Source organism: Somniosus microcephalus, unplaced genomic scaffold, assembly GCF_052327205.1.
Source record: "Somniosus microcephalus isolate GS21.2 unplaced genomic scaffold, FLI_Smic_1.0 unresolved_chr1, whole genome shotgun sequence".
NCBI classification, from domain to species: Eukaryota; Metazoa; Chordata; class Chondrichthyes; order Squaliformes; family Somniosidae; genus Somniosus; species Somniosus microcephalus.
In genome coordinates, this window is record NW_028225179.1 from 176,494,922 (window position 1) to 176,567,010 (window position 72,089).

General features: G+C 49.1%; 1 protein-coding gene across 1 annotated transcript; it reads right to left on the reverse strand.

The window, feature by feature from the left end:
* Window positions 1-7,367: 7,367 nt before the first annotated feature.
* On the reverse strand, window positions 7,368-33,274 carry LOC147096622 (major histocompatibility complex class I-related protein 1-like). The gene is made up of 5 exons (XM_085973853.1): window positions 33,223-33,274; window positions 26,520-26,780; window positions 23,502-23,777; window positions 22,203-22,475; window positions 7,368-7,537 (listed from the first exon to the last, which is right to left on the reverse strand). The coding sequence occupies exons 1-5, from the start codon at window positions 33,272-33,274 to the stop codon at window positions 7,368-7,370; spliced, it is 1,032 nt and encodes a 343-aa protein (XP_085829979.1).
* Window positions 33,275-72,089: the final 38,815 nt, after the last annotated feature.

Genomic DNA, 72,089 nt, shown 5'->3' on the forward strand with positions numbered 1-72,089 from the left:
TGGGCCAATGACAGATTGAAGATGGCGGTGAAGACATCAGCCAGCTGATCAACAGTGATCGAAGGTGAAACTGACCAGTGGAAAAACTGACCAAAGGTGAACCTGACCAGAGGTGAACCTGACCAAAGGTGAAATTGATCGAAGGTGAAACTGACCAGGGGGGAACCTGACCGAAGGTGAAACTGGCCGAAGGTAAAGCTGATTGAAGGTGAAACTGACCAGTGGTGAAACTGACCAGGAGAGCTGCGTATTTCAGCATGATCTCCGGAACCTCTTCAGCATAATGCTTCCCGCACTCAAGGTAGGAGATAGGAGATATGCAGAGTAAACTCTCACCGGGAGTGATGAATGTTACATTAATTAGCTATTTTATAAACTTCACCAGAAAATGCGCCCGTGCAGCAATGGCGAGAGTTGAATACAGGATCACACGCACAGCATCGCAATGGTCAATGGCAAACTCAAAATTGATGCTTTCGTCAGTGTTAAATCTGAAATTGAGTGGCGTGAGTTTACAAGATATCGTACAACAACATCATCAACTTGTATTTATATGGTGCCATTAAAGTAATAAAACGTCCCAAGGCGTTTCACAGGAGTGCTCATCAAGCCACCTAGCCAGTTGAGACAGCTCGGTGTTCAGTTTTAGCAAAGTGCTGAGTAATCAGTAACCAATATCTGGTACATCAGTAGCTGACGTTCTCAATCAGAATGGTATCGCTCGACACCAGTCTCCCAATCCCGTGGATTAGCAGCTGGTTGAACCCCAAGCACGCCACAACTTGCCAAACAGCAAAACCACCTCATTCAGGAGTTAAACTGGGTGGAGACACAATTTCCGCACAACAGCTGCAGGTGAACTGTACAAGGTGTGAAATGCATGGGGATTAAGGAGCTGTATTGTCAAGGGAGGGGGGTCAGAAGATTGGTGTCACATGACACTATTTGGCCCCAGAACATCAGGGTCCTGAAATCCCAGGGGGAATCTCCAGATCACAACAACAGCTTGTATTTATACAGTGCCTTTAACGCAGTAAAACATCCCAAAGTGCTTCACAGGAGCGTTATCAAACTGAAATTTGACACCGAGCCACATCAGGAGAAATTAGGACAGGCGACCAAAAACTTCAACAAAGAGGTAGGTTTTAAGGAGCGTCTTATAGGAGGAGAGAGAGGTCACGAAGTGGAGGGGTTGAGGGAGGGAATTCCAGAGCTTGGGACCTTGGCAGCTGAAGGCACAGCCGGCAATGGTGGGGCGATGATAATCGGGGATGCGCAAGAGCAATCTCTACCCCTTTGTCTGTTAAGCAGCCATTTTCTGTTTAAAAAGACACAAACCACCTCATGCAGCAACAGTCTGAACTCGCTCAACTGGAAGAAAGAAATGATATGCGGAAACACGGGCAGATTCCCAACTTGCCGCCCCGGGCGTTATTGAAAGCACTCAATTTACATTCCCGCTGATTTCAAGGGTGCGGCACCAGCACTGAGGCTGTGATAATCAATGCTCAGCTCTGTGGGGCTGGACAGGTGGTTCGGACGGGCGATGGACGGTTACCAAACCAGATGCTTTATGGAGTGCTGGTGGAAGTCAGTAAGGGGCGGGAACGAAGGCGCTACAGGGACACACTGATGACTCACTGGAAGAGTACAGCATGGCCGTTGACTCTTGGGGAACCCTGGCCATCGACAGATGACAATGGTGTGCTGGGTGGAGAGGAGTGCTGAAGGGCTTTGAGTTACAAGGCCGTGCCACTGTGGAGGCAAGGCACGAGAGGCAACATCAGAGGATCAACAGGAGAACTCTCCCCGGGAGATCGGAGTTATGTGAGGCTTGTGGTAGGCAATGTCTATCACGCATCAGCCTGCGTAAGCATCAACATGCCGCCCACCATCAACCCATGGCCCCCTTCTTTGTTGGCACCATCAGTCTCCAGTACGAGGGTCACACTCCGAAAATGGCATCTGGTGAAAACGATGGTCTCGGACTTCCCCAGCTCCAAGTTGAAGGAAGTTTTGTCTCACTCATGACTTAGATTCATAGAGTCATATCGGCACAGAAGGAGGCCATTCTGCCCATCGAGTCCGTGCTGGCTCTCTGTAGAGCAATCCAGTCAGTCCCATTCCCCGCTCTATCCCTTTAACCCTGCAAATTTATTTCCCTCATGTGCCTATCCAGTCTCCCCTTGAAAACATTGAGGCCTAGAAATTCAGTGGGCTGCACCACCCGTTAGTGCCCAAAGAGGGCACTTAGTGGGTTTTACGCCACTGGCCATGGCTCCCGCTAAATTTAGCGGGACGCTAATGGCGGCGCTAGCTGTTAGCGCTGCGCCGCTACCGATGATGTCATCAGTGTGCGCAGCGCCCTGCTACCACCCCGATCGCGAAATTTGGTAGCGCCCCCTGCTTTAACGCCGGTCGCAATTTGCGACCGGCTCAGGGGGGCCTACCTGCGGCGGTAGAGGCGCTGAGGTGCGGGACAGCAATTTTTTTTGCTGGTCGCCTGCCAGCATCTCTCCGCGCCACCGTCTCCGGCCTGCTAAGCACCCCCCCACCCACCCCGCAGAGTGCCGGCTGTGTCCCAAGAGCCCAGCACTTCGCCTTGGTGCCGGGCTCTTTTGCCGGCACTCGCGCTCTTCGAGCGTGCTGCAGCAGGCCCCTCCCCTTTAAGAAGGGGAGGAAGGCCTGCAGTACTGCAGCGCGCCGTGCCGCAGCGTGTGGCACTACGGCACGTTGCGCTGCGAACTTCAGTTGCAGTGCCCCGAGAGGGATGCGGGGCGCCTCGAGTAGCGCCGTGCTTCCCTCTGGGGTGCGCAAACTGAATTTGCGGTGGGCGGCCGCGATGTCTTCCGGGGCGCTACTTTCTAGGCCTGAGTGTCTCCGCTTCCACCACTTCCGTCGGCAGCGAGTTCCAGGTCATCACCACTCGCTGTGTAAAAAAGTTTTTCCTCACGTCTCCCCTGTATCTCTTGCCCAAAACCTTAAATCTGTGCCCCCTAGTCCTTGTACCATCAATTAGTGGGAACAGCCTTTCCCTGTCTAGCCTAATCAAACCCGTCATTATCTTGTACGCCTCTATCAAATCACCCCTCAACCTCCTTTGCTCTAATGAAAACAAATCCAGCTTCTCCAACCTGTCCTTGTAGCTAAGATCCCCCAATCCCCAGAACCATTCTGGTAAATCTCCTCTGCACCCTCTCAAGGGCCTTCACATCCTTCCTAAAGTGTGGTGACTTGGCGTCAGACGGGCAGTCAGAAAGCACCATGTGGTCATGGGGCTGAGCAAGCTGGTGGGCAGATAGAGCTGGGTGTCCCCAGCATACACGTGGAAACTAACCCAGTGCGGGTGATGTCATCGAAGGGGGTCAGCACGTAGATGAAGAAGAGGAGGGAGCTAAGGGCAGGAGTCTCCAGTGGTAATGGTGAAACAGCTCCAATTGGGTCTTCAGCTTACTGAGGATTGAACTCCACTCTAGACGTTCAGCTGGAGCACTGGGAGATTATAACTAAGCAGAGGCATTCCTCCCATACAAACAACAGCCAGTCTCCAGCTCTGTCTCGCTGTAGCTAACAGCTCCTGCTTCTCCATTTCTAGATAAGTTTATAGGGCATCTTATTCCCACTGAGCGGATGATCAAGAATTCAAGAAAGATATTCTAGTAGAAGGGCAAAACTCTGATTGGAAAATGTTGTAAGCAGCAGGTTTCCCACCCTAAGCACAGTCAGAGTCAAAGAGACAGACGCTGCCCACAGAGAATGGATCTCAGTAGACATTTCCACACATGGAAAGCCAACAATGTCACTCCCACTGCTCAGTTCCTCCCGACTTCTGTTTACTCCTTCTACACTGTCCCATCAAAAACTCCCAGGGCAGGTACAGCACGGGTTACATACAGAGTAAAGCTCCCTCTACACTGTCCCATCAAACACTCCCAGGTCAGGTACAGCACGGGTTACATACAGAGTAAAGCTCCCTCTACACTGTCCCATCAAACACTCCCAGGTCAGGTACAGCACGGGTTACATACAGAGTAAAGCTCCCTCTACACTGTCCCATCAAACACTCCCAGGTCAGGTACAGCACGGGTTACATACAGAGTAAAGCTCCCTCTACACTGTCCCATCAAACACTCCCAGGTCAGGTACAGCACGGGTTAGATACAGAGTAAAGCTCCCTCTACACTATCCCATCAAACACTCCCAGGGCAGGTACAGCACAGGTTAGATACAGAGTAAAGCTCCCTCTACACTGTCCCATCAAACACTCCCAGGTCAGGTACAGCACGGGTTAGATAGAGAGTAAAGCTCCCTCTACACTGTCCCATCAAACACTCCCAGGGCAGGTACAGCACGGGTTAGATACAGAGTAAAGCTCCCTCTACACTGCCCATCAGACACTCCCAGGGCAGGTACAGCACGGGTTAGATACAGAGTAAAGCTCCCTCTACACTGTCCCATCAAACACTCCCAGACCAGGTACAGCATGGGTTAGGTACAGAGTAAAGCTCCCTGTACACTGTCCCATCAAACACTCCCAGGGCAGGTACGGCACAGGTTAGATACAGAGTAAAGCTCCCTCTACACTGTCCCATCAAACACCCCCAGACCAGGTACAGCATGGGTTAGGTACAGAGTAAAGCTCCCTCTACCCTGCCCCATCAAACACTCCCAGGGCAGGTACAGCACGGGTTCGATACAAAGTAAAGCTCCCTCTACATTGTCCCATCAAACAGTCCCAGGTCAGGTACAGCATGGGTTAGATACAGAGTAAAGCTCCCTCTACACTGTCCCATCAAACACTCCCAGGGCAGGTACAGCACGGGTTAGATACAGAGTAAAGCTCCCTCTACACTGTTCCATTAAACACTCCCAGGTCAGGTACAGCACGGGTTAGATACAGAGTAAAGCTCCCTCTACACTGTTCCATCAAACACTCCCAGTGCAGATACAGCATGGGTTAGGTACAGAGTAAAGCTCCCTCTACACTGTCCCATCAAACACTCCCAGGGCAGGTACGGCACAGGTTAGATACAGAGTAAAGCTCCCTCTACACTGTCCCATCAAACACTCCCAGAGCAGGTACAGCATGGGTTAGGTACAGAGTAAAGCTCCCTCTACCCTGCCCCATCAAACACTCCCAGGGCAGGTACAGCACGGGTTAGATACAAAGTAAAGCTCCCTCTACACTGTCCCATCAAATACTCCCAGGGCAGGTACAGCACGGGTTCGATACAGAGTAAAGCTCCCTCTACATTGTCCCATCAAACACTCCCAGGTCAGGTACAGCATGGGTTAGATACAGAGTAAAGCTCCCTCTACACTGTCCCATCAAACACTCCCAGGGCAGGTACAGCACGGGTTAGATACAGAGTAAAGCTCCCTCTACACTGTCCCATCAAACACTCCCAGGTCAGGTACAGCACGGGTTAGATACAGAGTAAAGCTCCCTCTACACTGTTCCATCAAACACTCCCAGGGCAGGAACAACATGGGTTAGATAGAGAGTAAAGCTCCCTCTACACTGTTCCATCAAACACTCCCAGGGCAGGTACAGCACGGGTTAGATACAGAGTAAAGCTCCCTCTACACTGTTCCATCAAACACTCCCAGGGCAGGTACAGCACGGGTTAGATACAGAGTAAAGCACCCTCTACACTGTCCCATCAAACACTCCCAGGGCAGGTACAGCACTGATTAGATACAGAGTAAAGCTCCCTCTACACTGTTCCATCAAACACTCCCAGGGCAGATACAGCACGGGTTAGATACAGAGTAAAGCTCCCTCTACACTGTCCCATCAAACACTCCCAGGGCTGGTATAGCATGGGTTAGATACAGAGTAAAGCTCCCTCCACACTGTCCCATCAAACACTCCCAAGGCAGGTACAGCACGGGTTAGATACAGAGTAAAGCTCCCTCTACACTGTCCCATCAAACACTCCCAGGGCAGGTACAGCATGGGTTAGATACAGAGTAAAGCTCCCTCTACATTGTCCCATCAAACACTCCCAGGGCAGGTACAGCACGGGTTAGATACAGAGTAAAGCTCCCTCTACACTGTTCCATCAAACACTCCCAGGGCAGGTACAGCACGTGTTAGATACAGAGTAAAGCTCCCTCTACACTGTCCCATCAAACACTCCCAGGGCAGGTACAGCACTGATTAGAGACAGTGTACATCTCCCTCTACACTGCCCATCAGACACTCCCAGGGCAGGTACAGCACGGGTTAGATACAGAGTAAAGCTCCCTCTACATTGTCCCTTCAAACACTCCCAGGTCAGGTACAGCATGGGTTAGATACAGAGTAAAGCTCCCTCTACACTGTTCCATCAAACACTCCCAGGGCAGGTACAGCACGGGTTAGATACAGAGTAAAGCTCCCTCTACACTGTTCCATCAAACACTCCCAGGGCAGGTACAGCACGGGTTAGATACAGAGTAAAGCTCCCTCTACACTGTTCCATCAAACACTCCCAGGGCAGGTACAGCACGGGTTAGATACAGAGTAAAGCTCCCTCTGCACTGTTCCATCAAACACTCCCAGGGCAGATACAGCACGGGTTAGATACAGAGTAAAGCTCCCTCTACACTGTCCCATCAAACACTCCCAGGGCAGGTACAGCATGTGTTAGTTACAGAGTAAAGCTCCCTCCACACTGTCCCATCAAACACTCCCAAGGCAGGTACAGCACGGGTTAGATACAGAGTAAAGCTCCCTCTACACTGTCCCATGAAACACTCCCAGGGCAGGTACAGCATGGGTTAGATACAGAGTAAAGCTCCCTCTACATTGTCCCATGAAACACTCCCATGGCAGGTACAGCACGGGTTAGATACAGAGTAAAGCTCCCTCTACACTGTTCCATCAAACACTCCCAGGGCAGGTACAGCACGGGTTAGATACAGAGTAAAGCTCCCTCTACACTGTCCCATCAAACACTCCCAGGGCAGGTACAGCACTGATTAGAGACAGTGTACGTCCCCCTCTACACTGCCCATCAGACACTCCCAGGGCAGGTACAGCACGGGTTAGATACAGAGTAAAGCTCCCTCTACACTGTCCCATCAAACACTCCCAGGGCAGGTACAGCACGGGTTAGATACAGAGTAAAGCTCTCTCTATACTGTCCCATCAAACATTTGAAAAAGGAGCACATGGTTTGTTCTAGAGGGTCCTGGCACATACCGCAATTAATAGTTCAGAACTTCAGGAGAATATGTGAGGAGAATGGAAGAAAATAAATCATTCGCGGAATTAACTACTGAAAATGGAAATTGTCAGACTGCAGTTAGGAACCTGCTGGTCTTTGTTGGTCACTGCTGGTCTCTCTTGGTTGCTGCAGATCTCTGTTGTTATTTGCTGGTCACTGCTGGTCTTTGCCAGTCTCTGCTGGTCTCTGCTGGTTATTGCTGGTCTCGCCATTTTGCCTCTTCCTCCAGAGGCCAATTCCAGTGATGATGCCGAGAAGAGTGAATGAGACGGCTGCTGCTCCAATCATAATCCCGACCTTCGTGCTTCCGTGTGACGCCCTCTCTGCTGACACGTAGTTTAAAATGATACTGATCAATAACAATTTCCTAATGATTTCATTATGTATTTCATTAAATGCAAACTAGCACTGTACATGCCTGATAGTAAATAAAGAAAGTCTTAGAGTTATGTAGCGCCTTTCACAAACTCAGTTTAGCTTGGGATTGATACAGGGTTATGGAGAGAGTGGGGCAGTGGGATTAGTGCGGGTTTGATACAAGGCTATGGAGAGAGCGGGACAGTGGGATTAGTGTGGGATTGATACAGGGTTATGGAGAGAGTGGGGCAGTGGGATTAGTGTGGGTTTGATACAAGGCTATGGAGAGAGCGGGACAGTGGGATTAGTGTGGGATTGATACAGGACTATGGGGACTATGGGGAGAGAGCAAGGCAGTGGGATTAATACCGGTCTCGCCGTTTTGCCTCTTCCTCCAGAGGCTGTATATATATACATTAATTAATGATCTGGACAAGAGAACTAGATGTAATATCTCCAAATTTGCAGAAGACACAAAGCTGGGTGGGCGTGTGTGCTGTGAGGAGGATGCCGAGAAACTCCAGGATGATTTGGATAGGTTGGGTGATTGGGCAAAAGCATGGCAGATGCAATATAACGTGGATAAATGTGAGGTTATCCACTTTGGTGGCAAAAACAGGAAGGCAGGTTATTATCTGAATGGCAATAGATTGGGAGAAGGGGAAGTGCAACGAGACCTGGTTGTCCTTGTGCACCAGTCGCTGAAGGTAAGCATGCAGGTGCAGCAGGTGGTTAAGAAGGCAAATGGTATGTTGGCCTTCGTAGCGAGAGGGTTTGAGTACAGGAACAAGGATGTCTTGCTGCAGTTGTACAGGGCCTTGGTGAGACCACATCTTGAGTATTGTGTGCAGTTTTGGTCACCTTATCTGAGGAAGGATGTTCTTGCCATGGAAGGTGTAAAGTCTGTGGTTTGTGCAGTTAATTACGACACAGACTTCAGGAGTAACATACAACAGGACTTTACTATTCGAAGGTCAGGGCGAATCTGCCCAATAAGTCATGCCACAGCACTTATATACCGGTGTGGTCACCGTCGGTATTACCGTATACAGAAGCCAAACAAGTAGTGCCACACCTAAAATAGTTCTCTTAAAGGTGAACGGTTACATACATAGTCTCTTAAAGGTAGACGGTTACATACACTACAATCCTCCCTTTTTAGCTTACAGCATACGTATTTCCCATTAAACATACAGTATAACATATATACAACTTTATGCAAGACAGTTCACAGATTCAGTCTCTCTGGAGGTTTCCGGACTCTGTCCGGATAACGCCTCAGTGGTGTCGTCATTCCTGGCGGGGTAGTAGGTGCTTCTGACAAAGTCGATTCAGCTTGAAAGACAGTGTCAGGTTCCTCTGATTCCAGTATTACCAGATCGGAGGTAGGTGTTCTGGGTATCTCGGTTTCAACAGTAACCGGGTAAGGTGGTGAAGTAGGTTGGCCAGTTGTGGCTGACCCTATGATCTGGTCAACATGGCGCCTTATTATACTGTCCCCAAGATCCACCGTATACATCAACGGCCCTAGCCTTTTTCCAATAGTTCCAGGCTGCCATTTCTCGGTACGGTAGTCCCGGGCCAAAACTTGTTGACCTATCTGAAAAGATCTAGTGGCCCTTTCATTCATGCCCTGGAATTGCCGGTTCTCTACGTCCCTTCTGACGTTTGGCTTGAGCAAATCCAGCCGGCATCTTAGTCGTCTATTAAAAAACATCATGGCGGGAGTTTGATTTGTGACCGCATGTGTTGCATTCCTGTACGCCAACAAGAAGCTATCCACCTTATGTTGTAGATTAATGTCTTCATTACCCATGGCCTTGATGGCCTTCTTGAAGGTCTGGACAAACCTTTCAGCCAATCCATTGGAGGCGGGATGGTATGGGGCTGACGTGTAGTGCTTAACCCCATTGCTCTTTAAGAATTTCTTGAATTCATCGGACACAAATTGTGGTCCATTATCAGAACAGATCTGTTCCGGCAGGCCATTCCTAGCAAACATAGTCCTTAACACTGTGATGGTTTTCTCCGTGGTGGTGGTGGTCATCTTTATTACCTCCGGCCACTTGGAGTGTGCATCCACCGCTATTAGGAACATTGAGTCCATAAATGGACCAGCAAAGTCGATGTGTACCCTTTGCCAAGGAGATGAGGGCCACTCCCATGGATGCAGCGGAGCCTGTGGTGGCGCGTTCTGAACCTTCTGACATCCTAGGCAGTTCTTAGTGATTTCTTCGATGTCTACATCGATGCCTGGCCACCATGCAAACGCTCTTGCTAGGTTCTTCATCTTCACTCCACCCAGATGTCCCTCGTGCAGCTCCTTTAACACCTTCTTTTGAAGTTTGGGTGGAATCACCACTCTAGATCCACACATCAGGGTTCCTCTACACACTGACAGCTGTTCTTTCCTCTGTGAAAATGCTTGCAGTGTTGGTTCGCCCTGTGCTGGCCATCCCTCCACCGTTAAATCATAGACTCGTGAAAGAGTCGGGTCATTTCTTGTTTCATTTTTGATCATCGAATTTGTTATTGGTAGACACTCCACTATGGATGAGTGGAACATCTCTACCGGGTCCAATGTAGTCGCTTCTTCTACTATCGGCAATGGCAAGCGCGATAATCCATCAGCATTTCCATGCTGTTTGGGCCTTTTGTATTCGATGTCATATTGGTGTGCCCCAAGTAACACGGACCACCTTTGTAACCTTTGTGCTGTCATGGTGGAAACGGCCTTGTTTGGGTTGAATATGGACACCAACGGCTGGTGGTCTGTCAGTAATGTGAACTTCTTACCTTGCAGGTAATGTTTGAATTTCTTCACGCCCCACACAAGGCTGAGGGCCTCCCTATCTATTTGAGCATAATTTCGCTCCGCGGAGGTCAATGATCGGGACGCGAATGCCACTGGCCTTTCCGAGCCATTTGGTAACTTGTGTGAAAGTACTGCTCCAATTCCATAAGGGGAAGCGTCACAAGCTAGACGAAGGGGTAACGTTGGGTTGAAATGAGCCAACACTTCTTCAGAGGTAATCAACTCCTTGCTTCTGCGAAAAGCCTTTTTACATTCCTCACTCCACTTCCATGGTATTTCTTTCCGCAACAGAGCATTCAGCGGATGCAGCACCGTGGATAGATTTGGCAGAAACTTGTGATAATAATTAATCAACCCCAAGAATGATCTTAACTGTGATACGTTTTCTGGAGCGGGGGCCTTCACGACAGCTTCTATCTTGTCAGGTGACTTGTGCAGCCCCTCTCGGTCAATGACATGACCGCAGTACGAGATCCGTTTTTGGAAAAACTCACACTTCTTGCGATTAACTCGAAGGCCATATTCCTTCAACCTGGTGAGCACCAGTTTCAAATTTGTGAGGTGTTCTTCCTCGTCTTCTCCCGTAATTAGGATATCGTCTAAGTAGCACTGCGTGCTTGGAATTCCTTGTAATACCTGCTCCATGGCCCTCTGCCAAATTGCTGGAGCCGAAGCTACCCCAAAAACCAGTCTATTATAACGATACAATCCTCTGTGTGTGTTGATGGTGAGGTACTGGCATGACTCTTCCTCGACTTCCATTTGTAAGTATGCCTGAGCCAGGCCTATCTTGGTGAAGTGTTTCCCTCCAGCCAACGAAGCAAAGATATCTTCAATCCGCGGAAGCGGGTATTGTACCGTGTGAAGCACCGGATTCATTGTGATCTTGAAGTCTCCGCAGATGCGGACCTTCCCCGGTCCCCCTGGCTTATTACTTGGTGAAGACTTCATGACGGGAACAATGGGTGTGGCCCACTCACTTCAGTCCACTTTTGACAGTACCCCTGATCGTTCAAGTTCTTCCAGTTCTGCCTCCACAGCTGGTCGTATCGCATAAGGTACCGATCTGGCTTTGAAAAATTTTGGGCTTGCATGTTCTGCAATCTTAACCTTTGCTTTAATTCCTCGCAGTGTTCCCAGTCCTTGCCGGAATACCTCTTTAGCTTCGTCCAATATTCTGGACAACCGTTCAGGCTTGACATCTTCCTTTCCGGAATCCACCGTCATGGTGTTTAGTGAATGCCAGTCTATCTTTATTTTCCGGATCCACTCCCGTCCCAGAAGTGGTGGACCTCCCTTGGGCAGCACATACAGGTCCATCCTTTGGTAATCTTTATCCTTGTATCTCACCTTGACTTCTATCTTTCCGATGGGGAATACTTTGTGCCCCGTGTATGTCTGTAGTACTAGTTCCGTATCCCGTAGTGGAATATGCTTGAATAACTTTTTATAGTCATGCTTATTCATGACCGTCAGCGCCGATCCGGTGTCCACTTCCATTTTCACTTGGACTTTTGCAATCTGTAGTGTGATCCAGATAGTTTGTCGGTCAGCTTCATTACTCACATTGTGAATTCTCAAACTATCCAGTCCTTTGCAGTTGGAGTGTGAGCCCGACTTCTGTTCCTCCGGACTCTTCCTAGTCACCTCATGTACCTTTCTGTACCACTTTTATGGTGACTCATTATTGTTGGTCTCCTTTCCTGACCGGCATACCTTAGCTATGTGACCAAGCTTGCCACATTTCCTACATTCTTGGTTTTTAAACCAGCATTGGTTCTGGTCGTGTGTTGTCTTTCCACAACGATAGCATTTCGTTGTACCCGAAGTAATTTGTTGTACCCTGAGTGCCGCTGCCTTTAGTTGCATTTCCGCAGTTCCTTTCACTGCGGCTTCGCTTGATGCTGCGATAAGGACAGCCTTATCAAGTGGAAGATCATTCTCTTCAAGCAGTCGTTTTTGTGTTTCTTCCTTCAACATTCCGCACACGAATTTGTCTCTCAGTGCCTCTTCCAGGTTGTCCCTAAACTGACAGTCTTTCGCTAGCCTCCGCAGTTCAACCAAGTATTCTGCGTTGCTTTCGTCTTTCCATTGCGTTCTCGCATAGAATTTGAATCGTTCAGCCAACATCAACGGTGTAGGGTTCAAGTGGTCCTTCAGGACAGCCACAATATCATCGAAAGTCTGATCCGCTGGTTTAGCTGGTGCTAGTAGATGCTTCAAGAGCCCGTATGTCTTTGCGCCCATCGAGTTCAGCAAGGTTATAGCTTTGTCATCTTCTTCTATTTTACTGGCCTCACAATAGATCTCAATGCATTCCATGTACGTGGCCCAGTCTTCTACCTCGGAATTAAAATCATTGATGTTACCACGCTTAGGCATCTTCCTCTCTTTGGGAACAACACAAGTATTTCTTTAAATTATTATTTCTTTTTTTTTTCTAAGATGGCGGTTTTCCCGCGAAAATGGTGGTTTCTCGCTCTTATCTTCTCTCCCCGCCCACTTCAATGGCGGTTTCCCGCTTCTGTCTTCTTCCCCGCCTAATGGCGGCTTCCCGCGTTTCTTCCCTGGCGGGAGGGGTACACTTTCCCCACGGGCGACGGCCGCTGGCTTTCAGGTTCACAGCCTGCGCGTCGGCTTCAAGGCTTTCCCTTTTTTTTTAATTTTATGGCAGGGCGACCGGCTCTGGGTACCCAGTTGACAGCGAACAGGTTCAGCCGCTGGGCTGGCTCTCGCACAGTTCCCCTTGCTCGGCTCTGTCTCTCTCCCGCTCGCTCGGCTCTACCGGCGCTGGGCACACCCCGTTGACGGAGGACAGTTCAGCCGCTGGACTGGCTCTCGCACAGTTCCCCTTGCTCGGCTCTGCCTCTCTCCCGCTCGCTCGGCTCTACTGGTGCTGGTTGCACCCCGTTGACGGAGGACAGTTCAGCCGCTGGACTGGCTCTCGCGCAATCTCTCTTGGTCGGCTCTGCCTCTCCCGCTCGCTCGGACCCCAATCGCGCCTCCCAGCCCTCTCGCAGTCCGGTGCTTCTCTCCCCGGCTGCGGCTGAGTTTCTCTCTTCCCGCGCCTACACTCCCGGTCGCAGCGCTTCGTGGCTTCGGTCACCGCCCGGCTTTTCCCGCCGGTCGCGGTCTCTCACGACGCCGTTGGACCCGACTTTTTGTCCGGCTCCTTTTCCCCCTCGACCGTGGTCGAGTGCCCAGCCCTTATCCTCCGGCTATTCTTTTCACTTTCCCTTACTCACAGTCACCGTGGCAGAAGGGACAGTCAGTGCCTGTTGCTGATGGAAGTTTTTGTCGCTAAAGTCTTCCTCCTTTCTATTGCTGCAGCCTTGAGTTTTCTCCCAGCCGAATGACGAGGGCGGTTGCCTCTTTTCGACGCTCTTTCGTTGCTTGAAAATATTGTTGCCGCAGGGTACGATCGGACTCGTCGCCACTGTAAAGTCTGTGGGTTGTGCAGTTAATTACGACACAGACTTCAGGAGTAACATACAACAGGACTTTACTATTCGAAGGTCAGGGCGAATCTGCCCAATAAGTCATGCCACAGCACTTATATACCGGTGTGGTCACCGTCGGTATTACCGTATACAGAAGCCAAACAAGTAGTGCCACACCTAAAATAGTTCTCTTAAAGGTAGACGGTTACATACACTACAGAAGGAGTTCAGCGATGATTCACTAGGCTGATACCTGGGATGGCAGGAATGAGGTATGAGGAGAGATTGGGACGATTGGGCTTGTACTCGCTGGAGTTTAGAAGAATGAGAGGGGATCTTATTGAAACTTATAAAATTCTGACAGGACTGGACAGGCTAGATGCAGGAAGGATGTTCCCGATGGTCGGGAGTCCAGAACCAGGGGTCACAGTCTAAGGATAAGGGGTAGGCCATTTAGGACAGAGATGAGGAGGAATTTCTTCACCCAGAGAGTGGTGAACCTGTGGAATTCTCTACCACAGAAGGCAGTAGAGGCCAATTCATTAAATATATTTAAGAAGGAGTTGGATATATTTCTTAAGGCTAAAGGGATCAAGGGGTATGGGGAGAAAGCAGGGACCGGGTACTGAATTTGGATGATCAGCCATGATCGCATTGAATGGCGGAGCAGGCTCGAGGGGCCGAATGGCCTACTCCTGCTCCTATGTTTCTATGTTAATACAGGACTATGGGGAGAATGTAGTAGTAGGCTTAGTTTGCAATTGATACAGGACTATGGAGAGAGCGAGGCAGTGGGATTGATGAAGGACTACGGAGAGAGTGGGGCAGTGGGATTAGTGTGGGATTGATACAGGACTATGGGGAGAGAGCGAGGCAGTGGGATTAATACAGGAGTATGGGGAGAATGTAACAGTAGGATTAGTTTGCAATTGATACAGGACTATGGGGAGAATGGGGCAGTGGGATTAGTTTGGGATTGATACAGGGCAATAGAGAGAGCGGGGCAGTGGGATTAGTGTGGGCTTGATACAGGACTATGGGGAGACAGTGGGGCAGTGGGATTAGTGTGGGATTGATACAGGGCTATGGAGAGAGTGGGGCAGTGGGATTAGTGTGGGATTGATGCAGGGCTATGGAGAGAGTGGGGCAGTGGAATTAGTGTGGGATTAATGCAGGGCTATGGAGAGAGTGGGGCAGTGGGATTGATACAGGGCAATGGGGAGAAAGCAGGGCAGTGGGATTAGTTTGGGATTGATACAGGGCTATGGAGGGAGTGGGGCAGTGGGATTAGTGTGGGATTGATGCAGAACAAGGAGCACGGACACAATGGGCCAAATGGCCTCCTTCTGTGGAGTAACCCTCTCTGTGCCACCATTCTAACATGCCCTGTTGTATATTCTCTATTTAAGAACAAGGCTGGCTGGCCAGTTCAAACCCCCGACTCAGGGCAGGCCCGGGGTTGAACCTGGGACCCTCTGGTCTGTATGCCTTAGTTCCAGATTGGGCAGTCCACTTACTAATTGTGCTATATGGGCAATTGATAGGGCTTATCCTCAGTGTAACACAGTGAAACATTTACAAGGGAGGTAAGAATAAGCTTTTGAAAGAAGGAAAGGAGAAAGAAAGGTTTGCATTTATATGGAGCCTTTCATGACCTCAGGACATCCCAAAGCACTTTACAATCAATGAAGTACTTTTGAAGTGCAGTCCCTCTTGTAATGTAGGAAACACAGCAGCTAATTTTGCGCACAGCAAGATCGCACAAACAGCAATGTAATAATGAGCAGATAATCTGTTTTAGTGCTGTTGGCTGAGGGATAAACATGGGCCCAGGACACCAGGGAGAACACCCCTGCTCTTTTTCGAATAGTGTCATGGGTCTTTTACATCCATCTGTTCAGCTCACCAAATTGCTTCAATCCTCACCTCCCAAGAGCTCATGGCCAGGTTAATCAGTTGTCTAACCATCAGCTAGTGACTATGGCTCGGTTTGAGGTCTGTGGAGCCTCTTTGGGTCGAGGTGGCTCCTAGTGGTGGAAGCTGGTTACCAAGTGGCAGACTCGGTAACCCGATAACTGAACCAGGGTGTCCATCGCGCTCCAGGCTCTGTTGGTTATCGACCAGCCATCCTGGTCACTGATCCAAGAGTAGACCTGTCACAGGGGTGTGGCCATTCTTCCCAATCAGACCAAGAGCTTAACTGGTGAGATTGCCCTGGCTGGCCAAGCAATAGGAAGCTTACCAGTGCTCAATGTTGGTAGACTGTGTGGCTTTAGCTGGTTAAACTCCACCAGTGTTCCTGCACAGACCTGGGGCTCCCTAAGCCTTAGCTCTGTCAACCACACTTCTGGTCTCATGTTATAAAAATTAAATACATATTTTGGTTCTGTCTTCACAAAGGAGGACACAAATAACCTCCCAGAGATGTCGAGGAACATAGGGTCTGATGAAAGGGAGGAACTGAAAGAAATCAGTATTTGTAGGGAAATGGTGTTAGGGAAATTGATGGGATTGAAGGCAGATAAATCCCCAGGGCCTGATAAGCTACATCCTAGGGTACTTAAGGAAGTGGCCCTAGAAATAGTAGATGCATTGCTGGTCATCTTCCAACATTCGACGGAATCTGGAACAGTACCCATGGATTGGAGGGTAGCTAATGTTACCCCACTATTCAAAAAAGGTGGTAGAGAGAAAACGGGGAATTACAGACCGGTAAGCCTGACATCAGTAGTGGGGAAAATGCTAGAGTCCATTATAAAAGATGTAATAGCAGAGCACTTGGAAAACAGTGACAGGATCGGACAAAGTCAACATGGATTTACAAAAGGTAAATCGTGCTTGACTAATCTACTGGAATTTTTTGAGGATGTAACTGGTAAAATAGATAAGGGAGAACCAGTGGATGTGGTGTATTTGGACTTTCAGAAGGCTTTCGATAAGGTCCCACATAAGAGATTAGCATGTAAAGTTAAGGCACATGGGATTGGGGGCAAGGTATTGACTTGGATAGAGAACTGGTTGGCAGACAGAAAGCAAAGAGTTGGAATAAACGGGTCTTTTTCCGAGTGGCAGGCAGTGACTAGTGGGGTACCGCAGGGATCGGTCCTTGGACCCCAGCTATTCACAATATATATTAATGATCTAGACAAGGGAACTAGATGTAATATCTCCAAACTTGCAGATGACACAAAGCTGGCTGGGCATGTGTGCTGTGAGGAGGATACCGAGAAACTCCAGGATGATTTGGACAGGTTGGGTGATTGGGCAGAAGCATGGCAGATGCAATATAACGTGGATAAATGTGAGGTGGTAAAAACAGGAAGGCAGATTATTATCTGAATGGCAATAGATTGGGAGAAGGGGAAGTGCAACGAGACCTGGGTGTCCTTGTGCACCAGTCGTTGAAGGTAAGCATGCAGGTGCAGCAGGCGGTTAAGAAGGCAAATGGTATGTTGGCCTTCGTAGCGAGGGGGTTTGAGTACAGGAACAAGGATGTCTTGCTGCAGTTGTACAGGGCCTTGGTGAGACCACATCTTGAGTATTGTGTGCAGTTTTGGTCACCTTATCTGAGGAAGGATGTTCTTGCCAAGGAAGGACTTCAGCGAAGATTCACCAGGCTGATACCTGGGATAGCAGGAATGACGCATATGGGGAGATTGGGTCGATTGGGCTTTTACTCGCTGGAGTTTAGAAGAATGAGAGGGGATCTCATTGAAACTTATAAAATTCTGACAGGACTGGACAGACTAGATGCAGGAAGGATGTTCCTGATGGCGGGGGAGTCCAGAACCAGGGGTCACAGTCTAAGGATAAGGGGTAAGCCATTTAGGACAGAAATGAGGAGGAATTTCTTCACCCAGAGAGTGGTGAACCTGTGGAATTCTCTACCACAGAAGGCAATAGATGCCAATTCATTAAATATATTCAAGAAGGAGTTGGATATATTTCTTAAGGCTAAAGGGATCAAGGGATATGGGGAGAAAGCAGGGACCGGGTACTGAATTTGGATGATCAGCCATGATCGCATTGAATGGCGGAGCAGGCTCGAGGGGCCGAATGGCCTACTCCTGCTCCTATCTTCTATGTTTCTATGTTTCTATATATTATAGAGGCACTGGAGAAGGTGCAAAAAAAGATTTACTAGAATGATATCAGAACTGAGAGGTTATACCAATCAGGAAAGGCTGAACAGGCTGGGGCTCTTTTCTCTATGAAAGAGAAGACTGAGGGGTGACCTGATAGAGGTCTTTAAAATTTTGAAGGGTTTTGATAGGGTAGAAGTAGATAAGATGTTTCCACTTGTGAGGGAGTCCAGAACTTGAGGCCATGAATATAAGATAGTCACTAATAAATCCAACAAGGAATTCAGGAGAAACGTCTTTACCCAGAGAGTGGTGAGAATGTGGAACTCGCTACCACATGGAGCGGTTGAGGCGAATCGCATAGATGCATTTAAGGGGAAGTAGGATAAACACATGAGCGAGAAGGGAATAGAAGGATATGTTGATAGGCTGAGAGTGGGAGGAGGCTCGTGTGGAACATAAACACCGGCAGAGACCAGTTGGGCCGAATGGCCTGTTTCTGTGCTGTACATTCTATGTCATTCTATGTAACCAGCACCAAATCTCTCTGGACTTGGGTAAGTGACAGCTGTCCTTGCAGGGAAAGACTGCAGACTCCATATTTGGCACAGATACTCACCCCGTGTGGATTTCTCAGTCACTTACTTTGGAGACGAGGTTTGGTGTCAGTCACCTGATTGGCCAAATATAATCTGAAGGCACTGACTCCCTGTTGTGAAGTGATTCAAAGGTGCTGGCCGCCCTCCAGTGACTTATCCAAGTGGCCTACAATGCTGCACTGTCGGATGGGCAGTACTGAGGGAGTGCGGCACTGTCGGAGGGGCGGTACTGAGGGGGCGCTGCACTGTCGGAGGGGCGGTACTGAGGGAGTGCGGCACTGTCGGAGGGGCGGTACTGAGGGGGTGCTGCACTGTCGGAGGGGCGGTACTGAGGGAGTGCGGCACTGTCGGAGGGGCGGTACTGAGGGGGCGCTGCACTGTCGGATGGGCGGTACTGAGGGAGTGCGGCACTGTCGGAGGGGCGGCACTGAGGGGGCGCTGCACTGTTGGAGGGGCTGTACTGAGGGGGCGCTGCACTGTCGGAGGGGCAGTACTGAGGGGGCGCTGCACTGTCGGAGGGGCAGTACTGAGGGGGCGCTGCACTGTCGGAGGGGCAGTACTGAGGGGACGCTGCACTGTCGGAGGGGCGGTACTGAGGGGGCGCTGCACTGTCGGAGGGGCGGTACTGAGGGAGGGCTGCACTCTCGGAGGGTCAGTGCTGAGGGAGTACTGCACTGTCGGAGGGGCAGTACTGAGGGAGGGCTGCACTGTTGGAGGGGCCGTACTGAGGGAGCGCTGCACTGTCGGAGGTGCAGTATTGAGGGAGCGCTGCACTGTCGGAGGTGCAGTACTGAGGGAACGCTGCACTGTCGGAGGGGCAGTACTGAGTGAGCACTGCACTGTTGGAGAGGCAGTACTGAGGGAGCGCTGCACTGTCGGAGGGGCAGTACTGAGGGAGCGCTGCACTGTCGGAGGTGCAGTACTGAGGGAACGCTGCACTGTCGGAGAGGCAGTACTGGGGGAGCGCTGCACTGTCGGAGGGGCAGTACTGAGGGAGTGCTGCACTGTCGGAGAGGCAGTACTGAGGGAGCGCTGCACTGTCGGAGGGGCAGTACTGAGGGAGCGCTGCACTGTCGGAGGGGCAGTACTGAGGGAGCGCTGCACTATCGGAGGTGCAGTACTGAGGGAGCGCTGCACTGTCGGAGAGGCAGTACTGAGGGAGCGCTGCACTGTCGGAGAGGCAGTATTGAGTGTGCGCTGCACTGTCGGTGATGAGAACTTTCGGATGAGACGTTAAACTGAGGCCGTCTGCCCTCTCAGGTGGACATAAAATATCCCATGGCACTATTTCTAAAAGGAGCTTGAGAGTTCTCCCCATGTCGTGGCCAATACTCATTCCTCAACCAATATCACTAAAACAAATTATCTGATCATTATGTCATTGCTGTTTGTGGCATCTTGCTACGCATTAAATTGGCTGCAGTGTTGCCTACATTATAACAGTGACTACACTTCAGAAGTGAACTCCTGAGACTGTGAAAGGCGATATATGAATGCAATTGTTTATTTCTTTCTTTAACAGCCAGACATGAGGTGAGGAAAATCCCTGTGGTGGAGAGCTTTGAGAACCATAGGTCTTAAAGTCAGTGGGGGGAAAAATTCAGTTGCTTTGCACCTCCCGTTAGCTCCCTAGGGCACTAACGGGGCGCAAAGCAACTAGCACCCAGGCGCGGCGATGTTTACGCCGCTCGTGAAATTGACCAGACATTTTGCGGCGGCGCTAAACACTACCGCCACGATCTCCTGCGCCTGCAGATCGTGATGTCAGTTGAGCATGCAACGCCCCGGTAGCGCCCTGGATCAGATATTGAGTGGCGCCCCCTGTCTTTCCACCTGCCGCTAGCAACGGCAGGTAGAGGGGAGCGTTTTGCAGTTGGGAAGGGACTAAATGAGCGCTATTTAAAGGCGACCGCTTCCTGCCTTTTTTTGTCAGCGACATTTTTGCAGCACACATTCTGAGAGAGAGAGAAAGAGTGAGAGAGACTTCTGGAGAGATTCAACGCTGTGTGAAGGAGTTTTGGGTACTGAGCAGCACTTTGCAGGTTCATTTTGATTTGACCTTCCTTGTATCGATTTAGAAGAGACTATGGGGGCTGCACTCTGAGCTCTTTCCCTGGGCCTCTCCATTGTTCTTTCCAGCAGATTTGATGAACAGGTCTCTCCAGGCCGAGATTCAAGGCTGCAATGAGCAGGATGTGGATGGAGAGCAAGATCGACCCTCCCCTTTAAGAACTGGCCGGCGCCATTGTGTCTGTGTTCCATTGCTGACTGACATCACATGAGCTTCGCCAGCGCTCTGAGGTAGCGCCTTGCTCCTCAGCGTTAGCGCCTTAAGAGAGATGTGTAGCGCCTGATTTAGCGCTCCAATCACCTCTAGGGGCGTTAGAAGCCAAGTTTGCAGTCAGAGGCGATAATTATTGCCAGGCGCTAAACTTTGCGCCCGGCCGATAAGTGCACCCCAAATGGGGCGATACCGAATTTCTCTCCCACTTGTCCTTCCCAAGCCTGCTACACTCACCACATCTCATGTCTCAAATTAGTCACACACTGTATCCCAAAAATGTTATTTTTTGAATGAAATCTCTCCAATTTGCATTTGAAGGAATCAACACTATCAGATTCCACCATCTCCCTGGGGAGCCTCTTCCACAGACTGATCGCTCGCTCACTCAAATATTGTTTCCGCAGGACTCTTTTGAATTTATTCCCTCTTCAAGCACAGGCCATGTCCTCTCGTTCTGCTGTTGTGGACCAGGTGAAACAGCTGGACATGGTCTACATTGTAGCACCCAAGCAAATCATAAGAACATAAGAAATCGCAGCAGGAGTAGGCCCCTCGAGCCTGCTCCGCCATTCAATAAGATCATGGCTGAACATTTACATCAACTCCACTTTCCCGCCCGATCTCCGTATCCCTTGAATCCCTTAGTGCCCAAAAATCTATCGATCTCAGCCTTGAATACACTCGAAGACTCAGCATCCACAGCCCTCTGGGGCAGAGAACTCCAAAGATTCACAACCCTCTGAGTGAAGAAATTCCTCCTCATCTCGGTCTTAAATGGCCCACCCCTTATCCTGAGACTATGCCCCCTAGTTCTAGACACTCCAGCCAGGGGAAACAACCTCTCAGCATCGACCCTGTCAATCCCTCTCAGAATCTTGTATGTTTCAATGAGATCACCTCTCATTCTTCTAAACTCCAGAGAGTATCGGCCCATTCTACACAGTCTCTCATCATAGGACAGCCCTCTCATCCCAGGAATCAATCTAGGGAACCTTTGTTTCACCCGCTCTCAGGCAAGTATATCCTTCTCAGGTAAGGAAACCAAAACTGTACACAGTACTCCAGGTGTGGTCTCACCAAAGCCCTATATAATTGCAGCAAGGTTTCTTATACTCCAATCCCCTTGCAATAATTCCAACATACCATTTGCCTTCCTAATTGCTTGCTATACCTGCATGCTAACTTTCTGTGATTTGTGTACAAGGACCCCCAAATCCTTCTGAACACCAACATTTGCTAGTCTCTCGCCTTTAAAAAAAATAATGGCAGCATGTGTGACCATGACAGGTGAGACCAGCTACCTCGGACCCAGGGAATTCCTGCTCCAAGTGGGCGGACTGAGTGAGCATCCCGAGGCACAGGGGGTGGGGGGGGGGGGAGAAGCACGCGGCCCTCTCCACCTGCCACTTACCCCAGGGTACGTCGACCCCCTGCAGGAGGCTGGCGTGCTCGATGCGACAGGAGTATCTCTCCCCGTCGTCTCCACTTAGCTCAATCGTTTTCATCACCTGAAACGTCGCATCCTGGTTGGGCAGCACATCGCTGGATTCAACGTCGGGGACCTCCTCGCCGTTCCTCAGCCACGTCACATCGATAGGCCGTGGGTAAAAGCCCGTCACAAGGCAGGAGAGCCTCAGCACTCGCTCCCTGTCACTCCGATCCCCAATCAGCGCCTCAGGGGCGGCTGAGAGAGTGAAACAAAAACTGAAATCAGTGACGAGTTGTGATGAAAGGTCAGCGACCTGAAACGTTAAATCTCTTTCTCTCTACACAGATGCTGCTGAGTATTTCCAGCCTTTTCTCCTTTTAGTTCAGAGTTACAGCATCAGCAGTATTTTTCTTTTGTATTCGTGAGAAGCTCTCCATTTGTTCTTTTATCTTTTTCCCCACCCACCATCAACTTTCTCCGCTGAAGGCAGGTGACTGATGCGGAGATACAGCACAAGGAAAGAGAGGGCTGAGGGGTGACCTAATAGAGGGCGTTAAAATTAGGAATGGGTTTGATAGGGTCGACGTGGAGAAGATGTTTCCACCAGTGGGCAAGACCAGAACTAGGGGCCGTCAATATAAGACAGTCACTAATAAATCCAATCGGGAATTCAGGAGAAACTTCTTTACTCAGAGAGTGGTGAGAGTGTGGAACTCGCTACCACAGGGAGTGGTTGAGGCAAATAACAGAGATACTTTTAAGGGGAAGCTGGGTAAACACATGAGGGAGAAAGAAATAGAAGGATACGCTGAATTGGGGTGGGAGGAGGCTTGTGTGAAGCATAATCTCTGGCGTAGACCAGTTGAGCCGAATAGCACATTCTACGTAATTCTATGTAAAGCCACACTCTTGTACCGCACACAAGTACCCAGTGTTCACGGGTGAGCCTACACAGTGAGGAAGCTATTCAACCAAGGGGGTATTACAGCTTACTCTAATCCTATCGCCCGATGTCAACGTGCACGCACTTTCCAGCCAAGGTGACAGGGTAAGTAATTGGATTTAGGTCACCTGCCTGAATTCCTACCCCCACCCCCTCCCCTGCCCCGCCCGCCTGCCCCGAAGCAAGGGGTACTGAAGCCAGTTGCAGCGCCACTTTACTGCTACCCTGTCCAAGAACAGCTGGCTCAGGACAGACCCGGGAATAAAAACCTGGTCTGTACCACCCGAGCCATCGGGAGCGCTCCCCCCCCCCCTCCAGTCGCCGTTCCCACAACGCACCTATCCTCAGTAGTGCTCCTCGCCCACACTCGAGGTATATCAGCAGCCATTCGATGCAGTCCTTCTCCAACAGAGCCTTGAAGTACTTGTTCATGAAGGTGTTGGCATTCCACTGGTCTGCTAACGCCTGGAACTCTGGGTTCAGCGCCATCCAACTCGTTGTGTCCTTGTCAAAAACATAAGCATCCTCCTGCTCATATCCCAACTTTATAAACCCATCCGTGGAATTACCACCGTTCACTTCACAGCCACACATTCCCTGGACAAAGAAAACACCTGGGGGGGAAATTAATACTCAAATCAATTTACAATGTGAAAAGGATTCGATCAGCTAGGTCCAATAACTTGTATTTGTACAGCGCCTTTAACGCAGTAAATTGTCCCAAGGCGCTTCACAGGAGCGATTATCAAACAACATTTGACACTGAGCTACATGAGTAGATATTAGGGCAGGTGACCAAAAGCTTGGTCAAAGAGGTAGGTTTTCAGGAGCATCTTAAAGGAGGAAAGAGAGGCGGCGAGGCGGAGAGGATTAGGGAGGGAGTTTCAAAGAAACAATATCCTCTGGTGGGGGTATCAAGAGCAGGGTGGCATTATCTTAAAGTTAGAGCTTGGCCACCCAGGAGTGAAATCAGGAAGCACTTTTTCACATCGAGGGTGGTAGAAATCTGGAGCTCTCTCTCCAAAAGTCTGTGGGTGCTGGGGGTCAATTGGAGCTTTCAAGGCTGAGATCGATCGATTTGTGTTCGGTGAGGGTATCGAGGATATGGAGCAAAGGCAGGGAAATGGAGTTGAGGTACAGATCAGCCATGATCTCGGTGAATGGAGGAGCAGACTCGAGGGGCTGAATGGCCTCCTCCAGTTCCTGGGTTGTGAGCCAGTTGTGTTACGTTGAGGTTCCATTCATGACCCGCTCTGCTGAACTTTAACCTTAGCAGTAGGTCAGGTGCCAGGAGGAACATCTTTTCACAGAGAGTCATGGATCTCGCGAACAAGTTGCCAGGATGTGCAGTGAGTGTGGATTGGCTGCAAGTGTTGGAAAGGGAGCTGGCCGATATCTTGAGTTATAGAGGGTGTGTGGGGTTAACGGGCAGCAGTGATGACACCCACTGTTGTCTCCTGCACCTTCCTCAGTTCCCTGCTGGGGACACAGAGGAATTTTCCAGAGATTTTGTTTTCCAAAATTGACTGCACTGTCAGAGGGACAGTACTGAGGGAGTGCTGCACTGTCGGAGGGGCAGTACTGAGGGAATGCTGCTCTGTCGGAGGAGCAGTACTGAGGGAGTGCTGCACTGTCAGAGGGGTGGCATTGAGAGAGTGCTGCACTGTCAGAGGGGCAGTGCTGAGCGAGTGCTGCACTGTCGGAGGGGCAGTAATGAGGGAGTGCTGCAGTTTTGGAGGGGCAGTACTGAAGGAGCTCTACACTGTCGGAGGGGTAGTACTGAAGGAGATCTGCTCTGTCGGAGGGGCAGTACTGAAGGAGATCTGCTCTGTTGGAGGGGCAGTACTGAGGGCGCACTGCACTGTTGGAGGGGCAGTACTGAGGAAGTGCTGCACTGTCCGAGGGGCAGGACTGAGGGAGTGCTGCACTGTCGGAGGGACAGTGCTGAGGGAGCGCTGCACTGTTGGAGGGGCATTACTGAGGGGTGCCACACTGTAGGAGGGGCAGTACTGAGAGAGTGCGGCACTGTTGGAGGGGCAGTACTGAGGGAGTGCTGCACTGTCAGAGGGGCAGTACTGAGGGAATGCTGCACTGTTGGAGGGGCAGTGCTGAGGGAGTGCTGCACTGTCGGAGGGGTGGCATTGAGAGAGTGCTGCACTGTCGGAGGGGCAGTGCTGAGCGAGTGCTGCACTGTTGGGGGGCAGTACTGAGGGAGTGCTGCAGTTTTGATGGGGCAGTACTGAGGAAGTGCTGCACTGTCCGAGGGGCAGGACTGAGGGAGTGCTGCACTGTCGGAGGGACAGTGCTGAGGGAGCGCTGCACTGTTGGAGGGGCATTACTGAGGGAGTGCCACACTGTAGGAGGGGCAGTACTGAGAGAGTGCGGCACTGTTGGAGGGGCAGTACTGAGGGAGTGCTGCACTGTCAGAGGGGCAGTACTGAGGGAATGCTGCACTGTTGGAGGGGCAGTGCTGAGGGAGTGCTGCACTGTCGGAGGGGTGGCATTGAGAGAGTGCTGCACTGTCGGAGGGGCAGTGCTGAGCGAGTGCTGCACTGTTGGGGGGCAGTACTGAGGGAGTGCTGCAGTTTTGGAGGGGCAGTACTGAGGGAGCTCTACACTGTCGGAGGGTTAGTACTGAAGGAGATCTGCTCTGTCGGAGGGGCAGTACTGAAGGAGATCTGCTCTGTTGGAGGGGCAGTACTGAGGGAGCGCTGCACTGTTGGAGGGGCAGTACTGAGGAAGTGCTGCACTGTCCGAGGGGCAGTACTGAGGGAGTGCTGCACTGTCAGAGGGACAGTGCTGAGGGAGCGCTGCACTGTTGGAGGGGCAGTACTGAGGAAGTGCTGCACTGTCCGAGGGGCAGGACTGAGGGAGTGCTGCACTGTCGGAGGGACAGTGCTGAGGGAGCGCTGCACTGTTGGAGGGGCATTACTGAGGGAGTGCCGCACTGTAGGAGGGGCAGTACTGAGAGAGTGCGGCACTGTTGGAGGGGCAGTACTGAGGGAGTGCTGCACTGTCGGAGATGCCGTCTTTTAGATGCGACCTTAATTCAAGGCCCCATCTGTCTGTTCAGTTAAACACTAATAAAACCCACCAGCGATTGGTCCCAATTTCATGGCCAACAATTCTCCCTCAATGCACACCAACAACAGCAGTTGAACAAATCACTCAACTCATTGCTATCTGCTGTGCACCAAATGGCTGCCGTGCTACTCCTAGAAAGCGACAATGACCAGCAAATTCCTAGTCAGTTATTGGGTGTGAAATGGTTCGGGCCGTTTCTGAGAGACAGCATAAAGCTCTGTACTGATACTAATCCCTTCCTACTGTCACAGGGTCTCTGTGAGGACACTTACTTGAAGCACCATGGTGCTGTCGGTAAAACATCTCAGCGTTTCCTCTGACGAGGCCATGGAAGCCGGCCATTGTGATAGTCATCGCGTCCCAGTGATCCCTCTGGAAGGAGTCGGCCATCCACTGCTGCCTGGGCACAGTCCGCGGCAGGGTGCTGTCGAAATACGCTATCTGATAGTCATCTAGCATCGCCACCAAACTGTACTCGGGCAGCTCGGCCAGGCCATGGTTCAGTAGGTAGTAAAATGCAAGAGTGTGAAAATCTGCTGGATCACAAGCAGATACCAGTCTCAAATATGCTGGCGATTGTAAAGTAACTCAATGTGGAAATAACACCGGTTAATGCTAAACCTCGTTAGAACATAAAAACATAAGAAATAGGAGCAGGAGTAGGCCAAACGGCCCCTCGAACCTGCTCCACCATTCAATAAGATCATGGCTGATCTTCTACCTCAACTCCACTTTCCCGCCCAACAACCTATCGATCTCAGTCTTGAATATACTCATCGACTGAGCATCCACAGCTCTCTCGGGTAGAGAATTCCAAAGATCACAGTTGGAATATTGTGTCCAATGAGGGACACCGTTTGTTAAGAGGGATGTCAAGGTCATGGAGAAGGTGTGGAAGAGATTTGCTCGGCTGATTCCCGGGTGTGAGCGGCTTGTTTTATGAGGACAGACCGGGATTCTTCTCACTGGAACAGAGAAGATTGAGGGGATCTGATAGAGGGGCCCAAACTATCAGGGGTTTGGTAAAGTACAGAGAATCAACGCTTCTCATTGTTTGGTGATTCAGTAACCGGAGGGCATAAATTAACATCATCACCACAAGAGCAAAGGGAGCGATTTGGAGTGGTTATTATAATGGAGAGGGATGTTGGGATATGGAGGCCGGGATTTTCTGCCTCCACTCGGAGCGGACACCAGCAGCCCACATTGGAAAATTCCTCACCCGTGATTCTCCCACCACAGCTTGGTGCAGTGGAATCCTCCGATCAAAATCAAAATCAAATCAAATCAAATCAACTTTTATTGTCATTGTTAGTGCATAAGTGCAGTACAACGAAATGTAGGCTTGCGGCTCCCGAGAGTGTACAATTTGGATTAGGACACTTAAACATTTCAACATACATTTGTACATATATATTAGCATAAATATGACCATAATAAAGTGCATCGGCAGATGTGCAGGCTTTAGTGTTTATTTGTGGAGTTCAGTAGGGTGACAGCCCTGGGAAAGAAGCTGTTCCTAAATCTGGTCGTACGGGTGCGAATGCATCTGTAGCGTCTTCCAGATGGTAGGAGGGCGAACAGACTGTGGCTGGGGTGGGTAGGGTCTTTGATGATGGACCGTGCCCTCCGTAGGCAGCGTTTCTGATATATATGTTCTATGGTCGGTAGCCGGGTGCCGGTAATGCGTTGGGCAGTTTTGACTACCCGCTGCAGGGCTTTCCGGTCATGGGAGCTACAGCTGCCGTACCATACCGTGATACAGTTTGTCAGGATGCTCTCTATAGTGCAGCGGTAGAAGTTAGAGAGGATCGGGGGTGACAGATTACATCCCTTCAGCCTCCTCAAGATATGCCCATTTAGTCTAATTCAGTCATATCTACAACACAGTCAGTATTTTTGCCTCTGACACCAGTTGAAGTATTGAAGAGTCGCAGCTAATTCTCCCCCATAATCGGACACACGGGCCGATTTTCCTGCAGGTGTGGGGAATTGTCGGGTTCCCCGAATGTCGGGGTTCCCACACGAATATAAATGGGTCTGCCAGATTGATGCAATTTTCCCTCAATTGGCCAATTCATTTCCAGCGTGTGGGAACCCTTGCTAATTGACTATTTCCAGTCAGAAAGTCGCACAGTATGATGTCATCATTCGTGGTGCTTTTAAGGTCCACAGCAAGCATTGCAACCTCTGCAGGCTTCCCAACGAACCATACAGGATGGCAGAGGAGCCTGCAGCAGCTGTGGCCAGTGCCAGACCCCGAGCTGCAGGCATTATTGGATGGGGTGAGGACCCACAGGGAGGTCCTCTTCCCTAGGTCAGGGAGGAAGAGGCCTCCCACTGAGACCAAGGCTGCATGAATGCAGGTGTCAGCAGATGTCAACTCGCTGGGAGTCACCAGAAGAACCTGGATACAGTGTCGGAAACAATTCCATGACCTTCACCGTACAGGAAAAGTAAGTATGAAGTTTCCATCACCCTCAACCTGATCCCCATTGCCTTTCCCCAACAGCACTCAGCTTTAGCACTCTCTTCCTCCACATCCCACTTCACAGTCACATCCATGCACTCTTACCCATTCCCTCTCTCTCTATGCTCACATTCACATAACTATTCCACCATGCAGCCCTCACACTCCCTCTCATTCTGATGCTTTGAACACAACTGACAACACACAGGGAGGGCCCTTGTTCTTGCAGCCTCACACCATCTTTGTCTCCCTCTAAGTATCTATGCTATGCAATCTCTGCACTCACTCCTTCATTCTCACTCAAACTCCACTTGTCTCCCTCATTGCAGGAAAAGAGAGCTCACAACAACAGAGAGCGAGCCAGGACTGGAGGAGGCCCACCCTCAATAGCCCCCCTGACCCCCTGGGAGGAAGGAGTGCTGGAAATTGTCGGGGCTGATGTGGCTGCGGAAGCTGGGGAAGGAGAGACAGGGCAGTCCCGCAAGCTGGTGACAGAATAGTTTTCCATCTCTCTCATTGACATAGCATGAGTCGCTGTTATGATTCTGAAGCTACATCATTTGGACTTATGAACATCTGCAAAATCCAATGCGCATGTAACCTTGGCATCACATCTCTAACTCTTTCCTTTACTCCCCCACAGGACCATCCAGAGCCCCCGTCGCCACTGCGGAGGAGGAAGAGGCTGAGCAGCCAGACTCCTCAGAAGAAGCTCCAACCTATGAGGGTGCAGCGTCAGCAGAATTCAGCGCACCCAGCACCAGCGCGGACACTCACACCTCGGTGGGACCTTTGCGAGATAGAGTAGTGTTGTCACCTGGTGTATCACAGCTCACAAGTGAGCATCAGCAGATGGTGGAGACAGGGACAGCAGCGGAGAGTCCTCGTCGGAGGGCGCAAGACTCTGCCAGCTCAGCTCAGCTCAGCTGCATGTTGACCCTCTGCCTCTGGGTCCATCTGCAAGAGAAGAGGTGATGGATCTCCATGCACAGATGCAGGAGTCTCTGGCAAATTTTGTCTCCAGGGTCGCTGCGAGTGTGGAGCGAATGGAGAAGTCCATAGCAAACATGAGCAGAGCCTTTGTGGAGTCATTGGTGCATGAACGCATCACCACGGAAAGGAGGGCAACTTCCGTGAAAAGGATGGCTACAGTAGAGGAGAAGATGGCTATGGCCATGGAGGAGCTAAGTTGCCATGGAGGAGCTAAGTTGCCAGAGTGTTGAAAACATGGTGAGTGTTCAGAATAGACTGACATCTCTGGGGGAGCGATGGTCAGCTATTGAACAGAGAAACCAGACCTTCATGGCAGGCCCTCTGAGTAGGATTGCCATTGTAGAAACGGGTCCCCATGACCCACCTGATGTGCAGCAAGCTGCTCTCAAGCCACTTGCAGGCACTGAGGGGGACCTGACCCATGAGAGGGAGGTTGGTGGCAAACCTCAAGGAAGTGGGGGCTCCTCTCCAAGTGCTCACAATTCCATGCCACTGCAGAGCCCTCGGTCAGAGCCCTGCCGGAGTCCACACCCAACGGAGATAGAGGTCTCAAACCCTGCACAGCCGCAGGAGCAGCAGACTGCTGGCGAAACATCACAGGCTCGCCATCCCAGAGGACGCCCACCAAAGGTGTTGAGACAGGAGCAGCAGGAAAGTGAGCAAGGGGCCTCCACATCTGCTGAAGCCACAGGGGAAGCACTACGTGGGAGTACGCGTAAGAGGAAAATAAAGCACTAATAGTCACAAGGGTAGTCACTTGGGTGAAATGTTGTGTTTATTTGAAAAATGCCATCAGCTGGTTATTGTAAATAAAATTTCTGATGGCAACTTCTTCAGTTGTGGCATGTGTCATTTCGCGAATGGGGCTGGAGGCCCTCTAATGCCAAGAGGGGAAGGAAAAAAAGGCCTCCCATGCTTCTGGTAGGTGCCTCAGTTGAGGAAGCGCTGAGTGAGGGTGGCGAGAGGGGCTTACCAGGAGCTCACACTGGAGAAGTGTGTGAGGCTCCAACCTTCCACAGCTGTGCCTAAGCCTGGAACAAGTTGCCCCAAGCCTGAAACAACAAGGTCCTGCAACCTACAAATGATGTCTGATTAAATCTCTTCTTTCCTGATTGACCTGCAGCTGATAGTCAGCAATCCGATATTGTTAACGCCAGGTTTCATCAGCGGGGTTCCCACCAGGCGTGTTTAACGTGGGAAAAGGCTGAAAATAGCAAGGGCCCCTTAAAATGGCATTATATATGCCAATTATTGGTGATTAAGGTGCCTGAAGATCACTTCCGTCTGCTGCGTGCGGGACTGATTCAGGTTGGACAGAAACGTCTGGGTGAAAATTGGACGGGGCAGGGAATCAGCCGCGGGGGGGTGGTCGCGACCCCTATTTTTGCAATTTCCCCCCCCCACACGCCTGAAAGCCCGCGTGATGGCTCCAGAAAAATCGGCCCCACAGAGTTCACGTCGGCCTTGACTCATTCAAGAGTCTATAATAAACGGGCAGTGCTTGCTGAGAAATAAAGGTCATTCTTGGGTCCGAGCAGCACATTGGACAGTGCCAAAGTCCATGGTGTTTCTGTGAGGTGAAGGTGGGACCGAAGGGCAGAGTTCGAATCTGCTTCCACTTCAGTGTCACCCTGCTGAAGTAGCACAAGAAGGTTCGGAAAGGATTTACATTATACAGCGCCTTTCGCAACCTCAGGACGTCCCAAAGCTTCACAGCCAATGAAGTACTTTTGAAGAGTAGTCACTGGCGTAATGTAGGAAACATCATTCACTATGTGAAGTAGTTTGATACCGGGGCTGAACGAGTTAAAATATGAGGACAGGTTGCTTAGACGAGGTTTGTATTCCCTCAGGTATAGTAATTAAGGGGTGCTGTCATTCAGATAGTTGAGAGGGTAGATAGAGAGAAACTTTCCTCTGGTGGGGAGAGTCCAGAACAAGGGGACATAATCTTGAATTTAGAGCCAGGCTGTTCCGGGGTGCTGTCAGGAAGCACTTCTTCACACAAAGGGTTGTGGAAATCTGGAAACCTCTCCCCAAAAACATTGTTGAGGCCAAGGGGTCAACTGAACATTTAAAAACTGAGGTTGGTAGATTTTTGTTAGGCAAGGGTATGAAGAGTTATGGAACGAAGACGGGTCGATGGAGTTAAGATAAAGGCCAGCCATGGTCTAATTTAATGGTGGAACAGGCCCAAGGGGCTGAATGGCCTCCTCCTCCTGTTCCTATGAGATGCTTTGACTGTGTACAGCAGCGTACATTACTACAGCACTCCCCATGTACAGAGAGATGCCTCAGAGCAGTGAGCAGGAGGGAGAGCCGGAAGAGAGTTTAAGCGGAGCAAATAACACAGTCAGGCAGAAGGAGCTACAGGAGCCTTCTGGAGGGAGGGACGGGAGAAGGTGGACATGCTGAGGGAGAGTGCTACGGAGGGCTGGGTCATGAGAGACTGAAGGAGTGGCTAACAGTGGTGGTACAGAGGCAGCGGAGGGGGAAATGTAGGCTGGAGTGGGAGGATTGGAAGCGGCATGTAGGGACATGAGACGGGAGGAGATTGCAGAGGTGGGAAGGGTGGAGGCCAGGGAGGGCTTTCAAGGTGAAGAAATAAACCTTAAAGTCAGTTCTGTGGAGCTGGAGGAGCCGAAGGGGTTTGGCAAGGACAATGGATGGGGGTGTGAGGGAGGAGGAAGAACACATCGACCAGAGCACAATATCTGTAAGGTTCAAACGTGTTTGTGGTCCAGTAATATTGGGGCAGATTTTAACCTCCACCACCTGAGTGTTCAGCATCAACTGGGAGGAGCGCAGGTGAGCAATACCTGGAGAGGAGGATCACACGTCAGTAACAGAACCTGAGCCATTTCCTTCTATTGAAATCCACCTCCCCCCACCACCTCCGACCAGATTTCCTTTCTGTCCCTCAGCCCAGGTGATACTTAACATCCAGGAGTTCAGACGGCAATCTAGCCCGTTACGTGAAAGGGAAAAATGGGATCTTACTTCAATATCAGACAAGGGAAAGGCTCAAGTGTTGGTAACGTTTTTACTCCCTTCTCCATCCCTTTGTCTTCCCTTCCCTTTCCCATTCCCCACCCTTTCCCAATCCCCACCCTTTCCCATTCCCCACCCTTTCCCATTCCCCACCCTTTCCCATTCCCCACCCTTTCCTTTCCCTTCCTTCCCCTCCTCTTCCCTGTCCCTTCCCTTCCCTTTTCAGGTACAGCTCTAATACTTCACACCCAAATAGCTATTATTTGTGTCTGGGCCTTGACAATAATGGTCAGTCCATGAGAAATCTGCCCCGAACAAAGACTTTCCAAACATATCTGTAACACAACTTCTCACAGTGTGCGCTCCCCAGTACAGGGATCATCCTTACTCTGAATCGCTCACACACCCAAGGCATTGCAATACTCCAAGCCCAGGGACAGCTCAACACTATCTTGTGATACTGTCAGTCTCGGGGTTCCCTCAAATACTGCCCACTGATATAAGCTGTTTGAATTGCTTACCGGAGGAGACGGTGGGCACACAGTAAACGTTCATTAAAGCAAGAAGCAGCATGTTCTAAAGTCTCCCGGGGCACTGATTAACCAGGAGAGAAGCAGCTGGAACAGTAACTTAATCTCTTGTGCTTTTCAACACCACTCTGGCCTGAAGTTGCTTATTGGTGCTCAGGTGCAGCAGATCCGAGCACCAGATCCAGTGAGACAGAAAGGACTTGTTCTGGTCACTGGTTACCAGGGAGTGGAGTCTGCAGTCCGCCTTTTACAGCAGGGGCTCGTACTCAGGTCCAGCCCATTATTAACAATTAACCTTCGCCCCTATTTACACCTTCTGTATTTCAATGGTATATTTTCAGCTCCCGCTTTCGCCCCTCCCATTCTCTTCTCAATGCACTGATTTTTGCAGTCAATGGATCAACCAAGAAATGAATTTATATGGTGCCATTCCTGAGCTCAGGTCATCCCAAAATGCTTCACAGGCAATTAAGTTTTGTTTTAAGTGCAGTCACTGTTGTAATGATGGGAATGTGGTAGCCAACTTGCACACAGCAAGCTCCCTCAAAGAGCAATGTGATAATGAACAGATTATCTGCTTTAGCGATGTTGGTTGAGGAAAAATATTGACCAGGACACCAGGGAAAACTCCAAGCTCCTCTTCGAAATAGTGCCATGCGATCTTTTATGTCCACCTGAGAGGGCAGACGGGACCTAGGTTTAACGTCTCATCCGAAAGACGGCACCTCCGACAGTGCAGGAGTAGGCCATACGGCCCCTCGAGCCTGCTCCACCATTCAATAAGATCAGAGCTGGTCTTCTACCTCAACTCCACTTTCCCGCCCTAACCCTTGATTCCCTTAGCGCCCAACAACCTATCGATCTCAGTCTTGAATATACTCATCGACTGAGCATCCACAGCTCTCTCGGGTAGAGAATTCCAAAGATCACAGTTAGAATATTGTGTCCAATGAGGGACACCGTTTGTTAAGAGGGATGTCAAGGTCATGGAGAAGGTGCGGAAGAGATTTGCTCGGCTGATTCCCGGGTGTGAGCGGCTTGTTTTATGAGGACAGGCCGGGATATTTCTCACTGGAACAGAGAAGGTCAAGGGGATCTGAAAGAGGGATCTAAACGATCAGGGGTTTGGTAAAGTACAGAGAATCAACGCTTCTCATTGTTTGGTGAGTCAGTAACCGGAGGGCATAAATTAACATCACCACCACAAGAGCAAAGGGAGCGATTTGGAGCGGTTATTATAATGGAGAGGGATGTTGGGATATGGAGGCCGGGATTTTCTGCCTCCACTCGGAGCAGACACCAGCAGCCCACATTGGAAAATTCCTCACCCGTGATTCTCCCATCACAGCTTGGTGCTAAATCAGTCACATCAACAACACAGTCAGTATTTTTGACCCTGGCACCAGTTGAAGTATTGAAGAGTCGCAGCTAATTCTCCCCCATAATCAGACACACAGAGTTCACGTCGGCCTTGACTCACTCAGAGACTATAATAAACGGGCAGTGTTTGCTCAGAAATAAAAGTCATTCTTGGGTCCGAGCAGCAGTTTGGACAGTGCCAAAGTCCATGGTGTTTCTGTGAGGTGAAGGTGGGACCGGAGGGCAGAGTTCGAATCTGCTTCCACTTCAGTGTCACCCTGCTGAAGTAGCACAAGAAGGTTCGGAAAGGATTTACATTATACAGCGCCTTTCACAACCTCAGGACACCCCAAAGCTTCACAGCCAATGAAGTACTTTTGAAGAGTAGTCACTGGCGTAATGTAGGAAACATCATTCACTTTGTGAAGTAGTTTGATACCGGGGCTGAACGAGTTAAAATATGAGGACAGGTTGCTTAGACGAGGTTTGTATTCCCTCAAGTATAGTAATTAAGGGGTGCTGTCATTCAGATAGTTGAGAGGGTAGATAGAGAGGAACTTTCCTCTGGTGGGGGGAGTCCAGAACAAGGGGACATAATCTTGAATTTAGAGCCAGACTGTTCCGGGGTGCTGTCAGGAAGCACTTCTTCACACAAAGGGTTGTGGAAATCTGGAAACCTCTCCCCAAAAACATTATTGAGGCCAAGGGGTCAACTGAACATTTAAAAACTGAGGTTGGTAGATTTTTGTTAGGCAAGGGTATGAAGAGTTATGGAACGAAGACGGGTAGATGGAGTTAAGATAAAGGCCAGCCATGGTCTAATTTAATGGTGGAATAGGTCCAAGGGGCTGAATGGCATCCTCCTCCTGCTCCTATGAGATGCTTTGACTGTGTACAGCAGCGTACATTACTACAACACTCCCCATGTACAGAGAGATGCCTCAGAGCAGTGAGCAGGAGGGAGAGCCGGAAAAGAATTTAAGCGGAGCAAATAACACAGTCTGACAGAAGGAGCTACAGGAGCCTTCTGGAGGGAGGGACGGGAGAAGGTGGACATGCTGAGGGAGAGTGCTACGGAAGGCTGGGTCATGAGAGACTGAAGGAGTGGCTACCAGTGGTGGTACAGAGGCAGCGGAGGGGGAAATGTAGGCTGGAGTGGGAGGATTGGAAGCGGCATGTAGGGACATGAGACGGGAGGAGATTGCAGAGGTGGGAAGGGTGGAGGCCAGGGAGTGCTTTCAAGGTGAAGAAATAAACCTTAAAGTCTGTTCTGTGGAGCTGGAGGAGCCGAAGGGGTTTGGCAAGGACAATGGATGGGGGTGTGAGGGAGGAGGAAGAACACATCGACCAGAGCACAATATCTGTAAGGTTCAAACGTGTTTGTGGTCCAGTAATATTGGGGCAGATTTTCACCTCCACCACCTGAGTGTTCAACATCAACTGGGAGGAGCGCAGGTGAGCAAAACCTGGAGAGGAGGATCACACGTCAGTAACAGAACCTGAGCCATTTCCTTCTATTGAAATCCACCTCCCCCCACCACCTTCCCCGACCAGATTTCCTTTCTGTCCCTCAGCCCAGGTGATACTTAACGTCCAGGAGCTCAGACGGCAATCTAGCCCGTTACGTGAAAGGGAAAAATGGAATCTTACTTCAATATCAGCCAAGGGAAAGGCTCAAGTGTTGATAACGTTTTTTACTCCCTTCTCTTTCCCTTTGTCCTCCCTTCCCTTTCCCATTCCCCACCCTTTCCCATTCCCCAGCCTTTCCCATTCCCCACCCTTTCCTTTCCCTTCTTTCCCCTCCCCTTCCCTATCCCTTCCCTTCCCTTTTCAGGTACAGCTCTAATACTTCACACCCAAATGGCTTTTATGTGTGTCTGGGCCTTGACAACAATGGTCAGTCCATAAGAAATCTGCCCCGAACAAAGACTTTCCAAACATATCTGTAACACAACTTCTCACAGTGTTGTTGTGTATGTACCTTTAAGAGAGAACTGCTTTTATACTGTAGTACCGGCAGTGACCACACCTGTATATTAAGCCGTAGCAGGCTTCTGTACTATCAGCTCCAGCATAACCTCTGTTCAGTAAACACCTGTTATTACCGTTCTCCTGCAGTCCGTGTGTTATTGATACGCGGACACTACAGTGGCGACGAGCAGGTTCAAACTCACCTGCAGTACTGCATCACCTCACGGGGATCCATCCCTGAAAAGAGGCTTCTTGGAGGTCAAAGCCAGAGCAACGGGCGTCGACCGTGGGCAACCGCCCAGTGGTCCATCGGAGTTCAGAGAATCGCAGGGGAAGCTGTGGAGAGCTGGGCTTGGTTCTCCAATCAAGGTGTCCCAGCAAATCGGGCTGGTAGCAGGTAGTGCGCTGACCCTTCCCGGACTGCGGCGGGCTAGAGCTCGATCAAGCAGCTCTGCAAGGGGGCCGAGCAGCGTCATCGGGAAGAAAAAGAGAGAGAGAGGGTGGAGCGCACAGGGCGCGGCCGGTGCTCAAGAGTCGGGCAGCGTTAAAGAAAATAAATAAGGGGAAGGAAAAGAGACACGCAGTGGACAGCGTCGAAGAAGAATAAAACTAAGAAAATTAATTAACAAAAGAGAGACGCGCAGAAAGCCGCGGGGCGCCGTCATTACTAGTTAGAACGCTAGGAGCAGCATTGGCAGCAGTGGGAAGAAGGAAAAGCGCGGGAGGCGCCATTTTAATCCATTGGGGAAGAAGGAAAAGCACGGGAGGTGCCATTTTAAACCGTCCAAGATGCCGAAGAGTGGCAGCATCACTGCTTTCGACAACGAAATAGAAGACTGGACCACGTATGTGGAAAGAATTGAAGTGTACTGCAAGGCAAATGAGGTGGCCGATGAAAAGAAGGCGTCGGTATTATTGAATTTGATGGGCGCGAGAACGTACGGCCTATTGCAGAATTTAATTACCCCAGCTAAACCAATGGAGAAAAGCTTTGAAGAGATTGTCAATATCTTAAAGGAACATCTAAACCCTACACCGCTGCTGATAGCAGAAAGATTCAAGTTCCATGAAAGAAACCAGCACAAAGACGAGAGTAATGCTGACTATCTTACGGAACTATGCAAGTTATCGAAACACTGCCAGTTCAGAGCAGGACTGACAGATACCTTAAGGGATAAGTTTGTCTGCGGGCTCCAGAGTGAAGGAACCCAGAAACGACTACTTTCGGAAAAGGACTTTACGCTAGAAAAGACTTTCAGCGTTGCAGTATCCTACGAAGCAGCAGCACGGGGAGCTGCGGAAATACAACAGAAACCGCAAGAATATGGCACCAATGAAATGGCATATGGAGCAGAAAAGTGCTATCGCTGCGGCAGAACAACCCATGACCAGAAGGATTGCTGGTTTAAGGACAAAGTATGCAGGCAATGTGGAAAAGTGGGACACATAGCACGAGTCTGCAGGTCGGGAAAGAAAACCAACACTAAAAGAACTACTAAGGAAAAGTACAAGAAAGTACAAAAGATGACGGACAGTAGTTCAGAAGATCAGGAGAGTGATAATGACTCCGGGAGCAGGAGACTAAGTTGTCTAAAGTTACACAACGTGATCGCAAAGGAGGATCACCGAACCATTTGGGTCACCCTCATGATAGCAGGGTCCCAAGTAAGGATGGAATTGGAAACAGGATCAGCCCTAACAGTCATGAATCACAGAAATCACAGAAATCACAGAAACCCCACAGTGCAGATAGAGGCCATTTCGGCCCATCGAGCCTGCACCGACACATATCCCACCCGATCCCCGTAACCCCTACACCAACACATATCCCACCCTATCCCCGTAACCCCACGTATTTAATCCCCCTAACACTAAGGGTCAATTTATCATAGCCAATCAACCTAACCCGCACATCTTTGGACTGTGGGAGGAAACCGGAGCACCCAGAGGAAACCCACGCAAACACGGGGAGAATGTGCAAACTCCACACAGACAGACAATCGACGAGACTACAAGTGGCTATTCTCACACATAACCTTGAAGGACACGTCCATTGTCTTGAAGACATATACGGGGCAAAAAGTCTACCCCAGAGGAAAAATAAGGGTGCCCGTTAAATACAACGGCAAGGAAACACAGAAACTGTATCTATATATATTACAAGATGGAGGACCACCAATATTGGGACGTGAATGGATCCAAAAAATACAATTGGATTGGCATTCCATTCAGGCGCCAACTGTGGCTGACAAAAAGGATGACAACGTCACACCTGGACGACTGTCAAAAATTCTAACTGACGCGAAAGAGGTGTTCCAGCAAGGGCTTGGGACTCTAAAAGGCATAATGGCAATGATAAAAATTGAAGACAACGCAAACCCAAAATTTTTTAAGGCCAGACCGTTACCGTATGCGATCCGCCCAGCCGTCGAAGCAGAGCTGGAGAGTCTGGAGCATTCGGGTGTGCTGTCCAAGGTGGACTGGAGCGAGTGGGCCACAGCCATCGTTCCTGTAATGAAGAAATACTTGAGCAGCACGCCTGGGGAACCGAGGAAGGTTCGCATCTGTGGGGACTTTAAGGTAACTGTGAACCCAATCCTTCACACAGTACAATATCCACTTCCGCGGACAGAAGATATTTTCGCCTCACTATCTGGAGGGAAACGCTTTATGAAGATTGATCTGGCCCAATCGTATCTACAAATGGAGGTAGAAGAAGCATCTAGAAAATACCTCACCATAAACACTCACAAAGGTCTTTACCAGTACAACCAACTGGTATTCGGGGTAGCATCAGCTCCGGCTATTTGGCAGAGGGAGATGGAACAAGTCCTGCAAGGGATCCCGGGTACCCAGTGTTATTTGGACGACATCCTGGTTATGGGCGAAAAAGACAGTGAACACCTTGCCAACCTGGAGCAGGTGCTCACTAGATTACAAGAATATGGGCTATGAGCCAACCGCCCCAAATGCGAGTTTTTCAGGAAACAAATCTCGTATTGTGGCCACGTGATTGATGAAGAGGGGTTACATAAGTCCCCAGACAAGATTGAGGCAGTAGTCAAGGCTCCAGCACCGGAAAATGTGTCGCAACTGAGGTCGTTCCTCGGGTTGGTGAACTACTACCATAAGTTCTTGCCAAATTTGTCTACAATTCTGCACCCACTGAACGCCCTGCTGCAAACTGGAGTAGCATGGAAATGGAGTGATGAGTGTAAGCGTGCCTTTCAGAAATGTAATTGCCTAATCACTTCAAAAGAAGTATTGGCCCACCACAATCCAACACTACCGATTCGGTTGGCATGTGATGCGTCTCCCTACAGCATTGGAGCGGTGCTGTCGCACAAATTCCTTGACGGTTCAGAGAGGCCAATAGCCTTTGCGTCACGCTCGTTAACCTCAGCCGAGCGTAACTATGCCCAGATTGACAGGGAGGCCCTCAGCCTGGTGTGGGGGGTGAAGAAGTTCAATCACTATCTGCACGGGCAGAAATTCACCTTACTGACTGATCACCAGCCTCTTGTCTCCATTTGTAACCCCAAGAACGGCGTTCCGGTGATGATGGCACAACGGCTGCAAAGATGGTACCTTTTTCTAGGGGCACATCAATACGACATAGAGTATAAGGGCACGAAACAGCATGGAAACACTGATGGGCTGTCACGCCTGCCGCTGCCTACGGTGGAGGAAGCACCTGCAGTGGACCCTGCTGAGATATTCCATTCGACCACAGTCGAATGTCTACCTGTTACAAACTCAAGTATAGAGAAGGAAACCCGAAATGACCCGACACTCTCTCGGGTCTATGATTTGACGGTGAAGGGATGGCCAGCACATGGCGACTCACTGTTGCCAGCATTCTCGCCAAGGAGAGAACAGCTGTCAGTGTGCCGGGGGACCTTGATGTGTGGATCCCGAGTGGTAATTCCACCCAAGTTGAGAGATAGTGCGCTCAATGAGCTTCATGAGGGTCATCTGGGAGGGGTAAAAATGAAGAGCCTAGCCAGGGCGTTTGTGTGGTGGCCGGAAATCGATAATGAAATCGAGGAAATGACCAAGAGATGCACAGGATGCCAGAAAGTCCAAAACGCTCCACCACAGGCCCCGCTACACCCATGGGAGTGGCCCTCATCTCCTTGGCAACAGGTACACATTGATTTTGCTGGTCCATTTATGGGCTCAATGTTTTTAATCGCCGTGGATGCACATTCGAAATGGCCAGAGGTAATCATAAAATCCTCCAGCAACACGGAGAAAACTATTGCAGTCCTACGGACCATCTTCGCCAGGAATGGCTTGCCCGAACAGATTTGCTCTGACAATGGACCACAGTTTGTGTCCGAGGAATTCCGGAGGTTTTTGAGGAATAATGGGGTAAAGCATTACACATCCGCCCCATATCATCCAGCCACAAATGGATTGGCTGAGAGGTTTGTTCAAACCTTTAAAAAAGCAATAAAGGTGATGTATAACGACCACATACCACTGCAACACAAGGTGGATAATTTCTTGTTTGCTTACCGGAATGCGACACATGCAGTCACCAACCAAGCTCCAGCCATGATGTTCTTTAACCGAAGGTTAAGATGTCACCTGGATTTGCTCAAACCAAACATAAGACGAGATGTTGAGAATAAGCAATTCCAGCGCATCAATGAGAAGCCAACCAGGAGCTTCAAGATAGGGCAACAAGTCTTGGCCCGCGACTACCGAACAGAAAAATGGCAGCCAGGAACGATATGCACACGGCAGGGACCACTAATGTACACAATGGACATTGGAGAGAGCATCGTGAGACGCCATGCTGACCAGATTCTAGAGTCACAGGAACAAGTCAAACCCATACCACGAGCATGCGCACCTGGTGATGAACCCGAAGTACAGATTGCGTCTACCTCAGAATCAGTGGTATTGGAAGCTGACGAACCAACCAATGACAATGAGCCAGAATCGACTCCGCCGCAAGAACAGGATACTCGAGAAAGGCGCTATCCAGACAGGATCAGGAAGCCTCCTCAAAGACTGAATTTATAAATGATTACTTTCAGCTGATGTATATAGTACAAAGAAAATTGTAATTGTAATTAGTTATTATTTAATTGTTAAATGAATGTTATGTACTGTTTATCTAAAAGGGGAGGAATTGTTGTGTATGTACCTTTAAGAGAGAACTGCTTTTATACTGTAGTACCGGCAGTGACCACACCTGTATATTAAGCTGTAGCAGGCTTCTGTACTTTCAGTTCCAGCATACCCTCTGTTCAGTAAACACCTGTTATTACCATTCTCCTGCAGTCCATGTGTTATTGATATGCGGACACTACAAGTGTGCCCTCCCCAGTACAGGGCTCATCCTTACTCTGAATCGCTCACACACCCAAGGCATTGAAATGCTCCAAGCCCAGGGACAGCTCAACACTATCTTGTGATACTATCAGTCTCGGGGTCCCCTCAAATACTGCCCACTGATATAAGCTGTTTGAATTGCTTACCAGAGGAGACTGTGAGCACACAGTAAGCGTTCAGTAAAGCAACAAGCAGCATGTTCTAAAGCCTCCTGGGGCACTGATTAACCAGGAGAGAAGCAGCTGGAACAGTAACTTAATCTCTTGTGCTTTTCAACACCACTCTGGCCTGAAGCTGCTTATTGGTGCTCAGGTGCAGCAGATCCGAGAACCAGATCCAGTGAGACTGAAAGGACTTGTTCTGGTCACTGGTTACCAGGGAGTGGAGTCTGCAGTCCGCCTTTTACAGCAGGGGCTCGTACCCAGGCCCAGCCAGTGATTAACACTTAACCTGCGCCCCTATTTACACCTTCTGTATTTCAATGGTATATTTTCAGCTCCCCCTTTCACCCCGCCCATTCTCTTCTCAATGCACTGATTTTTGCAGTCAATGGATCAACCAAGAAATGAATTTATATGGTGCCATTCCTGACCACAGGTCATCCCAAAATGCTTCACAGGCAATTAAGTTTTGTTTTAAGTGCAGTCACTGTTGTAATGATGGAAACGTGGTAGCCAACTTGCACACAGCAAGCTCCCACAAAGAGCAATGTGATAATGAACAGATTCTCTGCTTTAGTGATGTTGGTTGAGGGATAAATATTGGCCAGGACACCGGGGAAAACTCCAAGCTCTTCTTCAAAATAGTGCCATGCGATCTTTTATGTCCACCTGAGAGGGCAGACGGGACCTAGGTTTAACGTCTCATCCAAAAGACGGCACCTCCGACAGCGCAGGAGTAGGCCATACGGCCCCTCGAGCCTGCTCCGCCATTCAATAAGATCAGAGCTGATCTTCTATCTCAACTCCACTTTCCCGCCCTAACCCTTGATTCCCTTAGCGCCCAACAACCTATCGATCTCAGTCTTGAATATACTCATCGACTGAGCATCCACAGCTCTCTCGGGTAGAGAATTCCAAAGATCACAGTTAGAATATTGTGTCCAATGAGGGACACCGTTTGTTAAGAGGGATGTCAAGGTCATGGAGAAGGTGCGGAAGAGATTTGCTCGGCTGATTCCTGTTATGTATTATGTGTTCTATTGTGTGTTCTCCTCCCACCTGTGGTGGCGCTGTCACAGGAGATAAATGGTTGGGTATTCTCTCGGTTAAGTTTAGCTCCCTTTGTTCGGAACTTGCCAGAACATCCTTTCCTTCCAATAAAGCACTTCATGTTTGAATCTCTGAGTTCTGAGTCCTAAATTGTGTCTAGGTAGAAAGGTACCGACACAACAAGTGGCAACGAGGAGCGGATGAATCTGCTTACATTACGGGTGCAGTGAGTAAACAGAAAATTTAATTTGAAACGTGAGATGGCTACTATATTAGGAAACATCGGTGATTTTGATGAAAATGTGGAGCAATGGAGCGCATATACGGAACGTTTTGACTATTTTGTATTGGCGAATGCGCTGGCAAATGAAAAGGTCGTGCCTACCTTTTTGAGTGTAATCGGGCCGAAGACTTTCAATTTACTTCGCAGCCTCGTGCAGCCAGAAAAGCCAGGAACTAAAACATATAAGCAACTAGTGGAAATTCTTGGAGCACATTTTTCACCAAAACCTCTGGTTATTGCTGACAGATTTAGATTTCACAAACGGAATCAAGAGGAGGGGGAATCAGTGATGATGTTTATTGCTGCTTTAAAAAGGTTGTCGGAACACTGCCAGTTCAAGGAGGTGCTGAATGACACCATTAGAGACAGACTTGTGTGTGGTCTGCAAAATGCAGCCACACTGAAGCGCCTTCTTACTGAGGACAACCTTACTCTTGAAAAGGCCATTGAAGTTAGTGTCTCCATGGAGATGGCGGAAAAGGAGGCTCACCAGTTGAGTTCAACAGGGAGAGTTTACAAGGTGTCGTCTGAGCCTAAAGGTGTGCGGAACGGCACATGTTACCGCTGTGGGAAAACGGGCCATCACACTAATGACTGCCGGTGTACGGAGCTGGAATGCCGAAATTGTGGCAAAAAGGGTTGTAGTGTATGTAACCGTTCCACCTTTAAGAGAACTATTTTAAGGGTTGCACTACTTTATCTTGGCTGCTGTATACTGTAATACCGGTGGAGACCACACCGGTATATAAGTGCTGTGTAATAATTTCTTGGGCAGTTCCGCCCTGACCTTCAACTAGTAAAGACCTGTTAAAGTTTACTCTTGTGGCCTGTGTAGTAATTCTCAATATAACACACAGACTTAACAGTGGCGATGAGTACGATCTTACCCTGCGGCAGAGATACATCCAAGGCAGTTTAACGGGCATCGAGAGGAGGCATCCGCCCTCATCATTCTGCTGAGAGAAGACTCAGGTCTGCAGAGCAAGGGAAGAATTCTGACACGAAGCCTTCCATCAGCAACAGGCAGTGATCATCCCTTCTATCACGGTGGTGGGTAAGCCGATCAGCGACGAGAAGCCAGTCGGAACCGTTGACTGTGAAGTAGGGGAGGGAAAAACGGAGTATATAAGGGCGGAGAACTCGACCACGGCCGGGGAAAAGAGCCGGACAGAAGTCGGGGCCAGAGGCGCTGAGACTGGGGCAGTGTAAGGCACGGGAGCCGCGGTGATTGTAAACGCAGCCGGTGCGAAAGACCGGGCTGCAGGCGGGCTGGGAGACACAACAGCGTCGAGCGAGAGCTCGACCGCGACCGGTGAAAAAGGCTGGGCAGCTACCGAGGCCGCGAGGCACAGCGACCGGGTCAGCGTAAGGCGCGGGAGAAAATAAAATTTAAAAAAAACCGCGGAGAACTCAGCCGCAGCCGGGGGGAAAGGACCGGACTGCAAGAGGGGCTGGGAGGCACGATTGAAAACCGCTGGGGAGGGCGAACGCAGCAATACGGCAACCGCCATTACAGCCAGCGGGGGAGAAAGGTAAATGCGGGAAGCCACCATTTTCGGAGGCGGGGGAAGAAGACAAGCGCGGGAAACCGCCATTTTGTAAAAGAAAAAAAAAGAAAAATAATTCTTTTGTTTCTCAAGAAGATCGCGAGGATGCCTAAGCGTGGTAACATCAACGATTTTGATCCCGATGTTGAAGATTGGGCCACGTATGTAGGACGCATAGAGATATATTGTAAGGCAAATAAAATATCAGATGAAGATAAAGCACTAACCTTACTAAACTCAATGGGTGCGAAGACATACGGGCTATTGAAGCATCTTCTATCACCATCTAAACCGGCGGATCAGACTTTCACTAATATTGTTGCTGTCCTGAAGAATCATTTGAACCCCACACCGCTGATGTTAGCGGAACGATTTAAATTTTAAGCGAGAACGCAACTGAAAGCGGAAAGCAACGCGGAGTATTTAATTGAACTGCGTAAGCTAGCGAAATACTGTCAGTTTGGGGAAAGCCTGACAGAGGCACTGAGAGACAAATTTGTGTGTGGATTGTCGAAAGAAGGAACACAAAAGCGGTTGCTTGAAGAGAATGATCTTACACTTGATAAGGCTGTCACTATTGCAGCATCGCACGAAGCCGCAGCGAGAGGCACCGCGGAAATGCAGCTGAAGGCAGCGGTACTCAGCGTAGATCAAATGGCTTCGGGTACAATGAAATGTTATCGTTGTGGGAAGACAACACACGATCAGAAACAATGCTGGTTTAAAAACCAGGAATGTAGAAAATGTGGCAAGCTTGGTCACATAGCTAAAGTATGCCGGTCAGGAAAGAAGACCAGCAACAAAAAGTCACCACAGGAAAAGTGCAGAAAGGTACATAAGGTGGCTGAGAAGAGTTCGGATGAACAGAATTTGGATTCAGACTCCAACAGCAAGGAACTGGGTAGTCTGAGAATTCACAACGTGAGTAAGGAAGCTGACCGACAAACTATCTGGGTCACACTGCAGATAGCAGGAGTCCAAGTGAAGATGGAATTGGACACCGGATCGGCGCTGACGGTCATGAATAAGCAAGATTACAAAAAGTTATTCAAACATATTCCCCTACGGGATACGGAGATAGTATTGCAGACATACACGGGGCAAAAAGTATACCCCATCAGAAAGATAAAAGTCAAGGTGATACACAAGGGCAAAGAACACCAAGGAATGGACTTATATGTACTACCTGAGGGAGGTCCACCACTTCTGGCACGGGAGTGGATCAGAAAAATAAATATGGACTGGCACTCCCTAAACGCAATAACGGTAGATTCCGGAAACAAAGATGTCAAACCTGAACGATTGTCCAGAATATTGGATGAAGCTAAAGAGGTGTTCCAACAGGGACTGGGAACACTGAGAGGAATTAAGGCAAAAATCAAGATTGCAGAACACGCAAACCCAAAATTTTTCAAAGCCAGACCGGTACCTTATGCGATACGACCTGCTGTGGAAGCTGAGTTGGAAGGGCTTGAACGTCCGGGAGTACTGTCTAAGGTGGACTGGAGTGAGTGGGCCACGCCCATTGTTCCCGTCATGAAGCGTTCATCAAGTAACAAGCCAGGGGAACCGGGGAAGGTCCGCATCTGTGGAGACTTCAAGATCACAGTTAATCCGGTGCTTCACACGGTGCAATATCCGCTTCCGCGGATTGAGGATATCTTTGCTTCATTGTCTGGCGGGAAACACTTCACCAAGATAGACCTGGCGCAAGCGTACTTACAGATGGAAGTTGAGGAAGAGTCGCGCCAGTATCTCACAATCAACACGCACAGAGGCTTGTATCGATATAATAGACTGGTTTTTGGAGTGGCTTCGGCTCCAGCAATTTGGCAGAGGGCCATGGAGCAGGTATTACAGGGAATTCCAAGCACTCAATGTTACTTGGACGGTATCCTGATTACAGGAGATGACGATGAGGAACACCTTGCAAATTTGAAACTGGTGCTCACCAGGTTGAAGGAATATGGCCTTCGAGTTAATCGCCAGAAATGTGAGTTCTTTCAGAAACAGATCTCGTACTGTGGTCATGTCATTGACCAGGAGGGGCTGCACAAGTCACCTGACAAGATCGAAGCTGTTGTGAAGGCTCCCGCTCCGGAAAATGTATCCCAGTTGAGGTCGTTCCTAGGGTTGATTAACTATTACCATAAGTTTCTGCCAAATCTATCCACGGTGCTGCACCCGCTGAATGCTCTTTTGCAGAAAGAAGTACCATGGAAGTGGAGCGAGGACTGTAAGAAGGCCTTTCACAGAAGCAAGGCATTGATCACCTCAGAGGAAGTGTTGGCTCACTTCAACCCAATGCTACCTATTCGTTTAGCTTGTGATGCTTCTCCTTATGGTATTGGAGCAGTACTCTCACACAAGTTGCCAAATGGCTCGGAAAGGCCAGTCGCATTTGCATCCCGATCATTGACCTCCGCTGAGCGCAACTATGCTCAGGTAGATAGGGAGGCTCTCAGCCTGGTGTGGGGAGTAACGAAGTTTAACCATTACCTGCAGGGCCGGAAGTTTACACTGCTGACAGACCACCAGCCGTTGGTATCCATATTCAACCCTAAAAAGGGCGTTTCCATTATGACAGCGCAAAGGCTACAGAGGTGGTCCCTCTTCCTAGGGGCACACCAATATGACATAGAATACAAAGGATCAAAACAGCATGGGAATGCTGACGGTTTATCGCGCCTACCGTTGCCAATGGTAGAAGAGGCGCCTACAGTGGACCCAGTGGAGATGTTCCACTCAACCATAGTGGAATGTCTACCGCTAACAAATTCTACGATCGAAAAGGAAACAAGAAATGGCCCGACTCTCTCACGAGTCTACGATTTAACGGTGAAGGGATGGCCAGCACATGGCGAACCACTGTTGCCAGCATTCTTGCAAAGAAGAGAACAGCTGTCAGTGTGCCGAGGAACTTTGATGTGTGGATCCAGAGTGGTGATTCCACCCAAACTCCAGCATAAAGTGCTAAAGGAGCTTCACGAGGGGCATCTGGGTGGAGTGAAAATGAAGAACCTAGCCAGAGCATTTGTGTGGTGGCCAGGTATCGATGGAGACATCGAAGAAATAACCAAGAGCTGTCTAGGATGCCAGAAGATCCAAAACGCCCCACCACAAGCTCCTCTACATCCATGGGAGTGGCCCTCATCTCCATGGCAAAGGGTACATATCGACTTTGTTGGTCCATTTATGGACTCAATGTTCTTAATCGCAGTGGATGCACACTCCAAGTGGACGGAAGTAATAAAGATGTCCTCCACCACCACGGAAAAAAACATCACAGTATTAAGGACCATATTTGCCAGGAATGGGCTGCCGGAACAGATCTGTTCTGATAATGGACCGCAATTTGTGTCCGAAGAATTCAGGAAGTTCTTAAAAAACAATGGGGTTAAGCACTACACGTCCGCCCCATACCATCCTGCCACCAATGGATTAGCTGAAAGGTTTGTCCAGACCTTCAAGAAGGCCATAAAGGCCATGGGTAATGAAGACATAAATCTACAACATAAGGTAGATAACTTCTTGTTGGCGTACAGGAATGCAACACATGCGGTTACAAACCAAACTCCCGCCATGATGTTTTTCAATAGAAGACTAAGATGCCGGCTGGATTTGATCAAGCCAAACATCAGAAGGGACGTAGAGAACCGGCAATTTCAAGGCATGAATGAAAGGCCAACTAGAACCTTCCAGATAGGTCAACAAGTTTTGGCCCGGGACTACCGTACCGAGAAATGGCAGCCTGGAACTATTTGCAAACGACTAGGACCGCTGATGTATACCGTGGACATTGGTGAAAGCATAATAAGGCGCCATGTTGACCAGATCATAGAGTCATCCGAAAAGGGACAACCTACTCCACAACTCTATACGCCTAATGATGAAGCAGAGATACCCATAGTATCTACCTCCGATCCGGTGATACTGGAATCAGATGAACCCGACACTGGCATTCAAGCCGAATCGACCTTGCCAAAAGAACCTACTACACCACCGAAAACTACTACACCACCGAGGCGTTATCCGGACCGAGTCAGGAAGCCTCCAGAGAGACTGAATCTGTGAACTGTTTTACATAAAGTTGTATATATGTTATGATGTTATGTTTAATGGGGAATATATACTGTTAAGCTAAAAAGGGAGGATTGTAGTGTATGTAACCGTTCCACCTCTAAGAGAACTATTTTAAGGGTTGCACTACTTTATCTTGGCTGCTGTATACTGTAATACCGGTGGTGACCACACCGGTATATAAGTGCTGTGTAATAATTTCTTGGGCAGTTCCGCCCTGACCTTCAACTAGTAAAGACCTTGTAGTGGCGCTTCTTAGTTTCCAAACAGGCAGCCACTGAGCTGTGGGGTTTTTAACAACGAGTAGACGCGTGTCGAAATAAAACGTTCCCAAACGTAGCTTTGTCTTTTAAACTGTTTACTATAACACTTAACAAACGGAATTACAAAGCAAACACGTATAAACGAATACGGTCAAAAACTGTACTGCTCCAAACCTCACAGCTTCTGCCTCCTTCAACCACGTGCAGTTTAAACTGTAAAATGGCTGCACCCATGTGTGGCTTAGGGACTGTTCCATTGTGGCAAGAATGAAGGGGGTGTCTCGGACTATACTACTGGAGCAAGAAAATAGGGGGTTTCTTAATACGATAAGTCGGTCAGGTAAATTAACTGTATTATGCCATTTAACCACTATTTTAAAGTATTTTCTTAAGCTTTTATGGCTCTTACATTCCGGCCCCTAATTGACTAGGCACATGAAGCATATCAATTACTCAAACATTAAGAGTCATAAACTAATGAGTTCAACATATTTACAATATAAGTGTCCACTTTTTTCGTTTGGGAACCTTTCACGCTGCTTCTTGTAGCAGGCAGAGCTTTGTGATCGGTCTTTCCAGGGTACTGGTCTTGGTTTGCAAACAAACGCGACGAACGACGCCTCTGGAGTCTGGCATGGTCTTAATTATTTTTCCCATCAACCAAGAATTTCTAGGGGCTGAATCATCCACAATTAAGACAATGTCTCCGACAATGAAGTTCCTCTTTATTTTGGACCATTTTTGACGCTCCTGTAGCAGAGATAAGTATTCTCTTGTCCATCTGGTCCAGAAAAGGTCTGACATATACTGAACTTGCCTCCACTTCCGATGGGCATACAGATCTTCCTTTTTGAAGACTCCCGGGGGCATGGCTGGCTGTGTTTTCAACAACAACAGGTGGTTCGGAGTCAGGGCTTCGAGGTCATTGGGATCATCTGATGTCTTAGTTATCGGTCGGTCATTAATGATGGCTTCGACCTCGCACAGAACGGTTTGGAGTCCCTCGTCGTCAAGCGCTTGCTGCTTCAGTACAGAACTGAGTAGTTTTCTTACGGTGCGTATCTGTCTTTCCCAGACACCTCTGTGGTGGGATGCAGCCGGAGGATTGAAGATCCACTTAATTCCTGTTTGCATCATGGCTTCCTGTATTTTAAGCTGATTCCAACCTTCAATAGCTTCCCGTAGTTCTCTCTCCGCTCCGACGAAATTAGTGCCATTATCAGAACGCATAATGGACACCTGTCCTCTTCTACAGACAAAGCGCTGCAAGGTGTTAATACAGGAATCAGTGTCAAGCGTGTGTGCCACCTCAATATGAACAGCTCTGATGGTCAAACAAGTGAAAAGCACACCATATCTCTTGACAAGGCTCCGTCCTCGCTTTACCTCGAAAGGCCCGAAATAGTCCACCCCTACGTTTGTAAATGGGGGCTTGTCTGGTAACAAACGGTCTTCAGGCAGGTCTGCCATTTTCTGCTCCCCAGCTCTAGCGTGTAACCATCTGCAAACAATGCATTCAGAGAGTATTTTTCTTATTACGGAATTAGCTCCTGGAATCCAGTATCTTTGTCTTAGCTTCGCAAGCACGTGATTCCTCCCACTGTGTCCAATACTCTGGTGTATATGCTGAAGAATGAGGGCAGCAACCCGGAGGTCCTTCGAAAGGATAGCAGGATGCTTGGCCTCCACTGGCATAGCAGATTTGTTTAGTCTCCCTCCCACCCTCAGTACTCCATCTTGCAGTGTAGGGTCCAGCTTGTAGATATGACTACCTTTCTTGATTGGGGTATTTCGCTGTAGAGCTTCGATTTCTTCTGGGTATCTTTGTCTTTGACTGAAGCGAACTATCTCCTTCTCAGCCTTGGCCAAATCCTCCACGGTCAATGAATTCTTGCCCAATGTGGTCTTGTGATGATGCGTATACTGCTGTAGAAGCATTCTCTGCTTATCAGAGTTACTTTCAGACTGACTGATAGTGGCTCGGTGCTCTTTTCTCTTACCGCTCAGGTGTAGCAGCAACTCTTTCAACCTTAGAAACCATGCAACTGCTTTCCTCAACTGGTGCCATCCTGAGAAATGGTTAACAAGCTTGTTCACTGTGTCAAAGTTCTCTTTCGTATTTATGAGATTTACTGTGACTGATCTCTTGACTTCGACGTCATCTTCAGCAATCTGACTTGGCATATCTGGTCTTTCTGGCCATGATCTCTCTGTTTCCAGCAGATAACTTGGGCCTTGTATCCAAGTTTCACTCCTCATGAAGTTTTCAGCCTTCAATCCTCGTGAGGCTTGATCTGCTGGGTTTAATGAGGTGTTTACGTACCTCCATTGAGATGGTTGTGTAGCTTCTCTAATGGATGAGATTCTGTTTGCTACGAAGGTCTTGAAGCGTATCTTCTCATTCTCTATATACTTCAGCACCGTCGTGCTATCCGTCCAGAAGACAGATTCTTCTAATGGGAGCTGTAACTCTTTCCGCATTAGCTGGTCAACTTTAACTGCAACAACCGCTGCCGTCAATTCCAGTCTCGGGATGGTGACCTGCTTCAGCGGAGCCACCCTGGATTTCCCCATGAGGAAGGCACAATGTTTCTGGCCCTGTTGATTTGTCAGCAAGAGGTAAGTAGCCGTGCCATAGCCGTCCTCACTGGCGTCCGAGAAATGATGTAGTTGAGCCGTCTTTGTAACTCCAAAACTCGCGGGCTTGATGCATCTACTGACGTTGAAGCTAGAAAGTTGTTGCAAATCTGTCAACCATCTGTGCCATCTCTGAGCTTGACCTTCTGGGAAAACTTCATCCCATCCTCTCTTGTCTCTACACAGCTCTCGTAGCATCAGCTTCACCGGCAGAATGAGTGGTGCCAGGAATCCAAGAGGGTCGTAGATGGAACTGACCACGGAGAGAATCCCTCGTCTTGTGGATGGTCTTTCGTTCACCATTATCCTGAAGTTGAACGTGTCTGACTCGATGCACCATTGTACACCAAGAGCTCTCTCGATAGGAAGGACATCGTGGCTCAGGTCCAGATCTTTGACTTCAGTGGCTCTTTCCTTTTCTGGGATAGAAGCTAGAACTGCTCTGCTGTTGCTTATCCACTTAGTCAGATGGAATCCTCCATTCGAACACAGAGTTCTAAGGTCTCTTGACAGTGCGATGGCATCGTCTTCTGTTGACACGGACTTCAGACAGTCGTCGACATAAAAGTTTCTGAAGATTGTCTCCACAGCCTCTGATGGTGCTTTGCCTTTGCCATCTTCTGCAGTTTTTCTGAGAGCGTAGCTTGCACAGCTGGGAGATGATGTGGCTCCGAACAAGTGTACGGCCATTCTACATTCCACCATCGCTTGACTAACGTCGTCATCTGGCCACCAAAGAAAGCGCAGAAGATCAGCATCTTCATCAGGGATTCTAACTTGGTAGAACATTGATTCTATGTCTGCCATCGTGGCAACGAGCTCTTGTCTAAACCTAGTCAAGACGCCAATGAGGGTATTAGTAAGATCAGGACCTTGAAGCAGCTGGTCATTCAGTGAAGTTCCTCTGAATGAGGCGGCGCAGTCAAACACTACACGGATCTTTTTCTTCTTTGGGTGATACACCCCGTGATGAGGAATGTACCAGACCCTTCCATCGTCTCTGTTCAACTGTTCCTCGGGCACCTTTACAGCATAGCCTTTCGCTATGATGTTTCTCATGAAGTCTTTGTAGTCTTCGTGAAAGTCGGGGTTCTTGTTCAGCTTTCTCTTTAGACTGATGGCGCATTGCTCTGCTATGCAGCGATTGTTCGGCATCTTCGCGGTCTGTCTTCTCAGTGGCAAACCAATGTGATAGTGGCCATCAATGAACTGTGTAGACCTTGTCATCAAACCCATGAACTGATGGTCTTCTTGTGACATCTCTGTCTTTTCCTCACAGCTGCGTTCTGAGAAGTCTGCGTTGAACTGCTGTATCAACAGCTCTTCAATGCTTGCGATAGAGATGCGATTAACTGACGTTTTGTCGTTCCTCCTTGTTCGACTTGTGGCCATCATCTCTCCTTACCGGTCCATTGACTACCCATCCAAGGGCTGTCCTGACGGCGTAGGGTCCGTCATCCTTCCTGTTTATCACCTGCCATGGCTCCATAGTTTTGTAGGCATTGGTTCCAATTAATAGGCCAATTTCTGCTTCAATGTATGGGAGACGCACCTTTTCTAGGTAAGGCCATCTATCCACATCCTTCTGCAGGGCTAGGTTCCCTATTCTAACAGGAATCTCCCTCTGTGTGAAAACATTAGGCAGGTCTATGAAGTCCTTCTCTTCAAGTCCACACACTTCTAGGTCTGACAGGATATAACTTTGCATTGACTTCTCATGACCCATGGTGCGTAATAGGATTTCTGTTCTTCTGCCTCTAACGTTCAGCTGTCGCATGAGTGATTCTGTGCAGAACGTTGCTGAGCTACCTGGATCCATGAAGGCGTAAGTCTCCACAAGCTTTTCGCTCCTCTTAGACTTGATCTTTACTGGTACGATGGCAAGAATACAGTCACTGTCACCGGCCCCAGTGAGTCCACAAGTCTCTGGTTCTAGCGACACCAGAGCATTTGAAACAACCTTCTCGTCGGTATTGTTTTCTTCACTCTTCTTAGAGACTTGTTCTTCTTTATGGATATGCAGCAGACTGGGATGTTTCCGAGTGCACTCTCTGCATGTTGTTCTTTGCTTACAGTTTCTACTCAGGTGCCCCTGAGAGGGACATCCAAAGCATAGGCCGTTGCACTTCAGGAATTCGATTCTGTCCTTGTGTGGCTGTGCTTTGATGTCGCTGCAGAAATCCAATGTATGATTCTTCTGGCAGAATAAGCATGGCTTCTGAAAGGCATTAGCAGACATCACTGTGCTGCTCTTTTTGGGAGATGAGTTCTGGGGCCTTTCTTCCTCGGCCTGGGTGACGATAGTTGCAAAGCTGCTTCCCCTGGAACCACCTTTCCTGAGAGTCTTTGATTCAACAGGCTTGGCTTTCACTCTTCCATCGGTGGTCGGGCTGACATCTTGGATGTTTCCAAACAATGGGTCCCTAGCAATTTTAGCCTGTTTGTCTATGAAGTTCACTAAGTCTGCAAACCTGGCTCTACTTTTCCGTCTCTCCATTATCTCAAAGGCTGTTCTTCTCCATTGTTCTCTCATCCTGTAAGGAAGCTTAGAGATGATGATTCTCATAATCATAGGATTGTCCATCTCTTCCATGAATTCAACATCCTCCATGGTGTTGCGACATCCTATGAGGAAAAGAACATATGCGTTCAATGCCTCTCCGTCCTCCGATCTGATCTGTGGCCACTTGGTAGCCTTTTCGATATATGCAGTGGCTATCTTCAGCTCGTTACCATAGTGCTCCTGCAGCAACTTCCTGGCTTCTATGTATCCCCGGTCCGGTCTCATGTGTTCACAGCTTCTGACCAGGTCTTGTGGCTTACCACTGGTGTACTGTCCCAGGTAGTACAACTTATCACTGCTGCTCTCTGTTTTGGAGTCAATGGCTTGTTCAAAGGATCTGATGAAGGGCTTATACTTGAGTGGGTCGCCTTGGAACACTGGTATGTCTCTTTGAGGGAGTCGAAACAGATTCTGTTGTTTTACAAGCATCTCTGTAATTTCGTTCTGACGTTGCATCACTCGGTATAGGCTTCTCCCTGTGTCTTCAGGCCTCTAGTGGTCATCAGCAGGGTCTAGTCTAGACCATCTGATGTCTGGGGTAGCATCACGTGCTCCTGTTAGTGGAGAGGCCACTCTTCCACGCCGTAATGCCAGGGGATTGCCTTCGGGCTCTGTTGTAACTCTTGAAGGTGCCCTGGATCCAACTCTATGTGACGACGTTGACTGGCAGTGGCTCCCGCCGTCCCGTGAGCCTTCATAATCTTCGTACGCACTCAACCTGGCGTCTGAGACCTCAATAGCTGTTTTTATCTCCAGCTGTTCTTTCTTTGCCTGCACCTGGGCCCGTTGGGCCTGCAGTTGGGCCTCTTGGACCTGCAGTTGGGCCTCTTCCCGTTCAAGAGCTTGCTTCTCCGCTAAAGATGCTGCGCGCGCCATCAACGCCGCCCGTTCGGCCTCCGCACTCATGTGTCGCGACGAGCTTGTGGTAGAAGCGACTGACCTGCGTCCAGAAACAGAACTACCTTCTTTTCGATTTTTGCTCGGTCTGGCGGAAGTCTCTGAAATGCTATCGTCTGGTCCGACTTCATCGTCAACTTTATCTGTCTCTGCTGTATCAGCGTCTTGACGAATCTTTAACATCCACTGTTCCGTGGCCTTGATATAGTCCTTAATGCTGGTTGATTTAAGATCAAACCAGTTGTGCTGATCAGCGTTTCCCTCTTCTTCAGGCAGAAGTGCTAATACATCTTCATTGAGTACATTAAATTCTTCATGCAGCTTGGAGAAATCGTAATACATCATGTCTTCAGCTTTCTTAATATTAGCATTATCTTCCATGAGATGATCGATTATCTTCATTTTTCCAGTTACCTGAGCTAATTTAGCCTTCCTTGCACCTATGCTTCTATGTAACACCTCTTCCATTGCCTTTGGGGTGAGCTTTATTTCCCTCTTTTGGCCAGCAATCTTTCTGGCTGATGGAAGCTCCTGGCTCCGTAAGGCCTCGGCCATTTTACCCGCAGCTCTTATTTAGCTTCTCAATAGAATGAACAAAGCAAGTAGCAGTCACTGTACCTTCGCTTTCTTATATTGTCGTCTGGCTCCATGACCATTCGGGTATATGTTCGCCAACGATTCCGTCCCTTCCTTCTTAGGGAACAAGTTTTTGACTAATGTAGTGGCGCTTCTTAGTTTCCAAACAGGCAGCCACGGAGCTGTGGGGTTTTTAACAACGAGTAGACGCGTGTCGAAATAAAACGTTCCCAAACGTAGCTTTGTCTTTTAAACTGTTTACTATAACACTTAACAAACGGAATTACAAAGCAAACACGTATAAACGAACACGGTCAAAAACTGTACTGCTCCAAACCTCACAGCTTCTGCCTCCTTCAACCACGTGCAGTTTAAACTGTAAAATGGCTGCACCCATGTGTGGCTTAGGGACTGTTCCATTGTGGCAAGAATGAAGGGGGTGTCTCGGACTATACTACTGGAGCAAGAAAATAGGGGGTTTCTTAATACGATAAGTCGGTCAGGTAAATTAACTGTATTATGCCATTTAACCACTATTTTAAAGTATTTTCTTAAGCTTTTATGGCTCTTACAGACCTGTTAAAGTTTACTCTTGTGGTCTGTGTAGTAATTCTCAATATAACACACAGACTTAACAAGGGTCACATTGAACGCGCCTGTAGAGGTAAAAAAAGAACAGACAGAGCTGGGAAGCATGGAAGCAAAATGTCTGTATTTTGACAAGAGAGGAAAAAGAGTGTTCATTCAGTGCAGTATGATGGAACAAGCAAAACAGAGGGGAGCGACACCTCTGAGGAGGAAGAGGTGCATATACTGACGGTTGCAGGTGGTTCAAATGGCTACTGGGTGTCACCACTGGTGGAGGGACAATCAGTGCGGATGGAGGTGGACACAGGCGCGGCTGTGTCTCTTGTTTCAGACACTGTCTACAACAAAATGCTAAAGCATCTTACCCTTCAGCCAACAAACATTGTGCTAAAGATGTATACCGGCAAACCTGTGGCCATGAGAGGCGTCATTGAGGTGACAGTTAAATTGAACGGACAGACTGCAAAACTGCCACTATATGTGGTAAAGGGAAATTACCCATCGCTACGGGGACGTGCGTGGCTAGAGAAAATCACGCTGGACTGGCCTGCAGTCCGCATGATGTCAAAAGGGGAGTCAGGTCTGACTGCAGTGTTAAACAAACATGCAGAACTCTTCAATGGGGAACTTGGAAGCATGAAAAAGATCAGCGTGAGACTGGACATTAAACCTGACAGCAAGCCGCAGTTTCACAAAGCCCGACCTGTACCCTATGCAATTAGGTCAAAAGTTGAGGCTAACTTGGAGGCCTTAGTCGAGACTGGAGTCCTGGAGCCTGTGAGCGTGAGCAAATGGGCCACACCCATTGTTCCTGTCCTGAAAAAGGATGGATCTGTTCGAATCTGCGGGGATTTTAAAGTGACTATTAACCTGGTGCTGTCGGTGGAACAGTACCCTCTTCCCCTCATTGATGATCTTTTTACGGGCCTGGCCGGAGGGCAAAAGTTCAGCAAAATAGACTTATGCCAGGCTTATCTACAAATGCATGTCGATGACAAATCAGAGGAGCTGCTGACAATTGTGACACACAAGGGGCTATACAGATACTGCCGCCTTCCGTTTGGAATTACGTCGGCCCCTGCTCTATTCCAAAGGGCAATGGATCAGATTTTGAGTGGACTGCCAGGAGTCCAGTGCTACCTGGACGACATCCTTGTCACTGGAACAAATGAGGAGGATCATCTTCTGAACTTGGATGCGACACTACAACAACTGAAAGAGTACGGACTTAGAGTTTGTAAAGACAAATGTGAATTCTTTCAGTCTTCAGTTGAGTGCCTGGGGCATGTGATTGATGCTACTGGCCTGCATAAGGCGCCGCCAAAGGTCAAGGCGATCGTGGAGGCCCCAGCACCCCAGAATGTGAGCCAGTTACGTTCATTTCTGGGGCTACTTAACTACTATGGGAAGTTTATTCCAGACTTAGCAACATTGCTGAAGCCGTTACATCAGTTGCTATGTCAAGGCAAAACATGGAAATGGATTGAACTGTGCAACGAAGCTTTCACCCAAGCAAAGAAAGCATTGCTGAATTCGGAGGTCCTGACACACTTCGACCCAAAGCTACCCGTGCAGCTAGCATGTGATGCATCACCATATGGTGTGGGAGCAGTCATATCCCACATCATGCCTTCGGGTGAAGAGAAACCTATCGCCTTCGCATCACGCACCTTGAACAAGGCCAAGAGTAACTAAGCGCAGATCGAGCGCGAGGCCTTGGGAATCGTTTTTGGAATTCAAAAATTTCATCAGTACCTGTTTGGGAGAAGGTTCACACTCCTGACAGACCACCGTCCATTGACTTCAATCTTCGGGTCCCACACCGGAATTCCGTCTCTCGTTGCAAGCAGGATGCAAAGGTGGGCTTTACTGTTGTCAGGACACACATACGACATCAAATATCGCAAATCAGACTTGCACGGCAACGCAGACGGTCTCTCGAGGCTACCCTTGCCTGTTACTCCCCCAGAGCCTCGTCAGATAGACATCTTCTACTTTAGACAAGTGGAGGGAGCACCTCTCACTGCAGTTCAGGTGCGAAGGTACACCCGCAACGATCCAGTCCTGTCTGAGGTAATGGACGATGTCATTCGAGGGAGAGCGATAGGAGATTCTCCTAGTTTGAAACCTTACGTTTCAAAAAGAAATGAGCTCTCCGTCCAGGCAGGTTGTCTTCTTTGGGGACGCCGTGTCATCATTCCGCCACCTCTGAGGGAACCTATACTGCAACAACTTCATACAAGCCACAGTGGGATGGTTCGGATGAAGGAAATGGCAAGAAGCTACTTCTGGTGGCCAGGTCTCGATGGGAATATTGAGGAGAAAGCCAAAACATGTTCCCCATGTCAAAGGGTCCGGAATGTTCCACAGCTGGCAACCCTACACCCCTGGGATTGGCCTGCAGAAGTGTGGCAGCGAGTACATGTGGACTTCGCCGGTCCTTTCCAAGGGAAGATGTTTATGGTGGTTGTGGACGCTCGTAGCAAGTGGCCGGAGGTCGCTGTGATGAGGTCTACCACGGCAGAGAAAACAATTGAGAAACTTGGTGAGATGTTCAGCTGTTATGGCTCACCGGAACAATTCGTAAGTGACAACGGTCCACAATTTGTATCACAGGAGTTTGCAACCTTCCTGCATGTGAATGGTGTCCAACACATCAGGTCTGCGCCCTATCATCCCTCTACTAACGGCCAGGCAGAAAGGTTCGTGCAAACTTTGAAGCACTCCTTGAAGGCATCGCAAGGTCAGGGCTCAACCCAGCAATGTCTGAACAGCTTCCTGTTGTCCTACAGGAACGAGCCGCATGCCACAACCAAAACTTCCCCCACTTCGCTCATGATGAAGAGGCAGTTGCGGACAAGTTTTGACTTACTCAAACCTCCAAGGGCAGAGCAGGTTGTCCATCGTCAACAACAAGCTCAAGTTGAAAAGAGAGAGAAAAGAGCCAAGGAGAGATGGATTCATTCGGGACAGCACGTCCTAGCTCGAAACTACAACACTGGACCGAAATGGGTTCCTGCTACGGTGATCGCGCAGACGGGCCCTGTGTCTTACACGGTTGAGACTGCTGAGGACGTCGTCTGGAGAAGACACACAGATAAACTGTGGCTAGGAGCAGAGACAGCCACAGAGGCTCCAACGGCTGGTTGGCCTGAACTGTTTCCGAATGATACCGCAAACCAGCATCCTTTGCCACAGTGCTCTTCTCCAACACAGGAAGTCAAAGAGACTGTTCCACCTGTGCAAACTCCTGATTTTCAACTGACACAGGCACCTTCTCCATCCAGGCCTGTGTCAATGCCTACTGCTGTGGAAGCCAGCGATGACCGCCGGTATCCTGTCAGAGAGCGGCAGCCTCCAAGACGCTTGGATCTGTAGGCTTAGTGACTTACCCACAAGACTGGGGCAGAATAAACCCCAGGGTAAAGTCAGGGTTTGAGACAGTCTACCTCTACCCTAGGTTAGTTGAGTGTATTGAAAGTAACTTACCTATTGAGGAATAATGTGGACCTTCCATTCAAGAGGGGAGGAAATGTTATGTATTGTGTGTTCTATTGTGTGTTCTCCTCCCACCTGTGGTGGCGCTGTCACAGGAGATAAATGGTTGGGTATTCTCTCGGTTGAGTTTAGCTCTCTTTGTTCGGAACTTGCCAGAACTTCCTTTCCTTCCAATAAAGCACTTCATGTTTGAATCTCTGAGTTCTGAGTCCTAAATTGTGTCTAGGTAGAAAGGTACCGACACAACAATTCCCGGGTGTGAGCGGCTTGTTTTATGAGGACAGACCGGGATTCTTCTCACTGGAACAGAGAAGGCCGAGAGGATCTGATAGAGGGGTCCAAACTATCAGGGGTTTGGTAAAGTACAGAGAATCAACGCTTCTCATTGTTTGGTGAGTCAGTAACCGGAGGGCATAAATTAACATCATCACCACAAGAGCAAAGGGAGCGATTTGGAGCGGTTATTATAATGGAGAAGGATGTTGGGATATGGAGGCTGTAATGTATATATAGAATGTATATACCTTTAAGGGGGGAACTACTTTTTACAGCTCATGTATACTGCAGTACCGGCAGTGACCATACCTGTATATAGCACTGAGTAGTAATCTGTACAGTTCAGTTCCAGAGTGAGCCATGTTGAGTAAACACCTGTTGTACTGTTCTCCTGCAGTCTTGTGTCTTATTACTGATGGACACAACATAGGCGACGAGAAAAATTCGATCCTACCTGCAACTCTGCATCACCTCCCAGGGATTCATTCCTGGAGACCAGAAGATTGGAGGTCAAGGCCAAAGACACGGGCGTCGACCACGGGCAACCGCCCAGTCATCCATCAGAGCAGCAGAGACTCGAGAATTGCGGGGGAGGCTGTTGAGAGCCAGGCTTGGCTTTCCAGTCGCGGTGGTCCAGCGAAACGGGCTGGCAACAGGTAGTGCGCAGACCCTTCCCGGACAGCGGCAGGCTAGAGCCCGACCGAGCGGCACAGCAAAGGGCCGAGCAGCGTCGACGGGGGAGAGAGAGAGAGGGCAGAGCGCACAGGGTGCAGCCAGTGTTCAGGGGCTGAGCAGCGTCAAGGAGAGAGAGAGAGACGCGCAGAAACCCGCGAGGCACCGCCATTGCCACGAGGACCGCCGAGAGCGGCGTTGGCAGCAGCGTAGGAAGGCCCACGGAAAACTCGTTGGCAGCAGCGGGGGAGGAAGGAAAATGCGGGAGACACCATTTTAAGCCATTTTAAACCACACCCAAAATGCTGAAGAGTGGCAGTATCACCGCATTTGACAATGAAGTCGAAGATTGGACTACATATGTCGAACGAATAGAGGTATACTGCAAGGCAAATGAGGTGCCAGATAACAAGAAAGCGCCGGTATTGTTAAACTTAATGGGTGCAAAGACATATGGCTTATTACGAAATCTAGTAACCCCAGCAAAGCCAGTGGAAAAGAGTTTTGGAGACATAGTGACGATACTACAGGAACATTTAAACCCCACACCACTGCTGATAGCAGAAAGATTCAAATTTCACAAACGGAACCAGCATAAGGATGAAAGCAATGCTGAGCATTTAACAGAACTGCGCAAACTATCGAAACACTGCCAGTTTGGAACAGGACTGGCAGACACCTTAAGGGACAAGTTTGTGTGTGGGCTTCAAAGTGAAGGAACCCAGAAACGGCTTTTATCTGAAAAGGACCTTACGCTGGACAAGGCTTTCAGCATTGCAGTATCATATGAAGCAGCAGCATGGGGCGCTGCAGAGATACAACAGAGACCGTAAGAATATGGCACAAATGAAATGTCATACAGACAGAGAAGTGCTATCGCTGCGGCAGAACAACACACGACCACAATGATTGCTGGGTCAAAGACAAAGTGTGCAGACAGTGTGGAAAAGTAGGACACATAGCACGAGTCTGCAGGTCGGGAAAGAAAACCAGCAATAAGAAATCTCCAAAAGGAAAGTACAAGAAGGTACATAAGGTGATGGAGAATAGTTCAGACGAACAAAAAGTGATATCGACTCCGAAAGCAGGGAGCTGAGTTGTCTGAAACTACATAATGTGATCAAAACGGAGGATCACCGAACCATTTGGGTCACTCTCAAGATAGCAGGAGTCCAGGTAAAAATGGAATTGGACACAGGATCAGCCCTAACAGTCATAAACCGATGGGACTACGAGCGGCTATTCTCACACATACCCTTGAGAGACACAAAAATTATTTTGAAGATGTACACGGGGCACAAAGTCTACCCCAAAGGAAAAATAAGGGTGACCATTATATATAACGGTAAGGAAACACCAAAACTAGACCTGTATGTATTGCAAGATGGAGGACCACCATTACTGGGACGTGAATGGATCCGTAAAATACAGCTAGATTGGCATTCCATACAAGCACTGACTGTGGCTGCCAAAAAGGATGACAACATCACACCTGGGCGACTGTCAAAGATCCTAACCGACGCGCAAGAAGTGTTCCAGCAAGGACTCGGAACACTAAAAGGCATGACAGCAACAATTAAAATCGAAGAAAACGCAAGCCCAAAATGTTTTAAGGCCAGACCGGTACCTTATGCGATCCGCCCAGCCGTCGAAGCAGAGCTGGAGAGTTTGGAACGTTCAGGAGTACTGTCCAAGGTAGACTGGGGCGAGTGGGCTACGCCCATCGTCCCTGTGATGAAAAAGTCATTGAGCAGCACGCCTGGGGAACCAAGGAAGGTTTGCATCTGTGGGGACTTTAAGGTAACAGTGAACCCAGTCCTTCACACCGTACAATATCCACTTCCGCGGATTGAAGATATTTTCGCCTCGCTATCAGGAGGGAAACGCTTCACTAAGATTGATCTGGCCCAGGCGTATCTGCAAATGGAGGTGGAAGAAGCATCAAAAAAATACCTCACAATCAACACCCATAAAGGTCTCTACCAATAAAACCGGCTGGTATTCGGGGTAGCATCAGCTCCGGCTTATTGGCAAAGGGGAATGGAACAAGTCCTGCAAGGGATCCCAGGGACACATTGCTATTTGGATGATATTCTGGTCACGGGCGAAAATGACAGTGATCACCTCGCCAACCTGGAGCAGGTGCTCACTAGATTGAAGGAATATGGGCTCCGAGCTAACCGCCACAAATGCGAGTTTTTTAAAAAACAGATCTCGTATTGTGGCCACGTTATCGATAAAGAGGTGTTACATAAGTCCCCAGAAAAGATTGAGGCAGTAGTCAAGGCTCCAGCACCGGAAAACGTGTCACAACTGAGGTCGTTCCTCGGGCTGGTAAACTACTACCATAAGTTCTTGCCAAATTTGTCTACAATACTACACCCACTGAACACCCTGCTGCAAACTGGGGTGCCATGGAAATGGAGTGACGAATGTAAACGAGCTTTCCAGAAGAGCAAAACACTAATTGTAGTGTATGTAACCGTTCTACCTTTAAGAGAACTATTGTATGTAACCGTCCACCTTTAAGAGAACTATTTTAGGTGTTGCACTACTTTATCTTGGCTGCGGTATACTGTAATACCGGTGGTGACCACACCGGTATATAAGTGCTGTGTAATGAGTGATTGGGCAGATTCGCCCTGACCTTCGAATAGTAAAGTCCTGTTAAAGTTTACTCTTGTAGTCTGTGTACTAATTTGCAATATAACACACAGATTTTACAGTGGCGACGAGTTCGATCTTACCCTGCAGCAGCGATACATCCGAAGCAGTTAACGAGCGTTGAGAAGAGGCATCCGCCCTCGTCGTTCTGCTGAGAGAAGACTCGAGTCTGCAGAGCAAGGAAGAAGGAAGAATTCAGACACGAAGCCTTCCATCAGCAATAGGCAGTGATCGTCCCTTCTGTCACGGTGGTGAGTGAGCCGATCAGCCACGAGAAGCAAGTCGGCCACGTTGACTGTGAGTAGGGGGGAAATAAAAAGAAACGGAGGATAAGGGCGGTGAACTCGACCACGGTCGGGGGAAAGGAGCCGGACAGAAGTCGGGGCCAGAGACGCTGAGACTGGGGCAGCGTAGGGCACGGAAGCTGCGGTACAAGCGGGAACGCAGCCGGTGTGAGAGACCGGGCTACAAGCGGGAACGCAGCCGGTGTGAGAGACCGGGCTACAAGCGGGCTGGGAGACGCAACAGCGTCGTGAGACAGCTCGACCGCGACCGGCGAAAAAGGCCGGGCAGCTACCGAGGCCGCGAGGCGCTGCGACCGGGATCGTAAGGCGCGGGAAGAAAATAAATAAATAAATAAATAAAACCGCGGAGAACTCAGCCGCAGCCGGGGGAGGAAAGGACCGGACTGCGAGAGGGCTGGGAGACACGATTGGAAGCCGCTGAGGGAGAGACAGAGCCCGAGCGAGCGGGAGAGACAGAGCCCGAGCGAGGGGGAACGGGACCGAGCGAGGGAGACCGAGCGAGATTCCGCCCAGCGGCTGGAACTGTTCGCCGCCAACGGGTTGTCCCCAGCGCCGGTTGCCCTGCCGAGAAAAGGGAACAAGGAACGCACTGAAGCCGGCGCGCAGGCTGCGAACCCCGAAAGCCAGCGGTCGTCGCCCGAGAGCAAAGCTTACCCCTCCCGCCAGGGGAAGAAACGCGGGAAGCCGCCAGTAGGCGGGGAAGAAGACAGGAGCGGGAAACCACCATTTTGAAAGTGGGCGGGGAAGAAGACAAGCGCGGGAAACTGCCATTTTTGGAAAAAAAAAGTAACGAACAAATTCGTTGTTGTTTCTCAGAAAGATAGTGAAGATGCCTAAGCATGATAACATCAACGACTTCAATTCCGAGGTGGAAGATTGGGCCACGTATGTAGAACGCATCGAGATATATTGTGAGGCCAATAAAATAGCAGATGATGATAAAGCTCTAACCTTACTAAACTCAATGGGGGCGAAGACATACGGGCTATTGAAGCATCTTCTATCACCAGCTAAACCGGCGGATCAGACTTTCGCTAATATTGTTGCTGTCCTGAAGGATCATTTGAACCCCACACCGCTGATGTTGGCGGAACGATTCAAATTTTATGCGAGGACGCAACGGAAAGAGGAAAGCAACGCGGAATACTTGGTTGAACTGCGTAGATTAGCGAAATACTGTCAGTTTGGGGAAAATCTGACAGAGGAATTGAGAGACAAGTTCGTGTGCGGGTTGTCGAAGGAAGGAACACAAAATCGACTGCTAGAAGAGAACGATCTTACACTTGATAAGGCTGTCCTTATTGCAGCATCGCACGAAGCCGCAGCGAGAGGCACTGCAGAAATGCAGCTGAAGGCAGCGGTACTCAGCGTGGATCAAATGACTTCGGGTACAACGAAATGTTATCGTTGTGGGAAGACAACACACGACCAGAACCAATGCTGGTTTAAAAACCAGGAATGTAGAAAATGTGGCAAGCTTGGTCACATAGCTAAAGTATGCCGGTCAGGAAAGAAGACCAGCAACAAAAAAAGTCACCGCAGGAAAAGTACAGCAAGGTACACAAGGTGGCTGAGAAGAATTCGGATTCAGACCCAAACGGCCAGGAACTGGGTAGTCTGAGAATTCACAATGTGAGTAAGGAAGCTGACCTACAAACTATCTGGGTCATGCTAAAAATAGCCGGAGTCCAAGTAAAAATGGAATTGGACACAGGATCAGCCCTATCAGTCATAAATCGAAGGGATTACAACCGGCTATTCTCACATATACCCTTGAGAGATACCAAGATCGTATTGCAGACATACACGGGGCATAAAGTATACCCCATCGGAAAGATAAAAGTCAAGGTGAGAGACAAGGGCAAAGAACACCAAGGAATGGACTTATATGTACTACCTGTGGGAGGTCCACCACTTCTGGGACGGGAGTGGATCAGGGAAATAAACATGGAATGGCACTACCTAAAAGCAATAACGAGTGAGAACTTGGTGAAGACAATCAGCTCAGACTCTGAAACTGATGACGATAAGTCCAGCCCAGGTGCGAAAGACAAGTCTAAAATGGACTTGCTGACTAAGGTTGGAAAAACGAAGGAGTGCATAAATGCTTATGCTTCAGAGGAGAACAAAGTTTCAGAACAGAATTCCACTGAACAACAACAACATAGTTTGACAGAGAATTCTGAGTCTGCCCAGTTTACAGACATGCACAATTCTGAGGAACACCGGGCTCAAACTCAACTCCATTTCAAATTACAACAGCAATTAGAACAATTGAGTTGCCGTCTTGAGCAAGAGATGAAAGCAATGAAAAAGTTCTTTGACACAGAGTGGGAGAATCTGGAAAGACAACAGAAGCAGCTGATGGAGAAAAGGGAGCAGGAGCACACAAACCGTCTGCGCGAGGAGGCCAAACGAATCAAAGCTGATTCGGTTTCTGAAGGTGCGTGCTCTAATCTGGTGGAGCAAGATGTTCAGCAACTGAAGGCGCTTGTTAGCAGGTTGCAGGCAGAAAAGGCTGATTTGGTCGCCATGAATTCCGAGCTCCTACTGAAGTTGGGTGCAGCATCACCGGACGATTCATTTGTGGAAATTCGAATGGTGGAGGCTGCGGATGATGGCGAAGTAGAAACAGCAAAGGAGCCCCAGGGCAAGGTTATAAACATCCCTGCAGCTACTGGGAAATGGATGATGTCAGAAGAGTTAACGGTCAGCCAACTCCTTCATATGCTGAGGGACAAGACTCTGAAATGGGAACAATTTGAACATGAGCTTAAATCTTCAAAGGAGAGGGGTTTGGAGCTCTCAAAAGTTATTGAAATAGCTGAGGTTGCAACACAGACTGAGAAGATGGCAGCAGAGCAACCCTTGGATGCCAAAAGTACGCTGACTCACGTCAATGTTGAACAACAGAATGCTGAAACAACTGCTCCAGTAGAGGGATTGAATAATATGATCAATCAATCTCCGAATGAAGTTGAAGTATTGAAATCACGAATGAGGTCATTAGTAAAAGACTTGCAGGAAGCCCAGAAAAAGCTGGAGGAAGCTGAACACATAAAGAAGTCTCTTCAGGAGAGATGTCTGGAATTGGAACAAAAGCTGACTAACGTCCAGCTGGGCATGGAGGAAATAAAAGACCCTCTCGCTGGCCTAGCTCAGGACGACACCGATTATTACCACGTCCTGTTGAACGACACCGAATATAACGATGACCTGTTCTGCCCAGCTTGTGGGGAGATCTTCCGAAGTGCAAAAACCCTGAAGAATCACAAAAAGTCTAAGAAACACCGGGAGATGGTGGCGCTGCTAAGGCAACAGGAGAAAGAGGAGGAGGAACTGTGCATGCGGCTGGCAGCGGAGCACAGAGAGTCTCCAAGAAGCAGGAAAGGAAAAGACGAAACAGAAGAAGATGACCCATCTGAACCATTATCACCCCTACCAGATCACGCACATGGTCCCTCCGAACGGAACCAAATCAGTTTGGAAGTAGAAAAACTTCCCAAGGTACTCAAGCTTTTAGAAGTCAGCAATGCTGGTTCAGAAGTGACGGAAGTTCAAGCTGTTAAGTCCAGTGAAGGACTATTGGATGAGTCACCCCAGCAAAGTGAACCGACTACACCACAGGGAACTGCTATACCACCGAGGCATTGTCCAGACCGAGTCACGAAGCACAGGAGGCGCCTCCACAGAGACTGAATCTGTGAACTGTTTTCCACAGAGACTGAATCTGTGAACTGTTTTCCGCAGAGACTGAATCTGTGAACTGTTTTCCGCAGAGACTACATCTGTGAACTGTTTTTACATGAAGTTGGATATATGTTATGATGTTATGTTTAATGGGGAATAAGTATGTTGTAAGCTAAAAAGGGAGGATTGTAGTGTATGTAACCATTCTACCTTTAAGAGAACTATTGTATGTAACCGTCCACCTTTAAGAGAACTATTTTAGGTGTTGCACTACTTTATCTTGGCTGCGGTATACTGTAATACCGGTGGTGACCACACCGGTATATAAGTGCTGTGTAATGAGTGATTGGGCAGATTCGCCCTGACCTTCGAATAGTAATGTCCTGTTTAAGTTTACTCTTGTAGTCTGTGTACTAATTTGCAATATAACACACAGATTTTACACTAATCACATCGAAAGAGGTATTGGCCCATTTCAACCCAGCACTACCAATTCGGTTGGCGTGTGATGCGTCACCCTACAGCATTGGAGCGGTGCTGTCACACAAATTCTCGGACGGCTCAGAGAGGCCAATAGCCTTTGCGTCACGATCACTAACCTCAGCCGAGCGTAACTACACCCAGATTGACAGGGAGGCCCTCAGCCTAGTGTGGGGAGTGAAAAAGTTCAATCGCTATCTGCACGGGCAGAAGTTCACCTTGCTGACTGACCACCAGCCCCTTGTCTCCATTTTTAATCCGAAGAAGGGCGTTCCAGTGATGACTGCGCAACGACTACAAAGATGGTCACTCTTTCTAGGGGCGCACCACTATGAGATTGAATATAAGGGCACGAAACAGCATGGAAATGCTGATGGGCTATCACGCCTGCCACTGCCTACTGCGGAGGAAGCACCAGCAGTATATCCTGTCGAAATATTTCATTCGACTATAGTTGAATACCTACCGGTAACTAACGCTCGTATAGAAAAGGAGACACAAAATGACCCGACACTGTCTCGGGTACATGATTTGACGGTGAAGGGATGGCCAGCACATGGCGACTCACTGTTGCCAGCATTCTCGCCAAGAAGAGAACAGCTGTCAGTGTGCCGGGGGACCTTGATGTGTGGATCCCAAGTGGTAATTCCACCCAAGTTAAGGGATAGAGTGCTCAATGATCTTCATGAGGGTCATCTGGGAGGGGTAAAAATGAAAAGCCTTGCCAGGGCTTATGTGTGGTGGCCGGGAATCGATAAACAAATCGAGGACCTGACCAAGAGCTGCTCAGGATGCCAGAAAGTCCAAAATGCACCACCACATGCCCCTCTACACCCATGGGAGTGGCCCTCATCTCCATGGCAACGGGTGCATATTGATTTTGCTGGTCCATTCATGGACTCAATGTTTTTAATAGCCGTGGATGCGCACTCGAAATGGCCTGAGGTCATCAAAATGTCCTCCACCACCACGGAGAAAACTATGGTAGTCCTACGGACCATTTTTGCCAGGAACGGCTTGCCAGAACAGATTTGCTCTGATAACGGACCACAGTTTGTGTCCGAAGAATTCCAGAGGTTTATGAAGAAAAATAGGGTAAGGCATTACACATCCGCCCCGTATCATCCAGCCACAAATGGATTGGCTGAGAGGTTCATAGAAACCTTTAAGAAGGCAATGAAGGCTATGTACAATGAGAACATTCCACTGCAGCATTAGGTGGACAATTTCCTGTTCGCCTACCGGAATGCGACACATGCAGTCACCAATCAGGTCCCGGCCATGATGTTCTTTAACCGAAGGTTAAGATCTCGCCTGGATTTGCTCAGACCAAACGTACGAAGAGATGTTGAGAGTAAGCAATTCCAGCACATCCATGAGAAGCCGACAAGGAGCTTCAATGTAGGGCAACCAGTCTTGGCCCGCGACTACCGAACAGAGAAATGGCAACCAGGAACAATATGCACACGGCAGGGGCCACTAATGTACACAGTGGATGTTGGGGAGAACATTGTGAGACGCCATGTCGACCAGATCCTAGAGTCACAGGAACGAGTCAACCCCAGGTCTCGCGTACCTGGTGATGAACCTGATATACAGGTAGCATCTACCCCAGAAACAGTAGCATTGGAAGCTGATGAGCCTCCGCACCAAGAGCGAGACACTCGGGAAAGGCGTTATCCAGAAAGGATCAGGAAGCCTCCCCAAAGACTGAATATATAAATGGACTATTTTCAGATAACGTTGTATGTTAAAAGTGTTAATTTTAATTCGTTTGATATTTAATTGTTAAATGAGTGTTATGGTACTGTTAATCTAAAAGGGGAGGAATTGTAATGTATATATAGAATGCATATACCTTTAAGGGGGGAACTACTTTTTACAGCTCATGTATACTGCAGTACCGGCAGTGACCACACCTGTATATAGCACTGAGTAGTAACCTGTACAGTTCAGTTCCAGAGTGAGCCACGTTGAGTAAACACCTGTTGTACCGTTCTCCTGCAGTTTTGTGTCTTATTACTGACGGACACAACAGAGGCCAGGATTTTCTGCCTCCACTCAGAGCGGACACCAGCAGCCCACATTGGAAAATTCCTCACCCGTGATTCTCCCATCACAGCTTGGTGCTAATTCAGTCACATCAACAACACAGTCAGTATTTTTGACTCTGGCACCAGTTGAAGTATTGAAGAGTCGCAGCTAATTCTCCCCCATAATTGGACACACAGAGTTCACGTCGGCCTTGACTCACTCAGAGACTATAATAAACGGGCAGTGTTTGCTCAGAAATAAAAGTGATTCTTGGGTCCGAGCAGCACATTGGACAGTGCCAAAGTCCATGGTGTTTCTGTGAGGTGAAGGAGGGTCCGGAGGGCAGAGCTCAAATCTGCTTCCACTTCCGTGTCACCCTGCTGAAGTAGCACAAGAAGGTTCGGAAAGGATTTACATTATACAGCGCCTTTCACAACCTCAGGACGCCCCAAAGCTTCACAGCCAATGAAGTACTTTTGAAGAGTAGTCAGTGGCATAATGTAGGAAGCATCATTCACTTTGTGAAGTAGTTTGATACCGGGGCTGAACGAGTTAAAATATGAGGACAGGTTGCTTAGACGAGGTTTGTATTCCCTCAAGTATAGTAATTAAGGGGTGCTGTCATTCAGATAGTTGAGAGGGTAGATAGAGAGAAACTTTCCTCTGGTGGGGGGAGTCCAGAACAAGGGGACGTAATCTTGAATTTTGAGCCAGGCTGTTCCGGGGTGCTGTCAGGAAGCACTTCTTCACACAAAGGGTTGTGGAAATCTGGAAACCTCTCCCCAAAAACATTGTTGAGGCCAAGGGGTCAACTGAATATTTAAAAACTGAGGTTGGTAGATTTTTGTTAGGCAAGGGTATGAAGAGTTATGGAACGAAGACGGGTAGATGGAGTTAAGATAAAGGCCAGCCATGGTCTAATTTAATGGTGGAACAGGCCCAAGGGGCTGAATGGCCTCCTCCTCCTGTTCCTATGAGAAGCTTTGACTGTGTACAGCAGCGTACATTACTACAGCACTCCCCATGTACAGAGAGATGCCTCAGAGCAGTGAGCAGGAGGGAGAGCCGGAAGAGAGTTTAAGCGGAGCAAATAACACAGTCAGACAGAAGGAGCTACAGGAGCCTTCTGGAGGGAGGGACGGGAGAAGGTGGACATGCTGAGGGAGAGTGCTACGGAGGGCTGGGGCATGAGAGACTGAAGGAGTGGCTACCAGTGGTTGTACAGAGGCAGCGGAGGGGGAAATGTAGGCTGGAGTGGGAGGATTGGAAGCGGCATGTAGGGACATGAGACGGGAGGAGATTGCAGAGGTGGGAAGGGTGGAGGCCAGGGAGGGCTTTCAAGGTGAAGAAATAAACCTTAAAGTCAGTTCTGTGGAGCTGGAGGAGACGAAGGGGCTTGTCAAGGATAATGGATGGGGGTGTGAGGGAGGAGGAAGAACACATCGACCAGAGCACAATATCTGTAAGGTTCAAACGTGTTTGTGGTCCAGTAATATTGGGGCAGATTTTCACCTCCACCACCTGAGTGTTCAGCATCAACTGGGAGGAGCGCAGGTGAGCAATACCTGGAGAGGAGGATCACACGTCAGTAACAGAACCTGAGCCATTTCCTTCTATTGAAATCCACCTCCCCCCACCACCTTCGACCAGATTTCCTTTCTGTCCCTCAGCCCAGGTGATACTTAACGTCCAGGAGTTCAGACGGCAATCTAGCCCGTTACGTGAAAGGGAAAAATGGGATCTTACTTCAATATCAGACAAGGGAAAGGCGCAAGTGTTGGTAACATTTTTTACTCCCTTCTCTTTCCCTTTGTCTTCCCTTCCCTTTCCCATTCCCCACCCTTTCCCATTCCCCACCCTTTCCCATTCTCCACTCTTTCCCATTCCCCACCCTTTCCTTTCCCTTCCTTGCCCTCCT

Bases quoted from the DNA above. Each gene is read 5' to 3' on its own strand.
- LOC147096622 (XM_085973853.1), bottom strand. From the start codon at position 33,274: ATGCTGCTTCTTGCTTTAATGAACGTTTACTGTGTGCCCACCGTCTCC. The intron at 23,778-26,519 runs GTAAGTGTCCTC...TTTCCCCCCCAG, and splicing joins ACAGCACCATGGTGCTTCAA to GTGTTTTCTTTGTCCAGGGA. The intron at 22,476-23,501 runs GTGCGTTGTGGG...TCACTCTCTCAG, and splicing joins AGGAGCACTACTGAGGATAG to CCGCCCCTGAGGCGCTGATT.